At 43.9% G+C, this 72,089-nt stretch overlaps 1 protein-coding gene and 1 pseudogene across 4 annotated transcripts; both read right to left on the reverse strand.

Moving 5' to 3' along the window:
• Positions 1-9,034: 9,034 nt before the first annotated feature.
• LOC141509965 (platelet glycoprotein VI-like) lies at positions 9,035-17,990 on the reverse strand. Of its 4 annotated transcripts, none has more exons than XM_074219876.1 (13): positions 17,295-17,990; positions 16,989-17,110; positions 15,508-15,703; positions 15,198-15,233; positions 14,767-15,042; positions 13,353-13,646; positions 12,936-13,010; positions 12,114-12,152; positions 11,622-11,735; positions 11,496-11,535; positions 11,356-11,393; positions 11,215-11,270; positions 9,035-11,049 (listed from the first exon to the last, which is right to left on the reverse strand). In XM_074219876.1, the coding sequence occupies exons 3-13, from the start codon at positions 15,557-15,559 to the stop codon at positions 10,921-10,923; spliced, it is 1,149 nt and encodes a 382-aa protein (XP_074075977.1). In that variant the 5' UTR covers positions 15,560-15,703; positions 16,989-17,110; positions 17,295-17,990; the 3' UTR covers positions 9,035-10,920. The 4 variants fall into 4 exon arrangements, with proteins under 4 accessions (XP_074075977.1, XP_074075978.1, XP_074075979.1 ...); XM_074219877.1 differs by lacking the exon at positions 17,295-17,990 and adding an exon at positions 17,215-17,244; XM_074219878.1 differs by lacking the exon at positions 15,198-15,233.
• Positions 17,991-33,073: 15,083 nt separating this feature from the next.
• Positions 33,074-37,105, reverse strand: LOC141509979 (M-phase phosphoprotein 6 pseudogene; annotated as a pseudogene).
• Between the last annotated feature and the right edge of the window lie 34,984 nt (positions 37,106-72,089).

Here is a 72,089-nt window from a genome sequence, read left to right on the forward strand (position 1 = left end):
TACCCAGGCTCATATAGCTGCTATGTGTCTAAAGCTAGGTTTGATTTTAGGAAGATAAATCTTTGTGACTCCAGATTCAGGCATTGTACCACTTAGCTTCCTTTTGTGTCTTATATGTAACTACAAAATCTTTAGAGAGGGAAAAGAAATAGCTTTCAGCTTTCAGGCAATAAAACTTTTCAGATTTCATTTTTAGCATATTTAGTATTATTTTTAATAGATATATTACATTTTAATTTTTGATAATTTTTTCATTTGAAAAACAATTTATAATTTTAATGGGGTTTTTTAGTTTTGAATTTCAAGTTCTTTCTCTTTCTCCTTTCTTTTCTTCTTCCCTCATTTTCTAAGCTTTCAGCTTTGAAACCAGAGCCTATTAACAGAACAAATTTAGGTCAGATTTATGAAGACTTCCTTAAAAAATATGAAACCTCAAGAAATAGATGATTCTTGACTGTTATGATGAAAGAGGAAGCAGATAATATCTAGTAAACATGTGGTGAATCTGTCAGGGTAGAACAAGATGAGGTTAATAGCCAGGGGATGATTTTTAAAAAGGGGAATCAGGCTTATACAGTTAAAGCAATGGGAGCAAAAGGCAGAAGAATAACAGACATTATTTTACAGTGGATTTTTTAGGCTTGGAGGAAATGATAACTGTCCACAATCCATGCTGCCCCCCCCCATAAAAAGCTATTTTTGAAATACAGTTGCTATTAAAAAATGGTCCTGGGAGGATGAATATATTTGAATTTGATTAAAGAAATTGAAAGACCAGGACTAATAGACTATATTGTGCAAATGAAGATGATATCAATTAAGGAAGATCAAAACAGTAATAAAACTATGCCCATCTCCCTTTTAAGAGGAATAGAGACTACAGAACATGTCATAAGATCTAAAATACCAAACGAGAACAATAGATTAGAAGCAAAATATCACTCTCTTTGGACAAAAGAGGACTTAAGTAAACTAATGTCAGGGGGCAAGACAGGAATAAATAATTAATAAATTCAGGGAATGAGAAACTGCGATCAAAAGCAAAATGGGCCCCCAAGTGAAAAGGGCACTGTAAGAAGGGAAAGAGAAGTTAAACAAAGACAGAGGAGAATACTAATTGCAAGGATAGAAGGAGCATCATCTTTAGGCTGAGAAGTAAGGGAATTTACAGCTTCCTTCAGTGCAAGTACAAGTCATTTAGACTAAAGTTGATCATGGATCAGGTCTTCATTTTACTACAGGGATGTGACTCTTTTTTAAAATTTCTGACAGGGAAACAATCACTTCTACTAGTAATTTGGCAAAGTCATGACCAAGATGACCATATGTTGATTCTGTTAGATTCACAGGTAACCATATACAGCAGGAACCAGACACAATAGGAGGAAATGAGATACTATATGATAACTAGATACAGTAAGAGAAAAAAATGAAAAACCAAAAAATCAAAACAACTTAAAACAAAATCTGAATATATAATTTCAAGGACCCAAGCTGGGCATTGTAAAGAAAACTGATAATTACAACTTGGTCAGAAGAATCCTGTAGAATAGCACCCATGATTGGATTGAATCCACTGAGTTTCCATTGGCAAACTGGCCTCTTCTACTTTCCAATTTTCTCATGTTCTCCTCTCTTCTTTGTACTCATTGACCCCAACTCACCACCAAGCATTTTCTCTGCTCCTCCTCCATATCTGGAATGCTCTTTTACTTCACCTCTGCCTCTTAGCTTCCTTCAAGTCCCATCTTCTCTAGGAAGCATTTTCCCAATCCCTCTTAATTCTAGCTCTTTCCTCTGTTGATTATTTCTAATTTATCTTTCAGGATGTCTTATCTGCACACATATGTTAGCTCCTGAGGGAAGGGAATACTTTCATTTTTCTTCATATCCTCACTTAGGGTGTTTAGTACAATTTTGTTGTTAAGTCATTTTTAGTTATGTCTGATTCTCCATGACCTCATTTGAGGTTTTCTTGGTTTGTCATTTCCTTCTCATTTAACAGAGGAGGAATCTTAGACAAACAAGGCCACACAAGCAATAAATGTCTGACGCTGTATTTGAATCTAAGAAGAAGAGTTTTTGTGATTCCAGAACCAGCACTCTGTGCATTGTGACACCACCCAGTAGTCCAGCCTGGCACATGACAGATGCCAACCCTAGATGATTATTGATTGACTAGGAGATCACCTTCCGCATTCACTGTATCTATCTTCCATGGGCAGCTTCTTGTGTGGTCTTCCTCAATAGAATATAAGCTCTCTGAGGGCAGGGACTTTTTTCATCATTTTGTTTATGACATCTAGGTGATGCATAGTATACAGAGTGATAGGCCTGGAATCAGGAAGAGTCATCTTCCTAAGTTCAAATCTGGCCTCAGACACAAGTTGTGTGTCCCTGGGCAAGTCACCTCATCTTGTCAGCTTCAGTTTCCTCATCTGCAAAATTAGCTGGAGAAGGAAATGTCAAATCACTCCAGTTTTTCTGCCAAGAAAACCCCTTTTGGGGGCTATGGAGAATCACACAGTTAATGACATTTACTGTGTTGATTTGTCAATTATTGCTGACCAGCAAAAGTCACAGGACTAGAGATCAGTATGAAGGTTGAGCTGGGGTAGAAGAGCTGGAAGCAGCCTTTTCCTGCAGGGTACTCCTGGGCTGGTGATGATGCCAGAGCAGTGCCAAAGTACTACCATTCTGTGATTCTGGGCAGGTGGATCATGCCAGGACACTATTATACTGAGGTTCTGGGCTGGCAAATATGCATAGCAATACCAAACCAAGGTTCTAGATTGGTAACAATGCCAGGGAACTATAATGTTGAGGTTCTGGATTGGTGACAATGCCAAGGAATTATAATGCTGGGATTCTGAATAGGTGATGATGCTTGAGTAATACCGTGCTGAGGTTCTGGGCTAGTGATGATGCCAGGGTACTACCATACTGAAGTGAAGGATGAATACAGGGAAGATCCAGTAACAAGGCAGCAGTCCTGAGGTTCTGCCTCCTTGGCAATCTCTACCTACTATATTCCTGCTTGAAGAAACCCTGTTTCAGGGTCTGAGGAAATTAAGAGGAAGATTTCCCCCTTAGTAGTCCCCTTATTACACTTGTCTTCCCCCTGCCCAGGACTCAGCCAACTTGGTATGGCTTCTCATCACTCTCTCAGGACAATCCCAGGAGTAACCAGCTAGCTAAATGTGAGTAGAATCTCCAGTCCCTCTCTTCCCAGCAAGGAGAGAATTGAGTTTTTCTCCTTGCTTATTAAAGAGCATGATGTCACCCTGGACAAGAGGAAGGAGGGAGATTTGATTGGATGTGACTGAGCCCTCAGTTCATAAAAGTAAAGAGCTCTGAGTGAATGAGAAGATGGTGACAAGTAAGAAGAAGTTGTGACTGGGACAGGCTTTCAGGAAAAGATGATAAATGACTTACTTTTCAGCCACTTTCCTTGTTTTTAACAGAATAAAGACAAATCATTTCTTGGAAGAGGAGAAACCATCAGCCCTGGCACACTTCTAGGCTGCTGGGGGTAAGATGTGAGTGATGTTTACTCAAGGCTTAGTACAATGACAGGTACATAGGGGATGCTTAATAAAAGGGTTTTGGTTGGCCTATTGATCCCAGAGCTGGAATGTTCTGAGGTATTATTGTAGAGTCTTCACGTCAGGGCTGAGGCTACTGCAGAGTTCAAATTCCTGGGTATCTGATGTTCAATGCCAATGAAGTTTTGAAGTCTGTACTCTGTTGAGGTTATGACCTACCCAGGGAGAGCAGGCAGAACTGGGGGGAGATGGGTCAAGTACATCCTGGGCCCCACTAGGTACTTACTGGATGCCCAATAGGGTACAGAGGATGGAATCTCCTGGCTGAATGGTGGAAGGTGTTCAAAGTGTGAATCAGGTAAGCAGAATCTCTTCCTGAGGGAGAGAAGAAAAAGGAGATGAGCCCCTTAAGTAAGTATAGTCATAAAGAGAGGACATATGTCTTCTACATTTTGACTTCTTTTTCCTGAAACTGTCATCTTTTCCCAGACCTCAGCCCTGAATTATTGACACCATCATTCCTCACTCCATTTGACTTATGTGCTTCTGAACTCAGAAGGAGGGAGTTGAGAGTTATGTAGAGTGGTAAATCATAAGTTCATGGTATCCAACTCAACTGTGTTGTTGCTGTAGTAAGGAAATTTTCCCTTTGCTGCCCCCCAACTGATTCCCCCATTCCATGTCTCTACAGTTCTCCCCTCTTGGTCTCCTACACCAACTCCCTACCACACCCTCTGCTGTGGATCTCACTTTCTACTTTATGATGTGAGCTTCTTTTTCTGTTTTTCTTTACCTTGAAATCCCTGGACCTCATCCCCGGTCTCTCCTCCTTTCTCCAATCATTGACAAAGCCATGGACTTTCTGCTTCAAGTACCAACTCTTCCACAGGTGCCCTTGACCCCATCGCTTCCCATTTAATCCAGCAGATTGCATCCTTGAGTATCAATGAATCACTAGTACTAAACATTTCCTCTGATCCTCTTGACCCCTCAGACTTCTCCAAATAGGAGTTATGTCCCAAAGAGAAAGCAATTTCTGTTGCCTCCATGAGCTAGGATATCAAGAACACAATCAACATAGAAACCATGATCTAACCAGGGAGAAGATAAGAAATCTCTAACATAAGTCTATTCAGCTCTCCCACCCCACCATGCAGCAGTCCTGTAACTTGCAATAGCATTCAATTCTATATTCGGACTCCCCTTCCTATGTTCCCAGATTCATGAACATCAATATGGCAGACATGTACTTTCCCTGTGGCAGGCTTCAGAGAACAGAGAACTCAGGAGCAGAGGGTATAGGGTAGAACATGTGGAGGAGAGAGACAAGGTGGCACTCCACTAAGCTTGAAGAGAATAGTCCATTATCCATCTGTGACCCATTCTGTCCCTCCTAGAAGTCACTTGGTGTCAGGACCTAGACTGATCAACCCTGAATTTCTAATGTGGGAGGAGGCTGAGATGCTTTGAGATCAGGCCCTCAGGGAAACTGATCAAAGTAGAAGGAGTCAAAGCAATAGATGAAAATAAGGAGAATAAGTTTGCCCTCCCAGGCACTTTCTTAGGGAGTCATTTCCTCTGTTTGCATGTAGACACAGAGCCCTATAAGCTACAACTAGTCACTGCTTTGACTTTGGCGGTTATGACCTACTTCCTCTGCTTTGACACTGGCTTTGCCTTTGACCAGTAGGTTTCTGCTAAATTTTTGTTGTGTTTCTGTGGCAGAAGAAGCCTCTCACTGGAGCTTCTCCATGGACTTCTCAATCACTATTTAATCTGGTGTGAGCTTTAGGGGTGTTGTTTTTTTAATGGGAGAAATATTTCTTTTCTGAGTTCACATAGCAGGTAACTATTGTCAAAATGTATTTCCCACCATTCAGAAAAGATAGATGTGAAACAAATGTTCTATTATTGTGCTGCTCAAGCATAGGTTCAGGTCTCAGAATAAACCAAAACAACCATTAGGATTCTTTTTCTTTAATTTAATGTTTATTTATTCTCATTTTGTACAAATAATGTTTTTTATACACTAATAAAATATCCTTGTTTAAGAGTAAACAAAATACCCCCTCCCCCCAAAAAATATAGACTCGCTTGAGTGATAAAGTAAAGGGGAGAGAAAAAAAATAATATTAAAAAATAGTAATAATTGTAGGTATGGCCAGGTGGTGCAATGGACAGAGCACCAGCCCTGGAACCAGGAGCACCCAAGCCCATATCCAGCCCTGTACACCAAATAATCACTCAGCTGTGTGACATACAAGCCACCCCAACCCCACTGCCCTGCAAAAACCAAAAAAAAACACCCAAAATAAAGTAAAATAGTAATAATAATAGGGGTGGTTAGGTGCCAGACAGAGCATTGGCCCTTGATCCTGGATCACCCGAGTCCCAATGTGGCCTCATGCACCCAATGATCACCCTGCTATGCGGCCCCAGGCAGGCCACCCAGCCCCATTTGCCCTGCACCCTCCCAAATAATAATAATAAAAAATGTGCTTCAGTCTTTGTTCCAACACCAACAACTCTGTTGTGGGTGGATCATATTCTTTATGATAAGTCCATCACAAAAGTTACTTCCATATTTTCCACCATTGCCATTGCTGATCGCAACTCCCTCCTTTCATATTTCTCCACTACCATGTACTATATTTTCTCTTTCCTTTCACTCTAACTCTACTGTAGGGTAGCTGAGTGGCGCAGCAGACAGATTCCTGGCCCTGGGGCCAAGAAGCCCCAAATGCCCTTACCATCCCTTAGGCCCAGCATCTACCTGGCCCTATGGTGCTGGACAGGTCATCCAATCCCAGCCCCTTGCATGAAATAAAAAAGAAAATGTGTTATATCTGACCCCTGTCCCCCCATGGTCCATCCTCTCCTCCATCAGTCACATCCCCCTTTCCCCTGTTCCCCACCCTTCTTACTCCAGATGCCTATACCCCACTGAGTATATATGCTGTTTCCTCTCCTAGCCACCTCTAATGAGAGCAAAGATTCCCTCATTCCCCCTTGCCTTCCCCCTTCCATAACATTGCAATAGTTCATTGTGATAAATAAAAATCTTATTATATGAAATATCTTGGCCTATTCCCCCTCTCCTTTTTCTTTCTCCCATTACATTTCCCTTTTTTTCTATTGACTCCATTTTTACACCATATTTCATCTTCAAATTCAGCTTTCTCCTGTGCTTCAACTATAAAAACTCCTTCTACCTGCTCTATTAACTGAGAAGGTTCATATGAGTATTATCAGTGTCATTTTTCTATGCAGGAATATATGCAGTTCATCATCATTAAGTCCCTCATATTTCCCCCTTGTCCTTCAATCTCTATGCTTCACCTAAGTCCTGTATTTGAAGATCAAATCTTCTGTTCAGCTCTGGCCATTCCAACAGGAACATTTGAAATTCCCCTGGTTCATTGAAAGTCCATCTTTTTCCCTGGAAGAGGACATTCAGCCTTGCTGGGTAGTTGATTCTTGGTTGCATTCCAAGCTCTTTTGCCTTCTGGTATATTATATTCCAAGCCCTACGAGCTTTTAATGTAGTTGCTGCTAAGTCCTGTGTGATCCTGACTTGCAGAATTGTGTCCTTCTGGCTGTTTGTAATATTTTCTCTTTGACTTGGGAGTTCTGGAATTTGGCTATAATATTCCTAGGGGTTGGTTTTTTGGGATCTCTTTCTTGGGGGAATCAGTGGATTCTCTCTATTTTGCCCTCTGCTTCTAGGATATCAGGGCAATTTTCCTGCAGTAATTCTTTGAAAATGATGTCAAGGCTCTTTTCCTGATCATGACTTTCAGGTATTCCAATAATTTTTAAATTATCTTTCCTAAATATGTTTTCTATATCAGTTGTTTTTTCAATGAGATGTTTCACATTTTCTTCTAATTTTTCATTTTTTTTGGTTTTGAAATATTGAGTCCCGATTTCTTGTTAATTTGTCAATCTCCCTGAGTTCTATTCTTTGTCTGAGGGATTTGTTTTCCTCAGAGTGCTTTCTTATCTCTTTTTCCATCTGTCCAATTTTACTTTTTAAAGCATTCTTCTCCTCAATAACTTTTTTGAACTGTTTTATCCATTTGACCTAAGCTGGTTTTTAGCATGCTATTTTCTTCAGTGTGTTTTTGGATTTCCTTGACTAGGCTGCTGACTTAATTTTCATGTTTTTCCTACATCTCTCTCATTTCTTTTCCCAGTTTTTCCTTCTAACTCTCTAATTTGATTTTCAAAATCTTTTATTGACCTTTGTGATAGCCTGAGCCCAATTTCTGTTTTTCTTGGAGTCTTTAGATGCAGGAGCTTATATTTCCTCATCTTCAGACTGAGTGTTTTGATTCTTCTTGGGCTCATATACAAAATATTTCTCAATGGTGTTCCTCTTGTTTCTGTGCTTGCTCATTTGCCCAGCCTGAGCCTGGTTTTGGGGTGATTCCTGAGCTTTTGGGACACTCCCACAAGGGTCTCAGTGTGTGAGGCTCTGTCCTCCCTCCTGGTCTATGAATGACCATATATGCCCCCCTCTGCCACAGAGCTGAGGTGGGGGGGGCCCTGCTGTTCTAAGGGGGTTTCTTAGACTGTGATCAGGATCTGAATGTGGTCAGAGCCCCAGATTCCTGTTGCAGGGATAGAGCTCTGCAGTCTCTTCACTAGGCTCCCTAGGTTCAATGGGCTCATGCCCTGGGGGCTCCTGCTTACTGGCTCTGCCTACTTCTGTTCCTGAATCTGGGCTGGGTGGCCACACTGCTTGCTGTGTGCCCTGAAGGCTGGGCTTCACATGCTCACTCTGGCAGAGGTCCCCGCTGTTCCCCCAATTTGTGCCCTGTGCTCCCTGCGGTGTAGCTCAGGAGACTCCCCCACTGCTGGGAGCCCCAGTGCCCTGGGGCTGCCTCCAGGACGCTGAAGTTCTTTCACTCTGGTGGGCCACCCCTCTGGCAGGTGTCCCTCCAACCCCGGGGAGCAGAGCCTTTCTGCTCTTTTCCAGGTTACCTTGAGTAGGAGAACTGCCTCCCTGGGACCCTCTGTGGGTTCTGTCTCTCGAAAATTTAGTTAAATTCCTTAGTTTTGAAGTTTTATGAGAGAGCGCCTAAGAGACTTTCCTCTCTTGTTGCCATCTTGGCTCTGCCCCCAACCATTAGGATTCTAACAAACTTTCTCAGGGGCAAAATGATATCAGAGCAACAGAAAAAGAGTTCTTTTACATTTTACCATCCTCTACATCCTCTTAGACCATAGGAATTGAAGAAAAGCATCTGTCCTTCAATATTATAAAAGTTGAACAAACCTCCTTAGAGTGATCATCCCATACATAACTTAGTGAAACTTCAGCATACAAATTCTACAGGTAATCTATATCTGATTACAGACCAACTACATGTAAAGGTTTCAAGAGTAGCCTAATTGAAAAACTAATTGACATATCTCCATAGAGAGACCATTGAGATTCTTCATTTGGTTTCTTATCTCAGGAATATTTAAGTAAATTTCCACATGTCATGACTCAGGTTCTAGTCAGTGGGGGATAATATTAACTGTAATAGAATTTTAGCTAGCTAAAATATACAGGAGGAATGGCCCTGTGTGCCAACAATAAAAGGAAACAAGAATTAAAAAAATTTTCCAATATCTTTTGCCATTTTATCTGGGATTCTCTTATGGAAAACAAATCCAAGCCAGAAACTCCCTTTTTATTTCAGATGTGATAGGAAAAGAATGAGGAGAGGAGATAGTGAAGAGCATATCCTAGGAGGACCATGGGTCTGGGTTAGGTGAGAGTTGTTCTGCATGAAATCCTGCACTTCTGGAAGAAGAGCCTCCTAGCTGTGGTCTTCTCTGACCTCTTGTCCCCCAAGGGTGCTGTCTATAGTTCTGTGACCCAGGGAGGAACATCACAGGAGCAGAGCTATTGGAAGTTGGACTAACAGGATTCTTTTATAGAGAAAGGGAAGCCATGGAAGGCAAGGGCTTTGGGCAAGACCAAACAGCCAGGGAAACAGCAGAACCAGATCAAATCCTGTCCTTGGTCCACCCTTCCAGGTCTCTTTAGGTGAACTACAGGGCTTTGAGAACACCATAGGTGAAGGAAGATGGAGGAGAGAGCTCTCTGATGCACTTGCGAAGTGTTCCTCTCTTCCCTCCAGTTTTGGAACAATGAAGCCCTTGGTTACTATCACAGACCTCTGCCATGCAGATTCTCTGGTTCCAGTCTGTCCTCCCAAACCCAATCAATAATTCAGTAAGAAGTAAGGGCTTCTGAAGCAGATCTTCATAAGAATTTGAATGGTCATTTCTGAGGGTCCCAAGCCCCATGACATCTCATGAGAGAGAGGCAATTAGATGAGGAAGCCTTGTCAGAGAGAGGTCAAAGTTCTCCCTGCTGCTCCTCTGGGATATTCCTGGGCATCTCCACCTCAATGCTGACCCCCAGGAACTGCTGAAGAGGAGGGCAAGGGGTGGCATAAGTGGGTGGGACCCTGGTGGAAAGAGTTGAAGTAGGTATGGTGGAGAAGAATTCTTCCATTTGTCTCAGAGCCTTGCCTGGCTAAAGGATCACTTCTGTCTCAAAGGGGGAGGCCTGGGAGGCAACCTGACCACTGCAAGGAAAGGTTCCCTGTGATGTCAGCCAGGACCTGGGCACTAGAATGACTGACCCATGGTTGCCTCGTTAGGGAGCAGGCTGGGGCCAACTGTAGTTTGTGGTCCTGTCTTGTTCATTCCAATGTTTTGGAGTAAAGGTATTCAGTACAAGGGTGGTGGTGGTGGTGGGGCTAGTTTCATTTTGGGAAGAGGTGGGTGTGGCAGAATGAGCCAGGTGTTAGAAAGATATGTCGAATCCTTCATTTGGATGCCCACCCCCAGCTTGTAATGAAGAGAACATGGCCAATACTTTAGGATTTAAGGACCTTGCTGACCAGTCTGAGTCTCTAGAGTCAGTAAGTTTTGTGACCTTCCTCCAGTCTAGGGGACTTTGGGGGCAGTGACCCAGGCAAACTCTCTTTTCACCCGAGGCCAAGCTTCACCATCTCCTCCTCTGGAGGTAGATAGGCTCTCTGGGCTCTACTGTACAACCCCCAGCCCCTACAGCAGACTGACAGATCCTTCATGGGGAGCACAGAGATGATTCCTAATTAGTGGTCAGTGACTGGTCTGCCCCCATGCTGGTGGTCTGGCATTGCAAAGGGCACATTCTTCATGCCAGAGGTAAGGAGGGAGGATCCTTATTCTCAACAATTTTCAGTCCTTTTTTCCCCCTCTCCTTGGAGTGGGGGCGTCGGTCTGAAATAGTGGTTGATGAGGTAACACAGGGTCTGATCTCAGAAACAGAGTTTGAATGGGAAGGGGCCTCTTCCTCCTGGAGTTCTCTAACCTCTGGGGAAGATCACCTCAGAGTAGCATAGACACTGGGGTCCTCTGATCCAGAAGTGGGAAGGTCCTTAACCCCAACCTTGGGACTATTGAGGTTCAGCTGGGCGTAGGTCACGTCCTGAGGGTCTTCCCCTGGGGGAGCCTGGTAGGAAGAGATCAAGGGATGGAGGGGGACAAAGGGCAGGTTGACTGAGGGGGGCAAAGGACCTTGACCCCTCCCCCAGCTGTGTGACATTGGGGGAGCTTCCCCTCTCTGTTCCCTCTAGGTGAGAGCTAGGGAAGGGAGGAGGGGTCTGGGGAGACTCACAACCAGGTCCTCTGCTCTGGCCTCCTCTATGTGTCTGTCCTCACCCACATCTTCATCTGGAGGCAAGAGGAGAAGGTATGAGGGACCAGGACCCTGGCCCTGCCCAGCCCAGGTCCCTCTGCCCCTGCCCTTCACACTCACACATGGTTTCCTCTAGAGGGGTCCCATCTGGGTCAGATCTGCGGAGCAAGAAGACACAGAATGTTAAGGGGGAGGTCTGGGAAGGTGGGCCGATGTGCTGGAGGAGGGGTTGGGAGGAATCAGGCTGTCTGGGGCCCTACCTCCTGGTGGCCTTGGCCTCTGCCTCTTGGCCCCCATTCCCTGTAAAGCAGAGTCAGCCTTTAGTGGGGTTCAGCTCCTCCCCATCAGACCCTCAGCCCAGGTGACCCCCAGCCCCAAGAACTCACTGAGTTTGGTCTTATGTTGCCGGTGCCGATGCCAGAGAAAGAGGAGGAAGAGCATGAGCAAGATGAAGAAGACTGGAATGCCAATCAAGATGCCTGCTTGGGGGAAGGAAAGACCTGGGGAAGACAAGAATGATGACCAGAGTAGGTAAAGAATGGACAGGAAACTGGACTTTGGGGACCCCTCAGTACAAGGGGTCACCTATGAGGAGGGGTCAATAAGAACTGAGGTGGGGGCAAGAAAGGTTTCTTTAGGGAGAGGCACCTAAGTTCAACCTTGGGGGGATGTTTGCATTGTAAGAAGAGGAGGAGGGAGAGCATGCTTGTCTGGGGGCACAACCTGGGCAAAGGCCCAGAGGGGAGAAAAGGAGAATAACAAGGGGCTGTAGGAGGAGTGGTGGGCAGTGAGGGGACCCTGGGTGGGATGGGCAGACCCTCATTGGACATCCTGTCCCTCCCCTGTCTCTCTCTGGTGGCTTTTCTCAAGTTACTCACCAAGCAGGGTGTGTCCAGATTTAGAAGTTGGAGAGATCTCTGAGGTGGAGGAAGGGACAGGGTGAGGGGCTGGGCTGGGGAGTCCAGAGAGACTGGAGGAGGGTCTACAGGAACCCCTTGCTGGTGGGGGATGCTAGGCAAGTCCCCCCTTCCCTTGACCTCATTTATCCATCTCAGCTGACCTGTCCACTTGGGAGACCTAATGTGTCCATATTTCCTATGACCCCACTCATGCCTCCTTCATGAGCTACTGGGGCAATGGATGGACCCCAGGAAAAGAAGAGAGGAGCTGGGGTGTGAGGAAGAGACTCTGTATCTTCAGGGCCCTTGTCCTGACTGTCCAGGGCTCTAAGGTTCTACACATCAGGGGAAATCAGTATTGGGCAGAGGAGGGAGGATGGGGGAGGGCATCACTGTGGTACTTCCAGCTTAGAGGAATTGGGGTGAGGGAACCAGAGAGGCCCCTCCTTCATTCCTGGGGAAGCCAGGGATGGGAAAAGTAGAGCCCCCCTCCCCTCATAGTGCCAGCTATGGCTGTATGGGTGAGGGATGGGAGACCATGGGGGCTTCTGGGGAAGGGGAGAGAAAGGACAGGGAAGGGTCTGCCCTGTTTATCTCTTCTCTCCCCACCTAAGTCTTCCTGAACAATCTTGTTTCTCCTTCCCCAACCCGGAAGGTCCCTTGCCCCTGGCCTTGCCATCCTGATGACTTGGTTTGTTTTGAGAAATGGGAGACTCAGCCCAAGGCAAGACAGGAGGTGGAGAGAAATAGGGGAGAGAGAGATCCCCCCACATCCTGTGCTGAGGGTCACTGATTACTCACTGGGTGAGGAGGATGTCATATTCTGGGGTTTTTCAGGGCTTTGAGTGAGGTGAGGCTCCTTTGTGGTGCCTGGAACTGGGAGAGAAGGGGGATGGTCTGGGTGGGTCCTCCCCCGGCTGAACCTCTGCTCTGCTCCTCTGGGCTCCCCCTCCAACCTCCTCAAGTTCCTTTCCTGGGACCTGGCAGATACATGGTCTGTCTGTGGGACCAACATCACCAGACAGGGGGTAGATGGTGTTTAGAGAGACCTCACTGTCTGAGGATGACCCACTTCCCAGACTCCCCACCCCTCCCTCTGAGCCTCAAACTCCCCCTGGGGTCTCCTTGGGGAGAGCCCTGAGCAGGAATTGTTGGATCCCGGGACCAGTGAGGAGCTTAGGCAGGTAGAAGGACTGGGGAGGACTGGGGCTCTCTCACCTGTGACTCTGAGTACCAGGGGGTCACTGGGAGCTGACCACATGAAAGGATTGTCACTGTGATAACTGTAGCATTGATAAGTCTCTCCGTGGGCAGGGCTCACAGCCCAAACAGAGAAGTTGGTCTGAGCCCCCCTCTCATGGGGCTGGGCCCTTTGCCTCTCAATCTCTTTTCCATCCTTGTACAGAGTAAACATGCCATACCACTGCTCTGAGTGACACTGGAGGGTCACCTGCTGTCCGAAGGTCACCTGGGAGCTGGGCAAGGCGGAGAGGGTGGGGGGGTCATGCAGTCCTGGGGGAGGAGGAGAGCCTGAAGTTAGAGCTATTAGCCCCCCACTCCTCTTTCAGGGAATGGGGCAGATCTGGCTGGGGAAGGCCTGGCCCAGGCCTAGACCCCTGCTTGGGGTGGGGTTGAGATGGGGTGGAGGAGAAAATGGAAATGTAACAACTTTTTTGGGAGAGGGTTAGAGAGGATCTTGGTGGCTTTGGGGAAAAAAGGGAAGTGGGGAAGGGAGAAGGGAGAGAGAAAAAAAAGAAGGAAGGAAGGAAGGAAGAAAAGAGTGAAGGAGAGAGGCAAATGGAGGCCAGGGCAGGGAGAGAGGTTCCTCTCAGGTTGGGGGCTGGGATCCCCAACCTGTATCAGAGAATCTCTCTCCATAAGCTTTGGGGTGGGGCCCCTTCAGAATCCATCTGTACAACTTTGCCAAGTTATGTGCTCCCCAAAGAGAACCTGCTCTCCTTCTGGACCTTGGGTGAAGGTCTCTGGCACAGGGTGGGAAGGGGAATAGCAGCCTTGGGTGGGATTCCTGGTTCACTCTCATCCTCACCTCCTAATCTTGCACAGATACTCTGGGGATACACAGAGGAGACAACCTCTCCCCTCCCTGTGCTGAGGTCTGAACTGGGGGAGGGGGGACAGAGAAGCAGCAAATCCACCCTCCCCTCCCTGTTTTGGCTTTGGGATAGTCAAGGTTGGGAGGGGAGGATGACCCCCACCCTCCTTGTGCCCCTTCCCCAGGAACCCCCAGCTCTGTCTGATCTCTCTGGCTCCAAGGTGGTTCTGACTGAGGCAGCTGGTGGGGCAGAGGCCAGAGTCCTGGGCCTGGAGTAAGGAAGAGCTGAGTTCAAATCCAGCCTCAGACTCTTCTCAGCTCTGTGATCCTGGGCAAGTTACTTTCTCTCTGTTTGCCTCAGTTTCCTCAACTCTAGTAAAATTGGGATCACAGTAGAACCCACCGGGCAGATTTGTTGTGCAGATCAAATGGGATAATAATGGAAAGTGCTTGGTACACAGAAGGCGATACATAAACTCTGATTTCCCCTCCCAGAGGCAGAACCAGAGCGGGGCCGGGACAGGTTGGGACACTGAGCCAGCCCTGTTTGGGGGGCCTGGGGCTGGGGGGAGCCCTCACCTGTCACCACCAGCTCCAGGGGGTTACTGCACTCTGATAAGACAGATGAATGTCTAGAACAACAGTAATATTTCCCAGCACGCTTTGCTTTCACCGATGGGATGAGAAACTCGACCTCTCCTCTGGCTGGTTTCTCCTTTATGATCTTTATTGTTCCAGACTCTTGCTCTTTCTCCAGCAGGTAGCTTTTAGCCCACTGTGATCCCCCACACCTGAGGGTCACACTACTCCCTAGGGGCACCAAAGGACCCTTGCTTGCACTGAGGTAGGGTCTGCCTGGAGGGAAATGAAAGCTGTCAGTTCCAGGGGATCCCTCTTCTCTGTGCCCCCCCCCATCCTGGGGCCCCTCACTTTAAAGTCCAGAACTTTCCCTCCTCCCTGGGGGTCGCTCTCTGATGTGGGCAGGGGGATTAAAGGGGGTGAGGACTCACCTGCTTGGGTCCTCATCCTCTGGCCCAGACACAGCCCTGTCAGAGAGGACCCTGATTACTCCCAGCCCCCCCATGTCCTCCCCACCTAACCCCTAGAGGAAAGAGACAGAGGCACCAGAGTCTGGGCTTGGGGGGGGGGGTGAATGAAAGGGATTGGAAATCAGAAGACCTGGCCTGCTTCTCCCCCCTCCCTCCCTACCTTGCTGGGTGACCCCAGAATTGTGTCTCCCCTTCTCTACAGGAAAGCTTCTTCCTCAACACAATGGAGGTGAGGGTGTTGGACTTGTATAAAGGGCTTCTTAGTACTCACCGAGACATAGCAGGACAGAGAGGGTGGCGGTCATGGTGAACACAGAGGTCATGGGAGAGGACTAAGGCTGGCCAGGGCAGTCCGAGGCACTGGAGGTGACCAGGGCCAGCTCTGCCCTGAGTCTGTAGTCTCTGAGAAGGATCACTTCTCCTTCCTCTCTGGGGTTGTTTCTTCATAGATGTCTTCATCAGTGTGTCTGTGTGTGGGGGCAGGGAGAAGGTTGGAGAGTCTTCTCATGGACAAACCATGAAACAGTTCTTCCTGTATGGTTATAATTAAGATCCCACAGACCGGGAATGTTCACTAGAGAAGCCTCACAGCCCGCCCCCCCCCAACCACCCTCACTTTGGAGGTGTTGGTTTCACTGGGAGTTCATCAATCTGACCTCAGATCCTGCCCCTTGCCGCCCCCCAAGAATGCCTCTTTAAACTTCTCAATCCCTAACCTATCAGACAGGGATTCTTGTTAAGAGGTTAAATTCAGACCCCAGAACAAGGAGCTGCTGGGTGGGCTGCATTGGGAGCTGATGCCTTAGGGTTCGGGGGGGGGTCTCTTCTGATGATTTCTAAGTGACCTTGCCAGCTTCTTCCTGGGCTCAGGTCTGCCTAGGTCTCTGCTTTCTGTAGACTGAAAGACTCAGTCTCCCAGCTAGTATGCAGGCTGCCAGGTCAGATTCCCCAGGAGGGGGTCCCTAGCTCTCTTATTCCATTGCTTAGGAACTCCCACCCAGGATATTCCTATAAGTCACTGAGCCAGTTCCTGTCTCTTTGATATCAATTAATACAGTAACATCAGTTAGCATTCCATAAGCATTTGTTTAGGATTTTCAAAAGTATAGTTACTGAGAAGGAATAAAAAAATAAAACAAACAAAAACATTCCAGCCTCTGCCCCGACTGGCAGGTCTGCTCCCCCTTTTGCAACCCGTCTTGGTCCTTAGAGACAGGACTCAAACATAATGTGGTTCCTGGAAAAATGGTGAACCCTCTTTATTAGGGTGTGTCCTGGGTCCTCGCTGGACTGATTCTCACCCTCCATGGTCCTGAATCTTCCTGGGTCCTCTGTCCATCAATGCTGGTATGAAATCCCCAGGTCTAGGCCACTCCTTTAGCTGGGGGAGACCCTACTCCAGTCACAGACTTGGGGAGGTAGAGGGAAGGAGTGTGTGTGTGTGTGTGTGTGTGTGTGTGTGTGTGTGTGTGTACACATATGTTTATCTATTGTGTGACTGTGTGATCATGTCTGTGTCTGTGAATGTGTTTCTGTGAGAGTGTGTGGGAGCACATGTGTAGGAGTATGTGATATGTGAATGTATGAGGGTGTGCATGTGTGTGAGTGTGTGTCTGTATGTGGAAGTGTGTGTATATATACATATGTGTGTGTGTCTGTACCTACGCACTCAAACACAAGGAAAAGGATTTTAGAACTTTTCTAGGAAGGACACTTCCTAACTCATTGGGGGTTACAGCATCTGTCCCTTACCTTGTGGCATATTAATTCCTTGCCATTCAAGATCATGCCTCAAGGAGCAATGCCCTCCGCTGCATCAGAACTGGGCCATTCCCCCAGTCTCTTCCTGGGAATCCTCAGGAACTGAATACCACCTGAAAAGGAGTCAGTAATGACCTGCCTGAATAGACACCCCCTAAACCAACCAATGAGGAATGGCTTTTCTATGTCTATCCACAAGTGACCAGACCTGCTATACCTTGCCTGGGAGAAGGCTGGACAAGACGGGAGTCTCCTCTGGTCAAACCCCAGAATCTGAGGGGATGAGGTTGAACATACCTTAAAGTTACCAAATTAGCAAATGTTTGGCTTCTGGTCCTGAGTCTTTATGGCCACCATTGGGGTGTCTTATCATCTATGACCCTCTTACCATTATTATTCTGATAATCCACACACCTACTGAACAGGACAAAAGGACAAAGTGGTTTTGGGTGGGCACCAAGAAAATATCAGTCTGAGCACTTTGTGGTTGGTAGAGTTGATTCCTTCACCCCCTCAGATGTGTGGTGAAACTCATACCAGGAAGTCTATATCTCAGCAATGAGAATTTGGAGGGTAGGTATACTCATTTCTAACTTCTATTTCTTCATCCCATGACCCACAGTTTTTTTTTTCCCCATCAGTACTTCCAGAAGGGCTAGGACCCTCAGGACTACCTTGTCACAGCACTAATCTTTTCCTCTTTCTGCCTATCCACAGGTGCAATTTTCAGACATACCTTACAACAGAGCCAGGAGGGTCTTTGGACACCGAGTTCCACTCCTCCATTTCTAGATGAAGAACCAGGGGCCCAGAGACAGGTGTGAGCTTACTTGAGTCCCAGAGCAAGTGTTGAGCAGAACCAGGAACCAAGACAGCTCCTGAGTCTCCTCTCAGGAGCTTCCCCTCCCCCTGCATGGACATTTCATCTGGACTCGTTTCTCACTCTCAGGCCCCAGTTTTTCTTTGATCCTTTTCCGCCTTCACACATTAGCCCACTTCTTCCTCTTCTGCTGAGTAATACTGTGCTAGTTTATAGAAATCATCACTGTCTTAAGAGGCTGGTGTGGTCTGAGTGAAGTCCCTCCATGTTCAAAATCTGAATTGGGAGTGAATAAATTATGTTGGAGACAAGGACCAGTTTGGATGACCTTGCTTAGGCTTTGGGGCTGAGGGTCACATCAGGAAGGAGGGGGATATGTGTGGGCCTCTGTAGTTGAGATAGTTGGGGCTGTTCCCATTATCTACAAGTATTTATGAAGTGCCTCCTATGTGAGAAACTCTAAACTAAGTTAGGATGATATCAGAAAGGGAAAAATGGTCCCTGACCTCAAGGTGTTCAGGGTCTAAAGGGGTAGACACCAGGTAAACAGTTATGGACAAACAATTTATAGACAGGAGAAATTGGAGATGATCTCAGAGAGGATGACACCAGCATTAAGAGGACTGGGAAAGACTTCCTGCAGAAGCTGGGAATTCAGCTGGGACTTTAAGGATCTCAAGGAACAAGGGATCAAGGACATTGAGGTACAGATCCTCTCCTGGCACTGCTTGACCATGCCTTGCCCCTGCTCTGGTCTGGGTCAGCCATGGTCAAGTTAGGTCAGAACCTTGTCACTGATCAGTAAAACCATACTTTTCCTGAGTTCTAGTTTGTACCTGAGCCTGTACCAGGAGAGGATTTCTCCTTCAAGGCTTCTGTGTCTACTATGATCATCAGTCCTAAGGAAGGATGAGCTAAAAGTCTTGTGGGAAAGAACACCAACATTGTGTAGTGTTAGCCTTCAGGAGTTTGACTTTAATGAAACCACCATATGTTAGCCTCCAGTTTGTCCTTATAAAGAACAAATAGAATTAGACATTAATGCCTTACCTTCTAGAGTTTGGTCTTAGGAAAGAACAAATAGAATTAGGTTAACATGCATGTTTATTAGGTTAACTAGGTTTGTGATCAGTCATATGTGTAGGATCAGTTTAGGAATCAGATCCAAAGTGGGATTTGGAGATTCATATGTGTGTGTGTGTGTGTGTGTGTGTGTGTGTGTGTGTGTGTGTAATTCCATAATCAGAAGTGGGATCTTTTAAAACTGCTCTTGTCCATTAAGGGAGCAGTCCTCAACTCAAGGCGAGCTTCTTGTTAATATTTGTTAGGGACTAAGAGTTTTTTAGCAGTAGAAGGGCACTATAAGTAATTCCATTAGTCAGGAGCAATACCCCTTCCCCACTCAACCTTTGTGGCTTATCACTGAGGTTAAAAGACTCCCCACAAAGCATGAGAATTCTCCAGGATGTTGGCACTAACCAGTTGATACAATGGGGAGATTCATATTTGTTGCAAGGAACCAAAATTTTTATGTTTTTAGATGACATGGGGAATAACCCACACTGACCCTATAAGTGTCATTGACCCTAGAATTCCTGGGTTTAAATCTGTCCTCTCTCTGGGACACAATCCCCTTCACACATTCTCTGATCCTGCTGATGTGCTCTTGGCTGACCTTTATCTGCTCATCTCTTTGCTTTTCCCAAAAGGTCCCCCTCCCAGAATGTCCTTCCTCACCTTTTCCCTTAGAATTCCTAACATTTCCCCAAGTTCTGGCTATTTTCTCCTTTCTACACTCAGTTTTGTATAAGTGTCTATTATGTACAAGGCACCTTCCTTTCAACTTTATAATTATAGATCGGGAAAAATGCCCCCCCCCCCAAGGAAATCATCAGACTTAAGCACTACCATTACCTGATGGCAACTAGGTGGTGCAGTGGATAGAGTACCAGGCCTGGAGTTAGGAAAACCTGAGTTCATATCTGAACTCAGTCATTTCTCACTATGTGACTTTGGGCAAGTCACTTAACATTGATTGTCTCCTATCCAAGACTATCTCTAGTCACTTTGATCTACAGCTGGTCAGTGGACCAAAGATGGTTCTGGGGGAGAAATGGTGACTTATCACAGTGCCTCATTCAAATTCAATTCATGTGCTTGTCATGACATCACATGGCATCACCTTCCTGATATCATGATCTTCAAGAACAAAGGACAGAGGCCCAAAATTGTGAGACAATGTCTGCCCAGTCCACAAATCCTGTCAGATCTGGATCCTGTCATCAAGAGTATTAGTCAAGGGCATTGTCCCATCCTAAAATGGATAAACATATCTGTATGTAAGACCTTTAAGCAAACTGAAAGCAATATGGAAGTGAACCTTCATTTAACTTTTTGTGTTTTCCTTTCCAGTATATGGACTTGCCTTTTAATGCCTCCTGGGGAATAGATTATCCTAATACTGACTGAATTGGTTGGTTCCCAGAATTGTGGGATGACAGTTTTTGGAAAGTTCTAACCATTTTTATCTGGCTCAGAATAAACAAGGGACAAATGCTCATACTTTTTAAATTCTTCATTGGCTGCATTTCTGACTCACCTGCACATTCTTTACAAGTTCCCATATACCTTCGCTTCCTAGAGGTTCACTCCAGCCACCTTTGGGACTAAGCAGCTGTAGTTTCTGCAGTGGCCACACCCTATAATCTCTTCTGGTAGATTAAATTGGTAGATTAAATTAGTATTATAGTATTATATAGCATTATAGTATTATTAGGATTATATAATATTCAGACTTCATTATAGTATTCAAATAGCTTATAGGTTCATAGAAGATAACCACATAATTATAAGTCTACCAAAGTATATCATATAACTGATAAAAAAATCTTAGCATTTCACCCATCAACAAGTTAATTTACAAGGGGCTACATAATACTAGATTGCCCAAATTTAATTTTCAGAGACCCTGACTGGTAGTTATCTCTTCCTTTGACTCTTGAAGCATCTTGAGGGCAGGATGAGTCTTCCTGTCTATTGTCTTTCTGAGTTGTGATATACAAAGGGGAAGATAGAACAAGATAAATTAACACTTATTTCTAGGACTTGAAATTACAGTCACAAATTAAAACAATAAATCACCCAATCCAGTTAACAAAAGATACAAATAGCTACATTTTTTCCCTATATAAGCCTAAGAGGATACTTAAAATCTCCATTACACTAGGCTGAATACAGTTGTCAATCATATTTGGATAACAAAAAAACTTAGGTCACAGGTGAGAATATTTCACAAAGGTATTCATCACAAATCTTCTAAATTATACACACTTTCAAATGTAAACCATAAACAGAACTCAATTTTTTTCCAAGCCCACGAAGGCCAGGAACAGCTCATCTACAGATTGTGCTGAGTATATTTATTTTCTAGTTTAAACCTGATTTAAGGAAAAACAAAGTCTTTGCAATTTTTTTGCAAGGCAAATGGGGTTAAGTGACTCGCCCAAGGTCACACAGCCAGGTAATTAGTAAGTGTCTGAGGTCATATTTGAACTCAGGTACTCCTGACTCCAGGGCTGGTGCTCTATCCACTGTACCACCTAGCCACCCCTGCAATTTCTAACTGAGGTCAAATGCTTTCAAAATTCCATAATAAGGAGACAGACTCAAATTCTAACTCAGTTATTGATTACTTAATTTTAAGTTAGTTTTTTTACAAAAACAATTAAATTCAAAACTCCAAATAAAAGGAATAAACTCAGTGTTAAGAATCAGGAAGCATTTCAGATTTGAATTGCATACGTACAGGAGTTTAGACACATAGACAGACACAGGCACAACTTTTTGAAGAAAAGATTACACTTTGATCTAATTATGTCATGAGACTTTAAAGAACTCTAGCCAGTTCACTTAAATCTCAAATCTAGAAACCTCTAGGATCTCTAGGCCAGTGAAGTGATGTGAAAAGACTTGCTGAATAACTACACAGAGATCTTTGATTGAAAAAGTACTTTTTAAATATACACACACATACATGCATATATTCATATGATTAATTCTGAATCATACCAATTACGACCACTCAAAAAAGTAATTTTAGAATCAATTTGACTTTCCTATGTATATTAAGATTCAAAGTAACCAATCAGTTGTTAAAATTCCTTAATAAAATCAAATGCACATTTTAGACAGAACAAATCCAGTTACTCAACTGCAGAGATCTTAGTTTATTAGCACAGGGCTTAATTAAAATGGAATCTGAATTTCTCAGTCCCAGTAGCTTTTATATAATATTCAGACTTCATTATAGTATTCAAATAGCTTATAGCTTATTCTTCACTTTCTATTTTCTTCTTTTTGAGGAGTATGGGGGTGTCTGTGTTCCACAAGAATGTGAAGGAAGATTGTTTACATTACAAAGACTGAGGTCTGCCTGTATTGCTTCCTATGAACAGGTATGTGAGTTAAGACAAAAGACTAAGTCTCACCTGATCAAAAAACTGAGTTTAGGTAAGGTCTACCCCTCCCATCCCTAGTTCTGAGTTAATCTAAGGTCTGCATCCTTCTTCTTTGTTCATGCTCAAGGAGGTAACTGTTCTTGCTCATTAGTGTAATGAGCATGGAGGCAAAAATTAGATTTGGGACCCCAAACAATGATTGTCCTGAAGGGGCAGGAACAAAGTCTTTTAAACTCCATATAAAACCTAACAATTCTGGGATTTCTCCATCCTCCCCACCTTGAAATAGGTGTGGCACTTAGTAAGGTGTCTTAATTAAAAAAAAACTTAATCTGGACTGTTTATGAGCCATTTATAGTAATTTGGGAACTTTCCTACGATACGATGTAAATCTTTTTGGATATTTTCTTGGAAGAACTCAAAAAAATAATGTACACAAAAGACTTGATTTCAAGGTGATTTCTTGGTGTACTCTGTGAGGGAAATATCTCAGACATTCCAGTAAGAGTGGCATGAGTTTGGGGGGTGGAGCCAAGATGGCGACATGAAGGGATCCAGTCTTAGGAGCTCTCTGATAAAACTCATAAGCTAAGGACTCTAACTAAACTTTCGAGAGACAGAACCCACAAAGGGACCCAGTGAGGCAGTTCTCTTACTCAAGGTAACCTGGAAAAGAGCAGAAAGGCTCTGCTCCCCGGGGTCGGAGGGGCGGCTGGCCAGAGGGGTGGCCCAACAGAGCAAAAGAACATCAGCCTCCCGGAGGCAGCCCCAGGGCGCTGGGAGCCACCGCTCACAGCAGCGGGGGAGTCTCTTGAGCTGCACCCCGGGGAGCACTAGGCACAAAGTGGGGGAACAGAGGGAGACCTCTGCCAGAGCGAGCATGTGGAGCCCAGCCCTCAGGGCACACAGGGTGCAGCTTGGTCTTTCGGCAGCCCAGACCCGGAAACAGAAGCAGGCAGAGCCGGTAAGCAAGAGCCCCCATGGCATGAGCCCACTGAGCTGGGGGGGAGGGAGTGAAGAGAGAGAGAGAGACTGCCTAGCTCTGCCCTCTGTCTTTGGAACAGGACTCTGGGGCTCTGACCACATTCAGATCCTGATCACAGTCCAGGCCCCCCCATAGAACACCAGGGCCCCCCCACCTTGGTCCCATGGCAGAGGGGGTGGAGCTTGTGGTCATTCACAGACCAGGAGGGAGGACAGAGCCTCACACACTGAGACCCTTGTGGGAGTATCCCAAAAGTTCAGGAAGCACCCCAAAGCCAGGCTCAGGCTGGGAAAATGAGCACGCAACGAAACAAGAGGAAGACCATTGAGAAGTATTTTGCAAATGAGCCCAAGAAGGATCAAAATACTCAGTCTGAAGATGAGGAAGCACAAGCTCCTGCATCTAAAGACTCCAAGAAAAACAGAAATTGGGCTCAGGCTATGATAGAGGTCAAAAAAGACTTTGAAAATCAAATGAGGGAGTTGGAAGAAAAACTGGGAAAAGAAAGGAGAGAGATGTAGGAAAAACATGAAAATTAAGTCAGCAGCTTAGTCAAGGAAATCCAAAAAAATGCTGAAGAAAATAGCATGCTAAAAACCAGCTTAGGTCAAATGGATAAAACAGTTCAAAAAGTTATTGAGGAGAAGAATGCTTTAAAAAACAAAATTGGCCAGATGACAAAAAAGATAAGAAAACTCTCTGAGGAGAACAAATCCTTCAGACAAAGAATAGAATTCAGGGAAATTGATGAATTTACCAGAAATCAGGAATCAATACTTCAAAACCAAAAAAATGAAAAATTAGAAGAAAATGTGAAAATATCTCATTGAAAAAACAACTGATATGGAAAACAGACTTAGGAAAGATAATTTAAAAATTATTGGAATACCTGAAAGTCATGATCAGGAAAAGAGCCTTGACATCATTTTCAAAGAATTATTACAGGAAAATTGCCCTGATATTCTAGAAGCAGAGGGCAAAATAGAAATGGAGAGAATCCACCGATCCCCCCGAGAAAGAGATCCCAAAAAAACCAACCCCTAGGAATATTATAGCCAAGTTCCAGAACTCCCAAGTCAAAGAGAAAATATTACAAGCAACCAGAAGGACACAGTTCAAATATCATGGAGCTGCAGTCAGGATCACACAGGACTTAGCAGCAACTACATTGGAAGCTCATAGAGCTTGGAATACAATATACCGAAAGGAAAAAGAGCTTAGAAAGCAGCCAAGAATGAACTACCCAGCAAGGCTGAATGTCCTCTTCCAGGGAAAAAGATGGACTTTCAATGAACCAGGGGAATTTCAAATGTTCCTTTTGGAATGGCCAGAGCTGAACAGAAGGTTTGATCTTCAGATACAGGACTCAGGTGAAGCATAGAGATTGGAGGAGAAGGGGAAAATATGAGGGACTTAATGAGGATGAACTGCATGTATAGAAAAATGATACTGATAATATTCATATGAACCTTCTTAGTTAATAGAGCAGGTAGAGGGAACTTTTATAGTTGAAGCACAGGAGAGAGCTGAATTCGAAGATAAAATATGGTGTAAAAATGGAGTCAATAGGAAAAAGGAGAGGGGGAATAGTCCTAGATATTTCACATAATAAGATTTTTTTATTACAACGAGCTATTGCAATGATATGGAAGGGGGCAGGCAAGGGGAATGAGGGAAACTTTGCTCTCCTCAGAGATGGCTAGGAGAGGAAACAGCAAATATACTCAATGGGGTATAGACATCTGGAGTAAGAAGGAGGGGGGATCAGGGGGAAGGGGTGGGGATGTGAATAAAGGAGGAGAGGATGGACCATGGGGGGAGAGTGGTCAGATATAACACATTTTCTTTTTTACTTCTTGCAAGGGACTGGGATTGGAAGGCCTGTCCAGGACCATGGGGCCACGTGGATTCTGGGCCTAAGGGGAGGTTTGGGGGCTCAGGGCTTCTTGGCCCCAGGACCAGGGATCTGTCTACTGCGCCACTCAGCGACCCTACAGCAGAGTCAGAGTGAAAGGAGAGAGAAAATAGAGTACATGGTAGTGGAGAAATAAGAAAGGAGGGAGTTGCGATCAGCAATGGCAGCGTTGGAAAAATATGGAAGTACCTTTTGTGATGGACTTAACATAAAGAATGTGATCCACCCATGACAGAGTTGTTGGTGTTGGAACAAAGACTGAAGCACATTTTTTGTTATTATTATTTGGGGGAGTGTGCAGGGCAAGTGGGGCTGGGTGGCCTGGCTGGGGCCACATAGCAGGGTGATCTTTGGGTGTCTGGGGCCGGATTTGGACCCAGGTGCTCCTGGCTCAAGGGCCAATGCTCTGTCTGCTACCCAACCACCCCTACTATTATTACTATTTTATTTTATTTTGGGTCTTTTTTTTTCTTCCTTTTGGTTTTTGCAGGGCAGTGGGGATCAGGTGGCTTGCATGTCACATGGCTGGGTGATTGTTGGGTTTACGAGGCTGGATATGGGCTTGGGTGCTTGTGGCTCCAGGGCTGGTGCTTCGTCCATTTCGCCATCTGGCCATACCTACAATTATTATTATTATTTTTTTAAATTTTAATTGTTTTTCTCTCCCCTTTACTTTTTTCGCCCAAACAAGTTTATCTATATTCATGGGGGGAGGGGTATTTTGTTTACTTGTAAACAAGAATATTTTATTAATGTAAAAAAACATTTGTACAAAATGAGAATAAAAAATAAATTAAACAAAAAGGAGTGGCATGAGTTTGAAGCCAAGAATGACTAAAAGGTCTCAGGGTAAGAAAGGCAGATCTAGCCCAAAGGAGAGACTAGAGGATAATTGAGTGCCAAGAAGGGAAGGATAGGGATTTGGGGTTCCCTCTCCAGGAATTTCCCTAAAATATTTAAAGGCCACCATGGGAAAGATTGCTGGCAGACTTGGGGAGCTGAGGAGGCTTGAGATTTGGTTGCTGGAGGACAGAACCCAGAAGCTGGAAGGAAGCTGATTAAATCCAGTTTGGTATATGAATTACTTTTAATGCTCGTGTGTGTGTGTGTGTGTGTGTGTGTGTGTGTGTGTGTGTTCATATGTTATCTATGCTGTCTTGGGTAAGTGGTCTGGGTTAAATATTTCTGGGTCTGGGGACTCAGTCTAAGTTTTAGACTGGGGGCTCTGGGAGTTGGGCTGAGGAGTTTTGGAAGGTGGGGGAAGAGAAAGTATGTCTGCAGCATTCCCCTTATGGAGATCAGCCCCTCTCTTGCTCAGCTGGAAGTAGCTGTGATGGTATGTGGAGTTAAAGAAAGGAAGAAGGAACACTTAAAGGGAAAAAGTTGTGATTAGCAAAGAGTTTAGGAAAAGAGAGAATTTTAAGGGAGATGATTAAGATTGAGAAGTCAGAGGAGGGGAAATTTCCTTATTCCTATGCCTGACTAGGAAAGATTCCATGCTTTCTCCCTCAGTTGGAGGAAGGCCGTGGGGAGTTAGACAACTGATCCCATCCACCATCTTAGTAAGATTTGAACTCTAAACTGAGTTCAGCTGAGGAGTGCCCTGCCAGTGGAAGGGGTTGGGGTGGGTGAGACTTCAAGTGCTTAAGCCTTAGAGGGAAAGACATCCTATCACAGGTGTGGTATATGATTGGGAAAGGAAGAAAATATAAAAAATAGAAATCAGGGATGGGGAGACAAGTTTATTGGAAGTAAATCATGTCTGATGAATGCCTCTGCTCTTGTCATGTGGCTTAAGGTACTGATTCCGACTCCATTTTTAAGGTTGACCCCCTTCAGAACTAGTTTTGAGAATCAGTCTGAGGGTTTAAAAAGAGGGGTATTAGTGTTGTTACATTCTAACAAAATCTGTACAGAATGAAAGAAATTAAATAATCTAGATTGTTAATATTTTTTAAGGACCTTGAACTCTATTGAACTCTATTGGTATTGTGTTACTAAGAAGAAAAATATATAATTATGTTTTCAGGGATATTTACTCATTTCTTTTGGGAAAAATCTATAATTCATTTTAATGTTAATCCTAATGATAACAATTATATTTTTATATTGGATGGAGTTTTGGGAAGTTGAGTGCTGGATTCTCTGTATAACATTCATTAAAGTTTTTATCAAATTAAACTGTAAGTTTAATTGGATAGTTGACAGCAAACTAAATGAACTAAAGTGTCATCTAATGATTTAGTCCTTGGCTATCATATTAATTATGGCATAAATAAGAATTGCAATGGGGTTTTAAATGTCATATATATATGTATATATACATATGTATATATATATATATATACATATGTATATATATATGTAATTGGATACTTGGGAGATCTGGGTATAACTGATATGGGGGTCCCTGATGGATGACTGAATAAATAGCAGTTGTGTGGTCCCACTATAAGGTAACTTAGTGATGAGTAAGTTGTTTTTATCAAATAAGTGATACTGTTTGGTAACTGCAGAGAGATATCTCTTGTGAACCTATAAGCTATTTGAATACTGAAATGTTAAAGCCTGGAATTAACATGCTATTACTATGAAGGTGTAATAAGGGAAAGATAAAAATTTATGACTTCTTCTGGGATACATTTATCAGTTCATGTACAATGGAATAATGGAAGATAATTTTCTAACACAAATTGTAAACTTAATGTCACCTGAAGTTCCAATGAAGCATGGCTAGTAGTTAAGCAAGTTTATGTATAGAAATTTTTCAGTTATATATGTATACTGGGACTATTTTGGATATAACATTTTCATATATATATATTCCAAAACTGTGGTTCCTTGCTTAGAAGTAAAGGCATATATATGTAAAATGAGAAAGATAAACATGAAAGATAATTTGAGATTTTTCTGTGGCAATACTTAGCTTAATTGTTATGTGAGAATTTAGAAGATGATAAACAATCTCCTAGCCAAAGGAGGTATTTATTTGGTGTAAAGTACAAGAGGCTAGAAGTAATGTTCCCTAGCCAGAGGGAACCTGATATACCATCTTTATATAGAGATAGAATAGACATGATTTCAGACAAAGGGATGAGGATCTGGAGATCAGAGGCCTTAAGCAAAAGGTAGGAGATGAGGCATGTAGGGCCAGCCATAGTTAAAGAATTTCTGGTTTAGCAAGGACCTAGGAATGACACTCAGAACTTTTAAGTAGGGGATTCATTAATTGGGACCCCATTAAGACTATATTTAGGGGGTGGCTAGGTGGCTCAGTGCATAGAGCACCGGCCCTGGAGTCAGGAGTCCCTGAGTTCAAATCCGGCCTCAGACACTTAATAATTACCTAGATGTATGGCCTTGGGCAAGCTACTTAACCCCCTTTGCCTTGCAAAAACCTAAAAAAATAAAATAAAAAAAGACTATATTTGGAATTTAGTGAATTGGACTCACTTGAAGTTGTAATTAGGTAAAACAACTATTTAGATAATGGAACTAAACATTTTTCTCTTTTTATGTCTGATAACTGGATGGTTAGCAAAAAGAAGAGTTTCTGGGTCAGTATTTTTGGAGCCAAGCAAGCCAATGTACTGAAGATTTCAGGTGAAAGGGATACAAAGATGAAGAGGCAGCTTTTTAGTGTGACCTGAGGTAGGACCTTTTTGACTTGATTCCTCCAGAATTGATATTTGAATAATGTCTCAGCTGGTAGAATAAATCTGGCTTAAGATGTTTGACTGCCCACGTGACCTCTGCCTGGACACTGACATTAAAAATCATATCTATAATGGAATTTTTCTTTGATGTCCTGGATCTTTATAGAAAGATGTTTTATTTCGATTTAAAAGCCAGACAGATTAGGTGTGTGAATCTGACACCTGCCTTCAGCTACATGTTTAGATAGGAATTGATTCTTTAATTTTTTTCTTAGAGGGAATTTTTAAGTAAAAAGAAGAATGGGAAATTTTTAGGATAATTATAGTTTCAAAGTCTAATTTAAGGACAGGAATGTGAGTCAATAAGTATAACAGAATAAGGAAAATCAAAGGTATATTTGGGAATATTTTGGGGAAAATACATTTTGATTAAGTATGTTTGAGTCATTCTTTTAATGAGAGCAAAAGTTTAAGATATGCATGTGCTATAAGCTTAAGTTAATGTGGAACCCAGATTTGAAATAAAATACTGTTTGCAAGTAAATGGGCTTAAATGACTTGCCTAATGCCCCACAGCTAGGTAAGTATTAAATGTCTTAGGACTGATTTGAACTCAGGTCCTCCTAACTCTAGGATCAGTGCTCAATCCATTGAGCCAACTAGCTACTCCTTATTTAAAATAATTTAAGATGTGTTCATATTTGGAGTAGATTTAAAATATTACATAAAAGTCCTAATAGCATAGTAATAATTTGGGAATTCTCAGGGAGAAGTCAAGCTCTTTGTTTCAGAATAAAAGATGGAAACAGTAAGTCCTTTTCTGAACTTAACTGTTTTTTAAAAAAATATTACTCAGAATATTAAATTAGTAATCTAAGTCTCTATTTGATAACATTTGAAAAAATAAGACTCATGGACAACTGAGTTCATTTCTAACACCAGTCTAAATGAAATGAAAATTCTAAAATGTGAATTATTTCTTTTATTACTTTAGGTTTTATATCTAATTGTTTAAAAGAACAATTTAAAATTAATAAGCAATAGCAGATTATCATGTAATTTAGGATGCATCATTTTTTTTTAATTTCAGGGTTTAGCTCCATGCTAGAGAATGTTAATAGTAGAGTGGCTTGGTTTCAGCCAGAAACTTGAAAAGATGTGCTTTCCCTTTATAAATTTAGCAAATTAGGTTTAAACTAGGAGAAAGGATTTGAAATAGAAATGTGTAAGACTCCTTTTGAAGGTGATCACACCTTGCTAGCAGCAAGATAATTTCCTAGTTCACCATGTGCTATCAGACCAGAGTTGTTTTGATTTAAGCCAAAATATAGTCCTAAGGGAAAAAAAGAACAGGGCTTCTTGCTATTTAGTAATTGAATTTAAGAAATTTATTCATCTATATGTTGCCTTTTAATTAGATAATTGATATACATACACAGACATACACACACACATATAGGCTGATCTGTGCAAGATATTTTGTAAAAAATGTATTAAATTAAATTAAGAAGTTTTCAAGTTTTTAGATTGAATAATTGTGATCATTGTATTTTGATGTTCCTTTAGTGTTTTAATATTAAGAAATATTGGTTCATAATTGTAAGAGTTAGGATTATTACTAAGGACAGAGTCCTTTAAATCAAACATTGGGAGATTAAAATTGACAACAAACAGAATGAATAAATTAAGAAAATGTAAGTGAAATAAATCTCATGTATTTTTCTTTATTGCTTTGGTTAGCAAGATAGTAGAGAAAACAATTACCTTTGTATAATGAGTTTGTTTGTCCTTCCCATAAACAAACCAATTCATTACCTGTAAAAGCTATGCAATATAAATCTTCACAGAATCATGAGGTAATTTTTTTTATCTAGGCAAAGGGCTTATTCAGATGGAACAATATGTGTTTCAGAATCCATTAGTGATCAACAAAATTGGTGTCTTCCAAGATATGACTTCCAAGCTCTAAGTGTTTCAGATTATCCCCCAAAGGAATTGAGTCTCAAAATTCTTTTATCCACTGTCAACACACAATCCTAATTATGCCAGCCCCCCCACCACAATTTGTAAGCTTATCATGCAAGTGGCTTGTCTGAAGAACTTGGAATTAAGGTGAAAGTAAGCCCAGGTCTTAACTAATAAGAGCCAAATACTAAATCAAAGTGGTAAACAAAAATTTCCTAACAGATGAGTATAATTATGATTGAATTGTGATTATCCCCAATATACCCTGTGAGACTCACAAGGTCAAAAAGGTGATGTTTGTGGTGACTATCATTAATACCATGCCTTATAAAACAAATTCCCCCAAAACACCAAAAGATCTCCAGGAAATGTTGTAAACTTCTGAGCAAAGATTTCTCAATTTTCCCAACTTCTTGAAGAGCATCCTGAAACTTATCTTCATTGGCAATGGAAAAACTAGTTAGGATGTGAGGAAACCCCTTAGGATGCTTTGATTTCTGTTTGAATGCATAATGTTTTGGTTGTACTAATTCACTTCAGTTCATAGAAAAAGAAATTGAGGCCCATAGATATTAAATATCTTGTCCAAGGTCATTTGATCTCATATTCACAAAAAATTCAGTTACATACAGAAATTATCATTATTTTTGTTATTCCCCCATTTGGAGAATACCTTTCCACTTAACAAATAGACTGTCATAATTGTTATGCCAAACTACATATTAATCAAGCTATTTCAAATTTAGATAAATGCAAGTCAAAATATTTGGTTTAAATATTGATTGATTACAAGATTATAATAAATAACAATTTACCAGAAAAATCAGAGACATAAAGAAAGGACAATGGTCACTTATTTGTTTTAGATGTCTGCTCCAGGTGGAGTTGTATAGGTAGCCAGATGCCTCAAGCCAAAATTCTCATTCTGCCAGGTGAGGGACATTTTTTTCTGAAATGTCACATTCATGTAAAGCTGAGTAAGGAAGAAGTCCAGTCTCAGATCAGACTAAAAAAACACTTCTTCAACTCTCTTACACCCAACAAACCTTTTTTTCACCTGTAAATTTCAACAAAACACCTCTTGGGTTTCTCTTCTTCTGGCTTCTATGGGTTATAGCCCACCAGTCTTTTCCTTTGATACCTGGGTTTCAGACTTAATAAAGGAAGCCAATTTCAGTTCCATGACATTTTTAATATCAATTTTCTATAATAAGACAGCAATTCACCTTTAAACTTCATAAAGTAAAGGATCAGAAATAATGTCATATTTTGATTATGATTATATATTTGTTTATGGTGTACCACAAAATTGTACTCATGTTTCACAGGTGATTTTACAACAACAGGTCTGAAACATATGACACATAGAAATAAAAAAATGTTCCATTAATATGCTTCAAAACATGTATATATAAAAGTACACAGATGTCTTGAATTAACAATGTAACAAATAATGTATTGCAGGAAAATCAGAGAAAGAATATTAAAAGAAAGAATAAATTTTTTAAAAGTATAACAACCCCAACTGATAGGTGTATATATAGTTGATAACATTATTCATAATATGTTTGATTATTACAGATTATCTACTACCATATTTTAAATGTAAAACTACTTTCACAAAATTATACTATAATCATACTAGAATCTTATATCACTACCGCTTTGTCACTCCCTCCTTTTAGTCAAAGGCGCCTAATGCCTCCTGCACACCAAAAGAGAGCAAAAGGAAATTTTCACCTTTACATTTCTTCAGAGGATATGAGAGAAAGTTCTTTTAACCATTCCTCATGTGACCATGGGGTATCTATCCCTTCCACTTCTTGTGATAACTACAGATGTCATAATCTTATTTGCCAAAGTAGTGTCAGGGACTTAATCTCAAACATGCTAATTCTAAAACATAGCAAGAACTCAATTTACAAACTTTAAATACTCTTAACAGTAACTCAACAGCTAATTATTTCATGAATAGTAACCCTAAAAAATAGAAAATATAGAAACATTTCTATTACAGCTATAAACAAATATCACATTAGTAGTAAATTAATTTACGGATTTGAAAATTCAGTAGGTCTTATACAAATTACATAAAAACTTTTTGCAAAAGTCTTTTTTCTGAGTCTTTTTTAAAACAGCAATAAACTTTTCTCATATTAATTATGAACTTGTAATGTGATGGACATCTCTCTCATTCAATCTTAAAACAACAGAAAAAATTTGAAATTGGAATTTATCAAACCTAAATTAGTATAAAAAATTTATTTTTAGGTAGGTAGCCTATTTAGGTAGGTAGGTATTATAAATTAATCCCACAAATTCTTCACAGGCAATAAATACCAATTATCACAGAACTTCTAAGTTCTACCTCCCTTAAACTCAATGATGTGTACAAAAAATGAAGGGTCTGTTGATTTAAGGCATGGAGAAATATACCTAATTAAATCATGCTTACAAACAACCTTAAATCAAATTCCTTTCGAACATTGGCTTTAAAAGGTGGTATTGCATAATTAATCCATTCACTGGCAAATAGATTAATTGAAATTACTAAAATCAGGTGACTAAAATTGTTAAATGCTCATCAGACTTCCTTATGGAAAAATTCTTTTTTTTTTTGAAATTAAACAAATTTATTTCAGGTCATATCTTTCTTTCTTGAGGAGCTGCAAACATTCATCAAGACAAATATATAGAATGCCAGAAGCAGTAATCTCACATTACAGCAAGTAAATGTTTTGCAGAATGGAAGTTATTACAATTCATGTTAACATTTCCATCCTGTTCATATGTACACATAAATGAATACCCTATAAAAGACCTGTGTTATAAAATGTTCTTATTCCCAAATGGATTTATTGGCTTGTCTTAATTAATATTTTAAAATAAAATGTAAACATACCAAGGGTAATTTTAAGAGTATTGTAATTTTATATCTGAGATTTTGAAATAAAAGATCAGGCAGAGGAAACAACTATTCTCTCAACTCAAATGCTTTAGGGAGCAATTGTTTATCTTTGCTGTTTAGCAGCTCAAGGCTAAAGACCCCATGGTCAATAACAACCCCCTCAGCCAAGGATGTATAGCATCCATCACACATCTGTTTCTGCAACAGTATATGTTTTTAAAAGTTACAAATTTCTTTACAAATAAGTATAATAACATTACTAATTACACAACCAACTCTAATTAGAAATAATCTCAAAATATACCAGAGAAACTCCTTCATATTTTACTTAGTCTAGTCCTGAGGCTTTAAAAATGTCTTCTTAGCTTTAACTGGTTTTATGTTACCATTTTCATCTTCATGATACTGTGCTCGATCACTCTTTTTAGCAAACTTCTTTCCAATTGTGCCCACCCAACTTTCATACCTTCTGGCTATTTCCTCATCAGACACATCAGCCTCCATTCCTACATCTTCATCTTCTTCCTCTTTATGTTTGGCATTCATTTGGACCATTAATTTCTCAGTTTCTGGATTAAACCCTCTGAATGACATTCTTCCATACAAAAGATCTTCACAAAGCATAAAGCTTTGCTCCTCTATTATGAAACTCTTTTGCCTTAAGTTCAGGTAAATCCAGGTACCAGTGTTCTTCACTGATAATTTTCTTTTCTTCCTCTTCTAGTTGTCTTTTAGTTTCTGTATCCAACCCCCTCTGCATGAACTTCATCCGCATCAGGTTCTTTGACAGCTTGGGTTTAGACGTGGCTGCCATGGTGCCTCCACTTGCAACACACCGGAGTCCTCCCAGAAAAATTCTTGATAAAGATTTATGACTTGAAGATCCTAAACATCCTTTTTTCTTTATGATTACAAGATTTTCTTTGTACTCAACAATCTTATGAAATTCATGAGCCAAGTGTAAAAAACTATGGTTGCAATCAACTCCTTCATTCATTTTGTTTGTTAATAACACAATTCTAAACTCCCAATTATTGAGTAATATTTCTTAATGTTAGAATATTTACAAAGATCATAACATCATGATTCAAATTATGTATCTTCCAACTAAAAAAAAACCAAACCCTTCTAGTTAAACAATATATAAACAGAAAAATCAATCTAATAATTATCATCTCATTAAAAAGGTGATCATAATAGCTTTAATACATTTCTTAGTTTATATAGTCCTTTTACCTTTTCCTTCAGAATCAAATTTTGGATTTCTAGATTCTGGATTTCTAGGTTCTTACCATATACATATAAATTATAGATATTCTTCTTTCTATTATCAATTTTTTAAACAAAATAAAAACTTTTTTCTGCAGTTTATAACTGGGAAACAGTATTAGAATAAAAATTTCAGCTTCCATTCTTCATTCTAAAATCAACACTCAATTATTTTGTGAGAACTTACCAAATTAGCACTATTTAGAGATCAAAAGTTGAACACTGCAACCTGTGTTGTGAGATTTTATGGGCTCTGACCTAGCCCTCCCAAATCCCCAAAAAAGGTCCACTGACTTCTTCTTGGATTTCTGGGCCAGAAGAGATAAAAGAAGAGCTGCTGGGGGAGCAACACAGAGAGACAGTTAATTTGAATTATTATTATTATTTTTAATATGTTAATTAAGACCAGTCAGTGTAATTTTCCAGATTAGTAAATGAAATCCTGTTAGTCAATCAGACCAGAAAAGAAACAATAGAAAAATAGGAAATAATAGAAAATAATAGAATCCTCTTCTTCCCCCAAAACAACACATTTTTCAGAAAAATCTGTCCTATAGAGCCAAATCATGAGTTTTTGCAAAAAGAAAAAGATCTGCTTTTGAAAAGGAAGAATGGAGTGGTGTGTTGGCCAATCTGAACACAGAGACACACCAGCATACCTGATCATGCAGAGAGATAGCTGAGAGCTTCCGTCTGCCTGTAATTTAACACAAACACACATAAAACATATAAAGACCACTTTGAACCAGAGAATCTGCCTCCCAAACTCCAGGGAAAACCCCACCTTGCTGTCATGCTACAGGGTCCCCTAAACATTACACAGACAAACACAAGGGGATGCCAGGCAACTCCTTTATTGCTTATCTAAGGATAAGTCTCCAGCACTCTCCCCACCAAACAAAAACCAAAACCACCCAAGGTGACAAATCTTCAACAAAACAGAGGAAAAATCCAGAGAACATTCCCTTTCCAAACAATGGAGTTGAGCCTTATAACATTCCAAAGCATTTAAAAAAAGTCTGTCCATGCAGATTACTGACCCTCCTATTTGAAAGCAAAAAAAAAAAATGTATTTACTGCTGGAAGAAATAGATATTGCATTTGTCAGCCACAGTGAAGGCTGCAGCAGAGGGAAGGCTGGATACCACAGGAGAGGGGAGCAGGACAGTAGCTAAAACTGGTTCTGTGCAAGAGGAGCAGAAAGATGGGTTTTAAAAACTTGGAAAGACTATAGGGAAGGACTTCTTAATTTCTGATTTTTTTTTACTGTTTTCTAGAAGGGACCTACACTGTTTTTTTTTTTCTGATGTCCAGGCTTTTTGCAATTATGACAACCCCTGGCTACCTGATCCTCAGGCTGCCTCCTAGATACAGGAGGGTCTCATATAGGGGCTATCAATTGCTTGAACCACAGAATCAGAATCTTATCTTGCTTTGTGCTTAATTTTTTTTTTTCTTGGAGATATTTTCTTTTTGCTCTATCAAATTCTGCCTCAATTTCTGAGCCAACTCTACCACGTAATGAGGATGTTTATCTTGCCAGCTCAATTCACTTATCTTAGTATTTTTTTGGACAGTATAGACTGTAGATTGTTTTTTTGTTTGTTTTTTTAGTTTTTGTAAGCCAAATGGGGTTAAGTGGCTTGCCCAAGGCCACACAGCTTGGTAATTATGAAGTGTCTGAGGCCAAATTTGAACTCAGGTACTCCTGATTCCAGGGCTGATGCTCTATTCATTGCATCACCTAGCTGCCCCTAGACTGTAGATTGTTAACAAAATAAGAGAGAAACTGAGTCTATCCTCCTCTTTCCTCATCCTGCTTCAATCCTGAGGTTCCCTCGAAGGCTTCTGTTAATCTATTAAAATGTTTAAACACTGCTTCATCCTACTTCTGAAGAATAGTTTTAATTTTTGAAACTTTGACATCAGCTCCAGCCTATGCTCCCTCCACAGGTTGAAGAGCCCGGGGATATGGTGACATTACCTTAGAAGATGGGTGCCCATTACTTCAGGTTTCAGACTCTTAACTGGAGCTGGAAAACAGGTAAATGAGATAGGAGGATAAGGAGAGTGAACAGGCAAGGAAGTGGGAGAGAAATGAGAGGAAATAGGAGCCAAAACAGCACAGGGCTGAGAGAATGGAATGGGAGCAAAGCTCACTGCTGGCTCTCGTAGCTCAGGAAGGGGAGGGGTGATGAGCCCGACAGGATGAAAGTCAGCTTAAGAGGCTTTGTGCCTCTTCTGTCTGATCAGGGGAGAAACATTTTGAAAAAAAATCATTTTCCCTTTAGCTCAGAATGAAACCTTCTCAGATTTTCTTTCTCTTTCTAGCATTTCTCCATATCAAGTGTAGAAGCAACACACTTCTGTTTTAGAAGTTTTACTAGTTTTTAAGCTCAATTTTGTGGTAGGATAATTAACCCACCTAGATCAGCTCAGCTGAGGATTGTCACTAATTAATTTTTGCCACTTTTGGCAAAATATGTGATCACTGGAATTGTAATTTTTGGTCATATAAAAAGCAAGAGTTCTCTCTACTGGATCTCTGATCTTAGATTGAATTTGTCCTATATTTTCAACAGTCAGTTAGCAATAGTTATACACAAAAACTACACAGCAAAAGTAGACACTAAACAAATAACATAAAACATCCACTAGGCACAAGATGCCCAACAAATATTCCTTTACATTTTTATTGAACCAAAACCGCCAGAAATCTAACCACTGAGATATCTTATCAACCAAGATACCTCCCTTGGATTCTAGGAATAAATCCCTGACACCCCCTTTGGCCAGGCACTAAAACCAGTCAAAAATTTTCCCACAAAACCCTCAGTAACAATCCCAGGGAACTTGACTTCATAAAACAGTACAATTCGCATCTAGAGCAATTGGAGTTTGAAAAACAACAGTCTCACTTTTAGACAAGTCACTCATTCCAGGCTTAAAACATGTCCTGATTTTTTCCTTAGGGATTCCTTTGATGAGTCGCCCAGTGGAAAAGATGAATCTTTTTCAAATTCTAGCCGAGATCCGAGGTCACATACACTATTTACTTTTAACCATAATTTCCCTTTGGCTAAAAACAAAACAACAAATTTAGTTTATAAATGAATTTTAATTCTCTGGGATCTCACCAAAACCCATGGGTGGATGGCATCCTTACAAATGCCAACAATAACCCAACATTTTTGGGAGATTTTTATTCAATTCAGACAAAGAGCAGTAAACTTTAGGTGGTCAGTCAATGAAATTTCATATAGATGACATGGTTTTACAAATACAATTCTCTCAAATTTTATAATATTTACTGAAAATTCCTATTGACAAGAATTCCACTTATGCTGAAGGATAAATGTTTACAAACAACAATAGGTTTTCCTCTCGGCCCATCCAGGATGTCTCTTATCTTGAAGTTTGTTGATCAGGTAAGGCTAATAATGAGAGGACCAGATAGTACTGACACAGGTGTGGTCAGCATTGAGGACACAGGCTTTACATAGCTGACTGCATTTTATTACCCTTAGTTAAAAGTTAAAAAGACAAACTTCTGATCAGAAACATTTAGATCAAGAAATATTAATTACATCTTAAAGATTTCAGATTATATACCCTGGGCCTGGGATCCTCAACCTTTGTCAGAGAATCTCTCTCCATGGGGCTGGGGACCCATTTTAGTCCCTTCCAGTTATCAACCGCCAAAGCAGAGTCTGTTCTCTTCCTGGGCCCTGGATGGGGGTGGGGAGTCCCTGACACAGGTGAGGTAGGGGAATAAGAACCCTGCTTGGGATTCCTGCTTTACTCCCATCCTCACCTTCTAATCTTGCTATACAGAGGAGACACTCCCTCCCCTCCCTTTTCTGGCTCTGGGAGAGTCAGGACTGGGGGGGGGGGCAGATGGCCACCCTCCCTTGATCCCCTCCCCAGGGAGCCAACAGCTTTATTTGGTGTTCCTCTCTATTTGTCTCAATTCCCTTAACTGTAAAATGGTAATCATCATATATTCTACCTGCCAGATTTGTTGTGAGGATCAGATGAGAGAAAACTGTTGAGTTTGTACACAGTAGGAGCTTCCCCTCCCCCATCTCCAATTCCAGAGGGAGAGTAGAGAGACAGAGGCAGCACAAGGCTGGGGAGAGGTTTAGAGGTGCTGAGACCCCGAGCCAGCCCTACCTGGGGCCTGGGGGTGGGAGGGGTCCTCATCTGGTTCCACCAGGTCCAGGATGGAACTGCACTCTGACCAGTCAGATGAGCATCTTATAATGACAATAATATTTCCCTGCATCTTTTTGTTGGGATGCAAAACTCCACCTCTCCTCCAGATGGTTTCACATCCATGATCTTTATCCCTCTAGACTCTTGTTCTTTCTCCAAAAGATACTTTTCAGCCCTACCGTGATCCCTGGCACCTGAGGGTCACACTTCTCCCTAGAGGCACCCAAGGGTCTTGTCTGTCCTGAGGGAGGGTCGGTGGGGGGGCCTGTCTGGAAGGGAATGAGAGCTGTCAGTTCCAGGGTACCCCTTATCTCTGTGTCTCCCATCCTGGGTCCCCTCATTTTAATCCATGCTACTCGAACCCAGACTTTCCCCTCCCTCTAGGGGGGCCCTCTCTGCTCAAGACAGCGGAAGTGTGTGTGTGGGGAGGACTCAGCTGCCTGGGTCATCATCGTTTGGCCAAGACACAGCTCTGCCTGGGAGGACCCTGATTACCCCTAGGCCTCCACCATCCTCCCCACACAACACCCCTAGAAGGAGAGGGGGGCAAGTATCTGGGCTTGGGGGGCTATAAATGAAAGTGACTGGACCTGTAGGAGACTTCTAGCTTTTCCCCCCTCCCCTCTTCTCTCCACCTTGCTCAGATTGTCTTTCCCCTTCTCTTCAGGAGAGCTTCTTCCTCAACACAATGGAGGTGGAGGAAGGGTTGGACTTAGTCTTGTATGTGGAGTTTCTTAAGACTCACCAAGACAGAGCAGGACAGAGAAGGTGGGGTCATGATGGTCTCAACGGTCAGTATGTGCTTCTGTGTATGCATTTGTGATAGTGAACCTTGACACCATCTTTTCCAGTCTCATGATTTTGCTCAAACCATCCCTGTAAAATGCTCTTGTGTTAGTCAAACACTGAGACTTAGGGACACTTCTTTGAATTAGAAAGAAAGCTACTAACAGCTTTCCCCCTCTTATCAGTTTCTAAATTTGGAGATTTTAACTTCCTCTTCTGGAAGAAGGAAGCCTTTTATTTGAATATTTTCTTTCATTTTTCTCTTCACAGGAAATAGATAATATTTGGAGTCACAGATAATTTGTTTTCTTGGTTGTATTCCTGGAATATTTTTTAATGTCATTTAAAAAAAATTTTCTTTACTGGTTTGTTAGAGTTATAATGAGTTTATGCAAACATACTTGGCTTTTTCCTATTTTTATACAATTGCTATCTGACAACCACCATGAGTTTGGCCTTAAAAAAATTAAAATATATGTGCTAAATTAAAAATACATATTTCTCCAATAAGAAACAAATGGAATCAGAGAAAATTTGTATTAGCCTCCAGAGCTTTTTTAAAGAAAGAACAAATGGAATTAGGTTAACATACGTATTTATTGTTCTCTAAGTTTGCAATTAGTAAATGAATGAGGATCTGGCTAGACACCTGGCCCCAGTGTGAGATTTGGGGGTACATATTTATAAGGATTAGACAAAGGACCATAAAATTATTGGTGGGAGTCAATGAAATTCCATATTTTGTCACAAAATGTCAAAGACTACATTATAGTTCCCTTCTTTTGTGAAGGATGTCTGCTTAATGTCACTGTTAGGGATCCCATTAGGGGGAATAAAGTGCTTCCTCTTGGTTAATTATGCCTTATCAGCTTTGTTATGGACTTCACTAAGACAAGGGAATCTTCCCCTTCCGAATATCAGTGCCATCTTGTGGCTGCTGATGCAATAGGATGACTTACAGCTGTTATTAGGGGGAGAGAAGCAGACAAAATTTTATATTTCATCATTCTCTCCTCTTGTTCAAAGTGGCACCAGGGTACCATCTGCTGATCGAGGATGACAGCTTGAAAGAAAAAAACAAAGGGGTAATCCCCTTTGATAAAGACCAGACAGAAAAAAAGGAGCAAAAGAATAAGAAAAATTGCAAAATGAAATTCAGGCCCATTCTTCTGGAAACATCTGATGTGGTCCTGTGGTTTTCACATGGCTTCATAGTAGGTCTTCAGCTCAGGTCATTTGTAGAGATTTTCTTCAATGTTAAAAAATCCTGCAAAAATTGGTCTTAACACAAATTTTAAATTTACTTTGCAATTACAATGTCAGATAATGAAGTTAGTTCAAACTTTATATCTCTGTTACTAACCGAGACACTTTTGATATTAACTAAATAAGAGAATCATATCTTGGTTTCACAAAATTTTTTATTACTCACCTAATTATTCCTGTAGGATAGTGAGAAATTAAAGGATCTTAACATATATTAATATATGACTTGTAACAGATGTCAGAGCTAAACATTTAATTAAATAGCTATTTAAAAATATAGGCAATTCTAGGCCAAATGACTCAAATCTTAATCCTGCAACTACAACTATCACAATCCTGTAATAGTTCAAATGTACTTTAATATTTGCTGATAAAAATAAGGATTTGATATTTTTAGTAAGACTGACATGATTATAGAAAATTTTCAGAAAAGAATAGGGATATAATGAAAAGTATTCACTTATTTTGATGTCAGAATAGATGGCTAATTAATTGCATTAGTCAGGCTTAAAGTCATCCAGGTAGGATACTTGAAATTGAGTCAGGAGCGCCCAATCTCAATTCATTCTGAAGTCATTCTTCCAATCTTTCCTAAGTGAATACCCCCTGCAGTGTATGGATATAAAACCTGATAGGGTTGCTGGCATCGTGGATCCTTGACTCAATAGCATTTTTGATGATCATACCTGGAGTCAAACTCAGAATAATATCAATTAATAGTTCTGTAAGGTTTTTTTTTTTAGGTTTTTGCAAGGCAAATGGGGTTAAGTAGCTTGCACAAGACCACACAGCTAGGTCTTTATTAAGTTTCTGAGGCCAGATTTGAACTCAGGTACTCCTGACATCTTTAGGTAACTCTTAATCATTTTTCATATATTCCTAAACATGTTCTAATTTCAGATTCAATAACAAAAATAATAAAAATCAGATTTTCAATTAGAGTGACCCAAGATAGCTTGCAAATTATTACTAATTGATAACATAATATTTCTGTACTCTATTCATTAGGACAAAAATTTTAATGTCATAACTTAATAGATGTATCCCTTTGTTTGACTAGCTAGTTTATTTCATTTTAATTTTGCACATACAATTCTGAAAAATAAGATTCTTCATCATTGAAACCTATATAGGTGACAAATTCAAGCACTAATTTGTCTCTTGTTTAGGTCCTGAGATGATAACAAATTCAAATCAAACTTGATCTTCTGTTGACCTGCTTGACTGTAGATTCTATTTCTCTAACAGCACTCATTGAAGAGTAGTGAAAGAGTCCTCTACCAATCCCTTTACATTCACAACAATCTTAGGAAGATGAATCCCTTTCTGAAGAATAAACTAAAGTACATAAAACTTGGTGTAGTAAAATTAATAATTTTCTTAATACCAAATAGCAAAATATCATATAGCCCTGTTCTTATTCCTCAATTTGACTTAAACCAAATTCAGTTTTATAACATTTCAATTTATAATATAGTCTCCTCTCTCTCTTTTTCAAAGATGTAATGAAATACATATAAAGTTTTACAAAGAGTTTGAAATCACTTTTGTATCATAATGCTAATTTAATGATTTGAAATGAAATTGCTGTTTCTCGTCCAAGCAAAGACACAGAGGGAATTTGAATTAATGCTGGCAGGGCTTGACCAGTTTCCCAAGGCACAAAACTCCAAGAGTTTTCACAGGGCATGCTATTAAAGTTAAATTTCAATAATAATTGAAGAGTACAAGTAATAATTTATGATTTTACATGATAATGGAATGGTTTACTACAGATTAACCTGTAATTTCAAAGAACATGAGTAACTGTATCATCTAACTTTATTTCCAAGTATAAGTTGATTGAAAACTGATTCTAAAAAGAAACTGATTTTCTTTTGCATTTTCTGAATTTTAACTGTACTTTAAACCATCTTACCATTTTAAATTTTAAAATTTTAAAATTTTAAAATAATTGACACCCTAACTCAGATTATAAACTGCTTCTGATTAGTGCTTATACACCAGTCTTTTACCAATTAAAGCCCAAACCCAAAAGAATAAAAGAATTTGCAATTTAAAATATTTATTTCACTTAGAATGAGACCAGGTTAAACTCAATTATACCTGAATTTACTCAAATGTTATCATAAAAACCCTTTAATTTATGATTTCAGTTATTTAACATTATGTGTTTCCCTTATTCTAAACATTTAATATTATACGAGAATTCATTGTTTCTGTCATCTACTCTCAAATATTAGTAATTACAAAGACTTGACTTTCCCTTAATACAGTTTCCCAAATTAAGAATTATAATTACTTTCCTTTTTTTCCATGATGGAATGGGCAGGGCCCCTCTTGGGAGAAAAGAATCACTTTAGGGAAAAGGGGGAGGGAGAGAAGTAGTAAATGTGAATTGAAGATAAAATCCACCAGTTTATTCAAACTGAAACTTAATTTCTCATCAGGACCCTGGATAATATAGGAAAATCCTTGCAGTCCTCCACATTCCCAAGAGTGAATGCTGAACTGTCTTGTGGAAACAATTGGCCTCTGGGGAAAACAGAGAGAGGGGAAGAAGGGTAAATAAGCCAAAGGGAGATTAAGAAGTTTGGGTCTGTGTATAGGTTGAAATCCCCTATCATCATCAGGAGGAGAAAGGTAGCTGGGAAAAACAGCCCTGGCAGCCATGGGAGTGGGAAGGGGCACATGAGAAAAAGTTAAGGAAGAAAGGTATAAACTTTGTCATCTTTAATTTAGATTAGCTTTTAGGCTTATTTTTCATTTTGAGATCAATCAATTTAGATCAGTCAAGAGAGTCCTAGCAGGACCAACATAATTTAGTGCCTTTTTTAAAAAGACATCATCACTTGTAATTTAACTGATCACATTTCCATTAATTACAGTTACCTCCAGAGAAGATATTGTCCAGAGCAGGATTGCACAATTTTTGCCCCCAAAGAAGTCCTGGCTATTAGACCTGGTCCAAGTTAGAGCAAGTTATTGGAAAATAGACTCTCCCCTTTCAAGGTATCATCTCCAGGTGAATAAATAACATGTGGTACCTTGTCACATACTGTCAAAGTGAGTCTGGCTCTCTGACTCTCTAAATATACCTAAGTCACATCACAATATTGACAACCTTCATGAGTTTGGGCCCTTATAAAGAACTAAGCTACCTGTGTTAGCCTCTAGAGTTTGTCATAATAAAAAACTAATGGATTAGACCAATTACTTTATCCTCAGAGTTGGGTTTTAAGAAAGAATGGAATTAGGTTAACAAACATGTTCATTGTTCTCCAAAGTTTCAATTAGTGAATACATCAATGGGGGTCTGGCTAGACATCGGACCTCAAGGAGAGATATAGGGATACATATTTATAGGAATTAGACAAAGGATCATCACATTATTGATGAGAATCAATGGAATTCCCTATTGTGTCATAAAAATGTCATAGCATATATTATAGTTTCCTTCCCTGATTCAGGATGTCTGATTCATCTTACAAATATCAGGGGTCCCACTGGGGAAAAGGAGTCCCTCCTCTTGATTCTGTATCATTAAATCTTATTAACTACATTACAGGTTTCTATCTTATTCAGCATTTTGGCACTATCCTGTGATTGTTGTTACAATAGGGAGGTTTATAGTTGTAATTAGAGAAAGAGCAGTTAACATGGCTACCTGATTTTTCATTGCTGAAGTATCTATTTGTAAGTTTTCTTCTATCTTCTTTTTGGGGATCATTAGCTGGGTGTTTGCAGCTTCCCCCGGTATAAGGAACTACTCCCAAGGTGCAGACTGCAAGCAGCAGAGATGAAGATGATGTCATGGAAGGTAGAGGAGAGATGTAGGATCAGTTATCATGCTGCACTTTGATCATACTTGGGAGCTAGGAATAGGGATCCCCCCAGGATTTATTCCAGGAATGCAGGGTTGATTCAATATTAGTAAAATTGTTATTATAAATTACTATATGAACAACAAACCTAACAGTAATCAAATGATTATCTCAATTGATGCTGGAAAATCCTTTGTCAAAAACATAATATCCATTTCTACTAAAAACACTAGAGTTTAGGAATAAATGGATTATTCCTTTGAATGATAATCTATCTGAAACTATTACAAGGATGATATACAATGGAAATAAGCTTGAGGCATTTCCAATAAGATCAGGGATGAAACAAGGATGCCATTATCACCACTACTAATCAATATTGTATTAGAAATGTTAGCTTCAGGACTAAAAGAAAAAGAAATGGAAGGAATTAGAATTAGGAAGGAAGAAAAAACTCTCACTCTCTGCAAATGACATAATGGAATACCTAGAGAATCCTAAAAAAATCATCTCAAAAACTATTGGAGGGCTAGCGGAGGGTGGAGCCAAGATGGTGACAAGAATGGGTCCTGTCTTAGGCACTCTCTCATAAAACTTATAAGCTAAGGATTCTCACTAAATTTTCAAGAGACAGAACCCACCAGTGGGACCCAATGAGGCAGTTGTCCTACTCAAGGTAACCTGGAAAAGAGCAGAAAGGCTCTGCTCCCCTGGGTTGGAGGGGCGGCCTGCCAGAGGGGTGGCCTGCCAGAGTGAAAGAACTTCAGCCTCCCGGAGGCAGCCCCAGGGTGCTGGGAGCCACAGCTCACAGCAGTGGGAGAGTTTCTTGAGCTACGCCCGGGGAGCACTGGGCACAAATTGGAGAAACAGGGGTGGGACCTCTGCCAGAGCAAGCATGTGAAGCCCAGCCCTCAGGGCACACAGGAAGCAGTGTGGCCATCCAGCCCAGATCCAGGAACAGAAGCAGGTAGAGCTGGTAAGCAGGAGCACCCAGGGCATGAGCCCATTGAACCTAGGGAGGGGAGTGAAGAGAGAGACTGCAGAACTCTGTCCCTGGAACAGGACTCTGGGGTTCTGACCACATTCAGATCCTGATCACAGTCTAGGCCCCCCTACCCTGTAGAACAGCAGGGCCCCCCCACCTCAGCCCCTGGCAGAGGGGGGCGCATATGGTCATTCATAGACCAGGAGGGAGGACAGAGCCTCACACACTGAGACCCTTGTGGGAGTGTCCCAAAAGCTCAAGAAGCACCCCAAAACCAGGCTCAGGCTGGGAAAATGAGCAAGCAGAGAAACAAGAGGAACACCATTGATAAATATTTTGCATATGAGCCCAAAAAGGATCAAAGCACTCAGTCTGAAGATGAGGAAATACAAGCTCCTGCATCTAAAGACTCCAAGAAAAAACAGAAATTGAGCTCAGGCTATGACAGAGGTCAAAAAAGACTTTGAAAATCAAATGAGGTAGTTAGAAGAAAAACTGGGAAAAGAAATGAGAGAGATGTAGGAAAAACATGAAAATTAAGTCAGCAGCCTAGTCAAGGAAATACAAAAAAAAATGCTGAAGAAAATAGCATGCTAAAAACCAGCTTAGGTCAAATGGATAAAACAGTTCAAAAAGTTATTGAGGAGAAGAATGCTTTAAAAAGTAAAATTGGCCAGATGGAAAAAGAGATAAGAAAACTCTCTGAGGAAAACAAATCCCTCAGACAAAGAATAGAACTCAGGGAGATTGATGAATTTATGAGAAATCAGGAAAAATTAGAAGAAAATGTGAAACATCTCATTGAAAAAACAACTGATATGGAAAACAGACTTAGGAAAGATAATTTAAAAATTATTGGAATACCTGAAAGTCATGATCAGGAAAAGAGCCTTGACATCATTTTCAAAGAATTACTATAGTAAAACTGCCCTGATATCCTAGAAGCAGAGGGCAAAATAGAAATGGAAAGAATCCACCGATCCCCCGAGAAAGAAATCCCCAAAAAACCAACCCCTAGGAATATTATAGCCAAATTCCAGAACTCCCAAGTCAAAGAGAAAATATTACAAGCATCCAGAAGGACACAGTTCAAATATCGTGGAGCTGCAGTCAGGATCACACAGGACTTAGCAGCAACTACATTAGAAGCTCGTAGGGCTTGGAATACAATATACCGGAAGGAAAAAGAGCTTAGAATGCAGCCAAGAATGAACTACCCAGCAAGGCTGAATGTCCTCTTCCAGGGAAAAAGATGGACTTTCAATGAACCAGGGGAATTTCAAATGTTCTTGTTGGAATGGCCAGAGCTGAACAGAAGGTTTGATCTTCAGATACAGGACTCAGGTGAAACAGAGAGTGGAGGAGAAGGGGAAAATATGAGGCACTTAATGATGATAAACTGCATGTATTCCTGCGTAGAAAAGTGACACTGATAATACTCATATGAACCTTCTCAGTTAATAGAGCAGGTAGAAGGAGTTTTTATAAATGAAGCATAGGAGAAAGCTGAATTTGAAGATATATTGTGGTGTAAAAATGGAGTCAATAGATAAAAGGGAAATGTAATGGGAGAAAGAAAAAGGAGAGGAGGAATAGGCTAAGATATTTCATATAATAAGATTTTTCTTTATTACAATGAGCTATTGCAATGATATGGAAGGGGGGAGGCAAGGGGGAATGAGGGAATCTTCGCTCTCATTAGAGATGGCTAGGAGAGGAAACAGCATATATACTCAATGGGGTACAGACATGTGGAGTAAGAAGGAGAGAGGGGGGACAAGGGGAAGGTGTGGGGATGTGAATGATGGAAGAGAGGATGGACCATGGGGGGAGAGTGGTCAGATATAACACATTTTATTTTTTGCTTCTTGCAAGGGACTGGGATTGGATGGCCTGTCCGGGACCATAGGGCCAGGTAGATGCTGGGCCTAAGGGGTGGTATGGGGGCTCGGGGCCTCTTGGCCCCAGGGCCAGGGATATGTCTGCTGTGCCACTCAGCTACCCTACAGTGGAGTCAGAGTGAAAGGAGAGAGAAAATATAGTACATGGTAGTGGAGAAATACCAAAGGAGGGAGTTGCAATCAGCAATGGCAATGGTGGAAAAATATGGAAGTAACTTTTGTGATGGACTTATCATAAAGAACGTGATACATTCACGACAGGGTTGGTGGTGTTGGAACATAGACTGAAGCACATTTATTATTATTATTATTTGGGGAGGGTGCAGGGCAAATGGGTCTGGGTGGCCTGCCTGGGGCCGCATAGCAGGGTGACCATTGGGTGTCTGAGGCGGGATTTGGACCTGGGTGCTCCAGGTTCAAGGGCCAGTGCTTTGTCCACCACCCAACTGCCCCTACTGTTATTATTATTATTATTATTTTATTTTATTTTGGGTCTTTTTTGGTTTTTGCAGGGCAGTGGGGTTGGGGTGGCTAGCATGTCACACAGCTGGGTGATTGTTGGGTGTATGGGGCCGGACATGGGCTTGGGTGCTCCTGGCTCCAGGGCCAGTGCTCCATCCACTGTGCCACCTAGCCATACCTACAATTATTACCATTATTTTTTAATTTTAATTTTTTTCTCTCCCCTTTACTTTATCGCTCAAGCAAGTCTATATTTTTTGTGGGGGGTATTTTGTTTACTCTTAAACAAGAATATATTATTGATTATAAAAAACATTATTTGTACAAAATGAGAATAAATAAATATTAAATTAAAAAAATAAAAAAATAAAAAAATAAATTGCTCAGAGTGATTCCCAAAATTCTTGTACAGAAATCGGTTAATTTTTAAAATACAGTGAAGTGCAGGAGTACAGAAATTTTCCACCAAGTAGCTAGAGCAGAGGCATTCATTAAACATGATTTCCTTCCAATAAATGTGTCTTTAAACCCTGTTTTTATATTTTCTTTGTTTCCTGAACACATGTCACAACTGTGACTGGTTCTACTTTCCTTGAAGGCTAGAGCATTTGAAGTCTCCTGTCCCTGCCTCCCCACCTCCCACTGGCAGGTATCTCAGATGAATTCAGTTTGGAATTCAAGTCTTAACAAAATGGCAGATTGGGTCCAGTCTACCAAGTGTCCACACCCCAACTCTTATCCCCCAACTCAGGGAGAAAGCATGGGGTCTTTCCCAGAAAAAAGAATATGAATTCCCCCCCCCCCCCAATAACTTCTCATTCTTAATCATCTCCCTTAAAAGTTGTTTCTTTTCCCTGCACTGCAACCTTTTCTGTTTAAGGGTCTCCCCACCCTTTCTAATTCAAGAAGCCCTCATATTGGGCTTCAACTTTTGGAGAAATTCCTGGAGTGGGAAGCCCAAATTCCCCCTCCCCATTTCTCCTCCCATCCCCTGGCCTGTCATCTGATTCCCAGTCCAGTAAGAGGACTTCTCAGCCAAGTCTAAGTAGTTCTCATCACCCCCTTACCACATGAATTATTGCCTCTTACCATGGTTTTACCCCTCCCCCCAGTCATTTTAATCACTTGGCTCCAAACCCAAGGCCATTCTTTCCAGGAATCTCTGACATATTTCCCCTGCAGAAAACACCCATTAGGTTCCCAAGAGGTCAAGAGTGACCTAGAGATCCTGACCTAATGCTACGAGTTTGCACAATTAGGTAACTGAATATTAACCCACACACCCCCTGTGAGGATTGGGGTTCTTTAGCATATCATGCATCCTATGATGTGGGGGGAATCATATTAGGGACATGCCATGGGATGGGTGGACTTCTTAGATTGTAACTCAAACTCCCAGAGCCTATGAACCAAGAGGGAGGGGAAAGAGTTTCTGGAGACCAAAAATTACCTGACTTTGAATATTAATTTGTGCCTCATGCCTAGGAGTGAGGTAGCCGTATCTTGTAAGGTGTATCTTGCAAGGTTTGTGAATAAAATGTACAATTTTCTCTCTAGCGAGTTTTTCTTTTCATTCATTTATAACACCCATAACCTGAGATCAGCACCACAAGGGGGAAGTCCTTAAATGCTTGGGCAGGCACTTCTCTATCTCTCCACTATGTCTGCTATTCCTTTGTTATCCTCAGTCTGGTTTGATCCACCTGAAGCAACTGTTTCATCAGGGTGTGGTCCCCGCACAAGCTACAGCTGTTTAGCCCCCCAGGAGATTGGAGTGAACCTCCAAGGATGAAAAGGTATATGGGACCTGGTAGGGAATGTTCAGGCAAACTAGAAGTGCAGACAAGAGAAGGATAAAGAAAGTATGAGCATTTTTCCCTTGCTTATTCTGAGTCAGATAAAAATGGGTAGCTCTTTCCAGAAGGTTCCATCCCACAATCCTGGGAGCCAACCAATTCAACCAATACCAGGAAAATCCATTCTTCAGGAACCATTAAGAGGTAAATCCACATCCTGGACAGTAAAACACAAAAGGTCAAACGAAGGTTCATTTCCATATTGTTTTCTACTTGCTCAAAGGTTTTTCATACAGATGTGCTTACCAATTTTACAATGGGGCAATGCTACTAGGTTTAACTAATAGCCTTGATGGCAGAATCCAGATCTGAAAGGGTTTGTTTATTGGGAAGATAGTCTCACATGCTTGGGCCACTGTCTTCTGCTCCTGAAGAAGGTCATGATATCAGGGAGGTGCCACGCCAAACACATGAATTGAATTTGAGTTGAGGGAGGGGGAAACTATGCTAAGTCTCCAGCCTCATTCTCTTCCCCAGAGTTATCTTTGGTCCAGTGACAACATGTAGCTCAAGGTGAGTGGAAATGGTTTTGGGTAGGAGAAAATCAAGGTTAAGTGACTCACCCCAAATCACATAGTAAGTATGAAATGTCTGAGTTTGGAGTTTAACTCAGGTCCTCCTGATAGAGCTGGTTGTTCTGTCCACTGCATCATCTAATTGTCCTTGGGTAATGGGAGCACTTAAGTCTGAGGATTTCCTTGGGCTCTGGGCGGGGCGAGGTGGAATTTTTCTGAATCTAACTAAATTGGTTTACTATTATTTTGAAGTTAGAGGGTAGGTGCCCGGCACCAAATTGATATTTACTCACAGTTTAATCTCAGAAGGAGAAAATAGCTAGACTCGGGGAAAATAGCCAGAAATATAGGTGGAAATGAAAGAGGACATTCCTGGAGAGGGGAATTTTTTAGAAAAGCAAAGAGATGGATAGGTAGAGTTCAGTCAAGGCTCATCAGTGGGTTTCCCATGATCAGAGTGTGTGTGAAGGGGATTGTGGCCCAGAAAGAGGATAGATTTGAAGCCAGGAATACTAGGGTCAATGATAATAGTTTGGCCAGTTTGGATCATTCCTCATGGTTGTTGACAATGTTATCTAAAAACATAGAAATTTTGTTTCCTTGTAACAAAATCACCCCATTGTATCAACAGTCACTGGTTGGTGCCAACATCCTGGAGGGGGAAGATTCTCATGCTTTGTGGAGGTCTTTAATCTAAGGGATAAGGCACAAAGGTCCTGAGTTGGTAGGAGGCATAGCTCCTGACTAATGGAATTCGTGATAGTACCATTCTACTACTAACAACCTCTGCCCCTAACAAATATAACATGAAGCCTACCCTGGGTAGAGGGCTGCACCCTTGATTGAGAGACATAGGAGCAGATTTCAAAGATGCTATTCCTGATTGTGCAGTTGTAAGAATATGCGCCTGCATATCCTACTTTGGGTCTGGTTCCTAAACTGTCCCCAGATATGACTGACCCCAGCCTAGAGAACCTCATAAACATGTATGTTACCTGAATTCTGTTCTTTCTCAAGATCCACCTCTTGGGGTTAACACACATTAGTCTAATTTTTTTTTTTTTGTTCCTTATAAGGGCAAGCTGTGGAGGTGAACACTACACAATGCTGGTGTTCGTTCCCACCAGACTTTTAGCTCTTAGGACTGATCATCATGGCAGACACAGAAGCCTTGAAGGAGTGATCCTCTCCTGATACAGGCTCAGGAACAAACTGGAACTCAGGAAAGGGGTGGTTTTCCTGACCAATGACCAGACTCAGACTGCCCTTGACCAAGACTGACGCAGACCAGAACGGGGGCATGGTGTGGCCAAGCAGTATCAGGGGAGGAGTAGCGCCTCAGTGGTCCTTGATCCCTTGTTCATTGAGATCCTTCAAGTCCCAGCAGAATTCCCACCTTCTACAGGAGGTCTTCCCCAGTCCTCTTAATGTTGGTGCTATCCCCTCTGAGATCATCTCCAATGTCACCTTCTAGAAATTGTTTGTACATAGCTATTTGCCTATGTACACTGCTCTCTCCCATGAGACCCTGAGCACCTTAAGGTCAGAGATCATTTTACTTTCTCAGATATCATCCTAATGTAGTTTGGAGCTTCACACAAAGGAGGCACTTCATAAATGCTTGTAGATCATGGGAGCAGCCCCAACTATCTTAACTACAGAGGTCCCCATATCTCCCTCCACCCCCCCCCACCACTTACTGATGTGACTCTCAGCCCCAAAGCCCAAGACTACAGGAATGGTTGAGTTACAATGAGGGAATGGGGGAGGGAGAGAAGAGGATCCTGTCTTAGGACACTTTAATCTTGGTCTTTGCTAAACCAACCTAGGTTCTCGTCCTTGACCAGGAGCAGCAGGCACTGTGTTGGATTGTGCCCCTGTGGATTCTTGAGCATGGACCGAGAACAAGGATCATGTTGGAACTGGATGCTGAGTATGAGAACAGTATGAAAGGAGACCAGAGCCCTGTCCCAGTCACTGGGGGTCAAGGTAGCCCAAACTGGTCCTTGTCTCCAATATAATTTTTTCACTCCCAGTTGAGATTTTGAACATGGAGGGGTTTCATTCACACCCCACCTGCCTCCTAAGACAGTAAGATTCTGTTTACTAGGATAATATTACTCAGCGGAAGAGGAAGAAGTGGGCTAATGTGTGAAGGCAGAATGGGATCTAAGAAAACTGGGGCCTGAGAGTGAGAAAAGAGCCCAGATGCAAAGTCCACACAGGGGGAGGGGAAAGCTCTTGAGAGGAGACTCCGGGTCTATCTTGGTTCCTGGTTTTGCCCAAACTTGCTCTGGGACTCCTGGCAGCTCACACCTGTCTTTGGGCCTCTGCTTCTTCGTCTATAAATGGAGGAGTGAGTCTCATTGTCCAAAGACCCTCCTGGCTCTGTTGTACTCTAGGTCTGAAATCCTCACCTGTGCCTAGGCAGAATGAGGAAAGGAAAGATTAGTGCTGTGACAGGATGGTCCTGAGGGTCCTAGACCTTCTGGAAGTACTGAAGGGGAAAGAAACCTGTGGGTCATGGAGTGAAGAAAGTTAGAGATGGGTATACCTGCCCCCTCCAAATTCTCATTGCCCAGATAAAGCCTTCCTGGAATGAACTTCATCACACATCTGAGAAGATAAAGAAACCAGCTCTGCCAACCACGGAGTAACCCTCCAGAGTGGAAATCAGACTGATATTTTCTTGGTGCCCACCCAGAATCTTTACAATCTCTTTGTATTCTTGTACTGTTCAGCTTCTATGTGGATTATCTGAGTAATGATATTGGGTAAGAGGGTCATTGATGAAAAGATACCACAATGGTGGCCATGGAGACTCAGGACCAGAAACCAAACTTTTGCTAATTTGGACATTTTAGGTCATGTTCAACCTCAGATTCTTGGGATGGAGCAGAGGAGACCCCCTCCATGCCCAGCCCTCTCCCAGGCCAGGTATGGCAGGTCTGGTCACTTGTGGATGACATAGAACAGACATTCCTCACTGGTTTGTTTACAGGGAGTTTATTCAGTTATGTCCTTCCTGGCTCCTTTCAGGTGATATTAAGTCCCTGAAGGATTCCCAGGAAGAGACTGGGAGATGTCCCAGTTCTGAGGCAGTGGAGGGCATTGCTCCTTGGGGCATGTCTCTGAGTGGGGCGGAAGCAAGGTGTCCCACGGATAAGGGGCTGATGCTGTCAAGAAGTGTCCTTCCTAGAGTAGTTCTTGAACTCTTTCCCACATGTTTGAGTGTGTCTGCACATACATGCTCACATATATAAACACTTCTACATACAAAGACAGTCACACACTCATACATACATATATGATAAACACATATGTACTATCACACACACATACAGAAAAGTCACATACACACTCATTCCTTCCCTCTATCTCCCCAAGTCTGTGACTGGAGCAGGGTCTCCCCCAGCTAAGGGAGCAGCCAAGACCAGGGGGCTTTCATACCAGCCATGATGGACACAAGACTCAGGAAGATGAAGGACCAAGATGTGCGAGGATCAGTCCAAGGGAGATCCAGAACCCTGGGGTGCACACCCTAATAAAGAAGGTTCTCCATTTTTCCAGTAAGCATGTTGCATTTGAGGCCAGTCTCTAGAGACCAGGGGGAGGGTGTACAGAAGGGGGAGCAGGGGTGCCAGTGGGGGCAGAGGCTGGGACCTTTGTGTTTGTTCTTCCTTTTCAGTAAATATCCTTTTGTAAATCCTAAACAAATGCTTGTGGAATTAGTGCATGCTAACTGAGGTTGCCGGGTTAATTGATATTAAAGAGGTAGGAACTAGCTCAGGGACTTATAGGGACTCACTGGATGGGGATTCCTAAGCAATGGGATTAGAGAACTAGGGACCCCCCTCCTGGGGACCTGGCCTGCTGGTCTGAGGACTAGCCAGGAGACTGAGTCCTTCAGTCTACAGAGGACAGAGGTCTAGGCAGTGCTGAGCCCAGACTGAAGCTGGCAAGGTCACTTGTAAATCATCAGAACAGACCCCCAAACTGAACCCTAAGGTATCAGCTCCCAATGCATCCCCCCCAGTCACCCCTTGTTCTGGGATCTGATTTTAAAGTCATGTCTTCACAGGAAATTCAGTATGATGGGTTAGGGATTGAGCCCTGTTTAAAAAAAGCAGTCCTGGGGGACTAGGGGCAGGCTGGGGGCAGGATCTGTGTTGGAGACTAGGATCAGATTCATCGACCCCAGTGAAACCAGCACATCCAACATGGAGGTTGTTGGGCAACCATGAGGCTGACCCAAAAGGCTATTCTCTGGGGACCATTCCCAGTATATGAAATCTGAATTATCATCAAAAAAGAACCATTTCATCACTGGGCCAAGAGAGGACTCCTCAACCACTCCCCCCCCCCCCCCACACACACACACACAAACGGATGAAGACATCTATGCAGAAACAACCTCAGAGAGGAAGGACAATTGAACTTTCTCAGAGTTTGGCAGACTCAGAGCAGAGCCGAACCTGGTCATCTCCGGTGCCTCCAACTTTTCTGGTTAGCCTTCGGTCCCTCTCCCACAAACCTCTGGGACCACCAGGACCCCCACCCTCTGTGTCCTGCTGTGTCTCCCTAAGTCCTAACAAGCCCCTTATACAAGTCCATCCCCCCACCTCCATGGTAATGAGGAAGAAGTTCTCCTCCAGAGAAGGGTATGACCAGTCTGGGGTCACCCAGCGAAGTGGAGAGGGAGGGGTGAGAACGTGGACCTGTTAGAGGGGTCCTCTTGTATCCAACCCTTTCCTTAACATTGTCCTAAGTCCTGACTCTGGTCCCCTCAACTCCTTTTGGGGGGATTGGATGGGGCAGTTTGGGGTGCTGGGAGTAATCAGAGTCCTCTCTGACAGGTTTGTGTCTGGGCCAGAGGATGAGAACCCAGGAAAGTGAGTCTAGCACCCATCATCCCCCTGGCCACAGCAGAGAGCAGCCCCTGGGGGCAGGTTTGTGCTGAAATGACAGATTTAAAATGAGGGAACTCAGAATGGGAAACACAGAGAAGAGGGATCCCCTGGAAGTGACAGCTCTCATTCCTTTCCAGACAGACCCTCCCTCAGGGTAGCCAAGGGCCGGGTGGTACCACTAGGAAAAAATGTGACCCTCATATGTCCGGGGTCATGGGGGCCTGCAAAATATATGTTGGAGAAAGATCAAGAGGCTGGAGTGAGGAAGACCCTGGATGGGAAACCCTGGGGAGGAGAGGGCAAGTTTCTCATCCCAACAGTGACAGCGAAGGATCCAGGGAAATATTACTGTGATTCTAATGGCTCATCTGTCTTGTCAGAGCACAGTAACACCCTGGAGCTGGTGGGGACTGGTGAGGACCCCTCCCCCCAGATCTCCCCACAAGGCAGGACTGCTTCAGGGTCCCAGTGGCTCTAAGCTCCTCCCCAGCCCAGCCTGGCCCCAGCCCCCCTCTGGCTCTGCCTCTGGGAGGGGAATCAGCATTTATGCATCACCTGCTGTGTACCAAGCACTATATATTTTTGTCTCATTGGATCCTCACTACAAATCTGCCAGGTTGTTTCTACTGTGATCTCCATTCTGTAGATGAGGAAAGTGAGACAACCAGAGAGGGAGTGACCTGCCCAGGATCACCGAGATGAGTTGTCTGAAGCAAGATTTGAACTCAGATCTTCCTGACTCCAGGTCCAGGGCTCAGGCCTCTGCCACCAACTGCCTCAGTCACATCTGTCTTGGGACCAGAGAGGGGGTTCTTATGGCTCTGAGGAGACCAGACAGAGCTGGGGGCTCCTAAGGGGCCCAGGGATGGTGGGGCATTTCCCCTTCCCAGTCCTGTCCTTCCCACAGCCAGGAGAGGAAAGGGAGGGTGGACCTGCTGCTCCTCTGTCCCCTCCCCAGCTCAGGCCTAGGCACAGGGAGGGGAGGGGGTGTCTGCTCTGTCTGTCCTCAGGGTCTCTGTATCTCTAGGAAGTGAAGATGGGAGAGAACCAGGAATCCCACCCAAGGCTGGAGCCCATAACTAGACACAGCTGCAGAGATGGGTCCTAAAGGGGCCCCTCCCCCAAAGCTTATGGAGAGAGATTCTGTGATACAGGTTGGGGGTCCCAGCCCCCAACCTGAGAGGAGCCTCCCTCCCTGCCCGGGCCTCCATTTGTTTCTCCTTCACTTTTTTCTTCCTTTATCCTTCTTCTCTCTCTCTCCATCTCTTTTTTATTCTCTCTCCCCTCTCACTCCCCCACTTCCCATTTTCCCCAGAGCTACCCAAGATCTTCCCCCCATTAAAAAAACCATGATATCTCCATTTTCTCATAGAGATTGTTACCCGCCCCCCCCCATCCCCTGCAGGGTCTCGGCCTGGGCCAGCTCCTGTTCACTGAAACTGGGGAGGAGGGGCCGACAGCCCATATGCCAGGCTCTCCTCCTCCCCAGGTCTCTATGACCCCCCCTCCCTCTCAGCCTTGCCCAGCTCCCAGGTGGCCTCAGGACAGCAGGTGACCCTCCGCTGTCAGTCAGAGGGAGGGTTTGCCAGGTTTGCTCTGTACAAGAATGGAGAAAAGATCGAGGAGCATCAGGTCCAAACTCCTAGCCGGGGGGCTCAGGCCAGCTTCCCCATCCCGGCTGTGACCCCTGCCCACGGAGGGCCTTATCGATGTTACACCTTCCACAGTGACAAGCCTTATGTGTGGTCAGCCCCCAGCGACGCCCTGGTGCTCAGGGTCACAGGTGAGAGAGCCCCGGCCCTCCACACCCTTCCCACCCCCCAAGCTTCCTCTGTGATCCTGGGACCCCACACTGCCTGCTCAGATCCCTGCCCCAGGGGACCCCAGGGAAAGAGGAGGTTCAGAGGGAGAGTCTGGGCAGTGGGGCATCCTTGGACAGTGAGACTCCTCCTCCCTGGTCCTTCTAGACGCCCTCACCCTCTGCCCCTGGTCAGTGATGTCGGTCCCACAGACGATATGTCTCCCAGGTCCCAGGAAAGGGGATTGTGGTGGGGGAGCCCAGAGGAGCAGAGCAGGGTTGAGGTGCAGCTCCAGGGAGGGGGAGGGGGAAATCCCACCCAGCCCCTCTCCCTTCTCCTCTCCCAGGTCCAGGCACCACAAAGGACCCTCACCTCATTCAAAGCCCTGGGGATCCCCCAAATATGACATCCTCCCCACCCAGTGAGTAACCCGGACCCTAAGCACAGGCTTGTGGGGGGGGGGGTTCTCTCTCTCCTGTTTCTCTCCACCCCTGTCAGGGTGAGGACTGAGTCTCCCATTTCTCAGAACAAACAAAATCATCAGGAGGATCAGGGCCAGGGGCAGGGGAAGTTCCAGCCTGGGGAAGAAGGAGGAACAAGGTTATTGAGGTTGGGTGGGGGATAAGAGATGAGCAGGGCAGCCCCTTCCCTCTCCCTTCTCGCCCCTTTCCCAGCAGCCCCCAAGGTCTCACACTCTTCACCCATACAGCCTTAGCTGGGACTATGATGGGAGGGGGCTCTACTTCTCCCATCACTGGCTTCCCTAGGGAGGAGGAAGGACCCTCACAGGCGCCCCCCACCAATTCCTCTAAGCTGGAAGCACCACAGTGACCCCCTCCCCATCCTTTCTCCTCTGCCCCCCCACTGGCTTTCCCTAATACAGAAGAAGCTCAGTCCTGGGACAGCCAGGACAAGGGGCCTGAGGATGCAGAGGGTCCCTCCCAGCTCCTCTCTTCTCCCAGGATCCCTAGCCTGCCCCAGAAGCTCAGGCAGCAGACATGAGAGGGGTCACAGGGAATATGAATGCATTAGGTCTCCCAAGTGGACAGGTCAGCATAGGTCACTGAGCAAACCCACCCATTGAACAGATGGAAAAATGAGACCCGGAGAAAGGGGGTACTTGCCCAGCATCCTCCACCAGCTAGTGTGGGCATTGCTGGGCACACATCCGGGGTTCCTGCAGACCCTCCAGCCAATGGAATACCCTGCCCAGCCCCTCACCCTGCCCCTTCCTCCTCCTCAGACATCTCTCCAGTTTCTAAACCTGGAGACTCCCTGTTTGGTGAGTAACTTGAGGAAAGCCATGAGTGAGAGGCAGGGGAGGGGCTGGGTGTCCCTCAGGGTCTGCCTGCCCAATCCAGGGTCCCCTCATTGCTCACCACTGCTCTTGCAGCTCCTTATTATTCTTTTCCCACCTCTGGGCCTCTGCCCAGGCGGTGCCCCCTGCCTGGCATGCTCTACCCTCTCACCGCCTTCTCTTACAATACAAACTTCCTCCCCAGATTGAATTTCATAGCCTTCCCCCTAAAGAAGCCTTTCCTGTCCCCCTCAGTTCTAATTGACCCCCTCCTCAGAGGAGGCCTTTAGACTGGGGGGGGGTCCCCATAGACAAGTTTCCTGCCCACTCTTTCCCTACCCTGGTCATCATTCTCATCTTCCCCAGGTATTTCTTTCCTTCAAAGAGGCACCTTGATTGGCATCTCAACCTTCATCCTGCTTATCCTCTTCCTCCTCCTTCTCTGGCATCCTTGTCCCACAATGCAGAGACCCCTCCCAGGCTGAGCTTAGGAGCCTCCCCTTAGAGAATCCCTTCCTGCATCCACCGGAGTTGTTAGTGATCCCCCTCCCCCAAAGGGGACCCTAGAGATTGATTTGTGTCCTTGAGGACAGAGCATTCCAGAAGAATGTAAGTGCCCGCAGGGCAGGAGTTGCTCTGGTTTGTCATACATATCCCCAGGATATGACCCAGCCCAGCACCTGGGTCAGGGGCCATAATAAAGGTCTATGGACCCGAATTACTGCATGACCCTGGGGACTCCTTCGGACAGGCTGTGTCTCTGCCCCTCACACAGGGGACTCCCCAATCCTAGGTCCTCACACACTCCCTCCATCTCCCACCTCCAGACCTATGTCCCAGCTGTGTGCCCAGGCTGCTCCCCTTAGTTTCTTGTTCCCTTCAAGCTCTGTTCCCTTCTGGGAGGAGATTGTCCTCTCCCTTCTCTCCCCTCCCCTCCCCCTAAGACTTCCCCGCAGAGACCCCCTGCCATCTTCTCTGGGGTCCTTTGTCCACTCCTGATCATTCCCAGGTAGTCTCCAATGAGAATGTGAGCTCCCTGAGGGCAGGGGCCCCTCTTCAGTGGGACCAATCAATGCTTCTGGATGCCAGTGTTAACAGGAACCAGCAGATGTAACGTCCTTGATTGATAATCTCACGGGTTCCTCACAGTAGCCCTGGGAGGCTGTTGATGTTATTAATCCCATTTACCAGATGAGGAAAGTGAGCCAGAGAGAGTGGAGGGGATGTGCCCAGGGTCCCACAGAGATTTAATGTCTGAGGTGGGACCTGAACTCAGCTCTTACTCACCACAAGTTCCATAGTTTCTCCTCTCCACCAAGCTGCTGCCAGAATGTCAGGAGATGAAGAGTGAGGAGGAGGAGGAGGAGAGGAATTGAGGGCAAAGTGAAGGTTCCAGAAGGGGATCCGGGCTGACTCTGAGTGTCAGAAGAAGCACTGAGGGGGAGGATGGGGCTGTCCCAATGTCCCCCACATTCTGGTTCCCATGCAAGGAATGACAAGAACCTCATAGCCCAGGTCCAGGAGGAGGGCTGAGGCTGAGGAGTCTATGAGGGGCAAAAGAGGGATCTGGTCCTCCACTGATGGGGGGTCTGAGTTCACAGAGGTCTTGTCCCCCTCCCAGTTACAGTCTTGCCCCCTCCCAAGCCCTGCTCCCCAGGATTACACAGTTTGCAACCTCATCCGACTCAGCCTGGCCGGGCTGGTTCTCATCATCCTGGGGGCCCTGCTGGCTGAAGCCTGGTAGAGTCAAAGAAGGCCCAGAGGAGGAACTGCAGCATCCCCTGACAGATGGGAATACACAGCTGGGAAGCACTGAATGTGTGCACCCCAGAGACTCAGGGAAGCCTTATGTTCTACCCACGTAGAGACAGAGGGAAAGTCCTGTCTTCCCTACAACCTTGTTCCAAGCTACTGATGTCCGGACTTTCCCCCAGACCTTCTCTTCCTCCCTCCCCCAGACCCCCTCCCCACACCCCTTCCTCACACACATGCACACACACTCAACATCTCCATTCCACTTAGACCCTTCCCACCCTCCAACAGGGATGATCATTGACAACATTTCTCAATAATTAAAGAAGAATATTCCCCAGAATACTAAAGTACCCCAGGACTCATGCAGCTTGATGATTTCCTTCATCACAGTTCACTCATGTGTGTGTTTGTCCACACGTGTTTTCAGGTGTCTGTATCTATGTTTGTGAACATGTATGTGAATGGTTATGTCTATATCCCTTGTTTCTACGTGTGTCTGTGTGTGAGTGTCTAAGCAGAAAAGATGGTGGCAATGCCCTGGGCCTCCCTCTACCTGTCTTTGTCCATCATTGCTCTGGAGGTCCTGAAGCAATTCTAACTCTAGTCATCTGGGAGGACATTTGTGGCTGAAGGCTTGTTTACCAACTCTGGCTCAGGATTTGGGTTTTATCCCTTAACACCTGGACTTACTTTCCCTTCATGCCAAGAACTTCATTCATTAACTTGTTTCATGAGCCTACAAGGTGGTGTGGGGGGGGGATGCTAGAGTTAGACTGTGTGTTGACACTGGATGAAAGGACCCTGAGACCCCACTCCTTTGGGGGATAATCTGAAACATTTGGGATTGGAGGTCACATCTGGGAAGAGCCAGTCCTGCAGACCCCTTATGTTATGTGAAACATACCTTCCCATTCCACTAAGTCCTTTGCCTAGATAAGAATAGAACCTCACAGCTGTGTGAAGATCCATACCACGGTATGTGTAGTTTTAGCAGGAAATGAATGAGTTTGTTGACAGGTGAGGATTAAACTCATTTTACAAGAGAAATGGTTTTAACTTTTGTTTGTTTATCTAAGTAATAAAGAAAAATACATAAGCAATTTAGTTCACTTAAATTTCTTAAATTGTTCATTTTGATTGTTGTCCACATTTCTAATCTCCCAATGGTTAATTGTTGAGAAATTCTGTCGTTGTGAGTATCCTACCTGTTACAACTTTTTTTAACAGTATTTCTTAAAATTAAACTTAGGAGCATCAGAATGCCATGATCATAATTAAACATTCTTAAAACTTGAGAACTTCTTCATTTAATTAATACATTTCAGAATACCTTGTACAGGAGACCATCCCATATACATACATACACACACACACACACACACACACACACACACACACACACACATATATCTATAGAGAGAGAGAGGCGCAAGGGGGGATTTTGTTGACCCCTGACAAGTACTGACCTCACCTGACTATGACTGACCCAGTCCAGAGCAGGGGCAGGGGATGCCCAAGCAGTGCCAGGGGAGGGGCCGGGCCCCAATGTCCTTCATCCCTTGTTTTTTGAGCTCCTTCAAGTTCCAGCTAAATTCCCACCTTCTGCAGGAAGTCTTCCCCAGTCCTCTTTGTTTGTTTGTTTCTTAGGTTTTTCACAAGGCAAATGGAGTTAAGTGACTTGCCCAAGGCCACACAGCTAGGTTATTATTAAGTGTCTGTGACCGGATTTGAACCCAGGTACTCCTGACTCCAGGGCTGGTGCTTTATCCACTGCTCCACCTAGCCGCCCCATTCCCCAGTCCTCTCAATGCTGGCATCATCCCCTCTGAGATCATCTCCAATGTCTCCGGTCTAATTTGTTTGTTCATAGCTGCTTGGCCTGGGGTCTCCCTCATTAGACCCTGAGCACCTTTAAGTCAGGGACCATTTGCCTTCTTGGAGATCATCCTTACTTAGCACAGAGCTTCACACATAGGAGACACTGCATAAACGCTTATAAATAATGGGAGCAGCCCCAAATATCCCGACTACAGAGGTCCACCCATCTCCCTCTCCTTCCTCACGTGACCCTCAGCTGCAAAGCCCAAGACCTCAGAAATGGTTGAGCTACAATGAAGGACTGGGGGAGGGAGAGAAGGGAATCCTGTCCTAAGGCTCTTTTACCTAGATTTTTGCTAAACCAACCAGGGGTCTCATCCTTGGCCAATAGCAGCCACTGTGTTGGAATCTGCTCCTGTGGATCCTTGAGCACAGACTGAAAACAAGACGCAGGACTCGGGTCAGGGCTGGAGCCTGCAAAGATCAGTATGAAAAGAGATGAAATCCCGGAGCCACTCCCTGGGAGAGACACAGTAAAAGCCCCTGTGGAGGATGATGAGAGAACAGGGACAAGAGGGCTCCGTGCCTTCTGCTGTATCTGAGCACAGAGACAAAGACACGTTATTTGCTTTTCATTGAAGGCATAGAGCAAATGAGGGAGGAGATTCCTGCAGAGGGGACCTTTTTGGAAAAGCAAAGAGATGGCTAGGTAGAGTCCAGCCAAGGCTCATCAGTGGGTTTCCCAGGATCAGAGTGTGTGAGAAGGGGATTGTGCCCCAGTCAGAGGACAGATTTGAACCCAGGAATCCTAGGGTCAATGATACTCATTGGTCAGTTTGGGTCATTTCCCATGTTGACAATGTTATCTAAAAACACAGAAATTTTGTTTCCTTGTAACAAACAGGAATCTCCCCACTGTATCACCCGTCACTGGGTGGTGCCAACATCCTGGAGCGGGGAGATTCTCATGATTTGTGGGAGTCTTTATCCTAAAGGATAAGGCACAGAGATTGGAGATGGGACAGGGCATAGCTCCTGACTAATGGATTTCCTGGTAGTGCCATTCTACTACTAACAACCTCTCTGTCCCTAACAAATATAACATGAAGCCCCCCCCGAGTAGGGGCTGCACCCTTAATGGACAAGGGCAGCATTGAAGGATCCCACTTCATACTGTGCAATTGTAAGAATATGCTTCTCCAAATTCCACTTAGGATCTGGTTCCTAAACTGTCCCCACATATGACTGACCACAAGGCTAGAGAACCCAATAAACATGTATGTTAACTGGATTCTGTTCTATCTTATGATCCAACTCTTGGGGTTAACACACATCAGTCTAATACTATTTGTTTATATGAGGACAGACTCTGGATGTTCACACATGGTAGCTTAATGCTGCTGTAAAGTCAAACTCCCAGGGTCAGTCATATTCGGGCTCCCAGCCAGGGAGAGACTAGAAGCTCAAAGTCTCTGCTGGGACAGAGGACCCTGGGAGGGGGAGCAGAGGAATATGGACATCCTTGATAGGGCCTGAGATCAGGGAGGTCTTGTCCCCCTCCCATTAACAGTCTCCCCCCTCCCCCAGGTGCCACTCCCCAGGATTACACTGTGGGCAACCTCATCCGCCTCTGCCTGACCTGGCTGGTTCTCATCATCCTGGGGGTCCTGCTGGCTGAAGCCTGGCAGAGCCCCAGGGGACCCTGAGGAGGGGCTGCAGCATCCCCTCGTAGTGAATGAGAATCGGGGTCCTCAAATAAAGATGGAAGATGAAGAGTTTCTTTTAAAGTGAATGAATTCCCATGTCCCCCCCCCCCACCACCCAGACTTTAAAACTGCTCCGGATTTATTACAGATTGCTGCAAAGGAGACTGATTCAAAACCTCTTTTCTCTTCCTGGGGAAGTGACAAGCTCTTAGAGGACAGAAGAGAGGAACAAGAGGGTCTGTGACATTGATTGGGATAGAGAGAGAGAGAGAGAGAAATCACAGGTCTAATGTAGCTACTGTGGTCTCTCCCACCCCCCACATTAAGCCATAATTGAGACTGGGGGGGGGGGAAACTCTGCTTCTCCCTTCCCAGACTTCCTAGGGGAGGAGGAAGGGGACTCAGGTGCCCCCACCCCAACTCCTCTCAGCTGGAAGCACCACAATGCTCCCTCCGCTCTCCTCCCTCCTCTGCCCCAACCTGGCTCCCACTGACACAGCAGTTCTCCAGGCAGAGGGGAACCCCAGGGTCCTGGGGACAGCCAGGAGAAGGGGCCTGGGAATCCAGGGACCCCTCTCTCCCACCCAGGCTCTTCCCTTCTTCTTGCTACGCCCCTCCCCTGGCCCAGTGGCTCAGACAAGAACTAGGAGAGGAGTCACAGGAATATGGGTGCATCAAATCCCACAACTAGATGGGTCAGGAGAGGTCACTGAGCAGATGCATCCCCTTAAAACACGGAATATTGAGGCCCAGAAAGAGGGGGACTTGCCCAGGATCCCCCACCCAGAAAGACTGGGCAGAGCTAGAGCTCATACCTGGCTCCCTCTGGACCCTCCAGAACCTCTCTGGGCTCCCCCTGCCCCCTCTGCATCTCCAGGGGTCTTCTTGCCAAGTCCTGAATCTAGGAACAGCCTGTTTTGTGTGTAACTGGAGGATTACCAACAGGGAGAGAGGCAGGGCCTGGGTGCCCAGTCAAAGTCTGGCTTCCCCTCCAGGACCCCCTCATGCCCACCACTCCTCCTTCAGCTCCTTGTTCTTCTCCTTTTTCCCACCTCTGGACATTTGCCCAGGCTGTGCCCCTTTCCTGGGATGCTCTCCCTCCTCATCCCCTTGTCTGATAATGCAGAGACCCCTCCCAGGCTGAATTTAGGAGCCTCCCCTTAGAGAATCCCTTCCTGCCCCAACCCCAGTTGTTAATGATCTCCTCCTCAGAAGGGGATCTTAGAGATTTATTTGTGTCCTTGACAATAGAGTATTCCAGAAGAATGTAAGCTCCTAGAGGGCAGGTACTACTCTGTCTTGTCATATATCCCCAGGATGTGACCCAGTCCAGGACCTGGGTCAGGGGCCTTAATAAAGGTCTGTAGATCTGAATTACTGCATAAGAATGGGGGGCTCCTTAGACCAGGCTGTGACTCCTCCCCTCAAACTGGGGGCTCCCTAGTAGTAGCTCCCCCCACAGTCCCTCCATCCCCCACCTCTAGACCTTGGTCCTAGCTGTGCTCCTTGACTGCTCCCCTTAGTTTCTTGGTCCCTTCAAAGCTCTGCTCAGTCTCCCTTTCTGGGAGGAGATTATCTGTTGGGAGCCAGGGTCTCTAAGCTGTTTGACACAGTCGTAGCAAGAAGACTCAAGGCAGTCACACTGCCTGGTGGAACAACATTTCCTTCTTCAATATATATAGGGATTTCATGCATACCAATATTTATAGGTTTATTATTGATGACAATATTTACTCACCCTAATACCGGAATGACTATAAAGGAAGGCTTTCAGAAAAATTCCTTGAATAAAACAGATTGTAAACTCTGTCCAAATTTAACAGGATTGCCTCTCCCTGAGGCATACAAAAGGCTTCAACATTATGAAATCTCTGGAAAACCCAGCACTGGGAATTCCAAGGAGATGCCAGAATATATACAGGGAAAACACATGCAAGATGGGTCAGATAGAATTACAGGGAAATTAATAATTTTGCCCCACTTACCATACACAGGAATATATGAAAAAGATGGTGAGAAAATAGTACAGGTGACCAATATGTGAACTCCAGCAGCCTTAGTTTCATGGGAAAGAATAAAAAAGCCATAGAAACTGTGGCTTCTACCAACTAGGCCAGAAAGAAAAATTGGTTATTGTAAGAGTTAGCGAAAAAAAAAAAAAAAAAAGAGTTATCGGATGGGTGGACAAGCATAAAGACCCTCACTACAGACTGTTAAGGAAGTGTATCGAAAAAAATTAGTTACACAAAAAAATATAAAAAACTTTCCATTAAAAGAATTGCTTAATTAATAACTTTAAATGAATCAACAATCATACAATATTGGAATAAAAAAGGTAACAGACAGGTTAAGGTCATCATGGTCTGGGTAGGGATAAGAAATCAATTAACTATATGATTATTACTTAAACTTTTAATCACATGATTAAAACTTGTAACCATATGAACTAAATGATTGATGATGAAAATTGTACACTTGTAACCAAGGAAATGATCTCAGCTCGCTTGATTGAAACATACATGATTCTGAGACTATAAAAATAAATCCAAGCAGCTGACAGTCAGTCAACCTGCTCCTGCCTATACACACTTGTTGACTCAACTCATTTCTCCGACTTTCTCCCTCCTGTCCGGTTCCAAGGACCCTACAGAGGCTGGACTCCTGCAGACTGGCCAAATTTCAAGATCTATAGACACACTTTCAGGAAACCAAGAACGGCAATTATGCATGAATGAGATGAATTGAGTTACTCGGACCTTGGAAACCTTGATTCCTCTTTTATGTAATAAATGAGTCAGAATTTCAATAAAAAGAACTCTCTGTCTAATTTTATTATTACCCATGATGTTCTTAAGATTACTGCCCTTTCTCGCCTGATATAACTCTCATCTGGGGGCCTGCAGATTCCCTGAGCAGAAACCTATCTATCCCACTAAGAAAACAAAAAAGGGGGGTATATTACTTGTCAAATCTCTGTTCGGGGCACCAGTCTGGGGGGTCCAGCCTCCGTGAGGTCCTTGGAAGCTGACAGGAGGGATAGAGTCGGCGAAATGAGTTGAGTCAACAAGTGTGTATAGGCAGGAGCAGGTTGACTGACTGTCAGCTGCTTGGATTTATTTTTATAGTCTCAGAATCATGTATGTTTCAAGCAAGCGAGCTGAGATCATTTCCTTGGTTACAAGAGTGTACAATTTTCATCATCAATCATATAGTTCATATGGTCACAAGTTTTAATCATGTGATTACAAGTTTAAGTAATAATCATATAGTTAATTGATTTCTTACCCTTACTCAGACCATGATGACCTTAACCTGTCTGTTACCATATTTATTACTACATTGTATAATTGTTAATTCATTTAAAGTTATTAATTAAGCAATTCTTTTAATGGAAAGTTTTTTATATTTTTTGTGTAGGTAATGTTTTTTAATACACTTCTTAACAGTTTGTAGTGAGGGTCTTTATGCTTGTCCACCCATCCATTAACTCTTACAATAACCAATTTTTCTTTCTGGCCTTGTTGGTAGAAGACACAGTTTCTATGACTTTTTTATTCTTTCCCATGAAACTAAGGCTGGTAGAGTTCACATATCAGTCACCTGTACTATTTTCTCACCATCTTTTTCATATATTCCTGTGTATGGTAAGCGGGGCAAAATTATTAATTTCCCTGTAATTCTATCTGACCCATCTTGTATCTGTTTTCCCTGTATATATTCTGGCATCTCCTTGGAATTCCCAGTGCTGGGTTTTCCAGAGATTTCATAATGTTGAAGCCTTTTGTATGCCTCAGGGAGAGGCAATCCTGTTAAATTTGGACAGAGTTTACAATCTGTTTTATTCAAGGAATTTTTCTGAAATCCTTCCTTTATAGTCATTCTGGTATTAGGGTGAGTAAATATTGTCATCAATAGTAAACCTATAAATATTGGTATGCATGAAATCCATAATATATATATATATATATATATATATATATATATATATATATATATATATATATTGAAGAAGCAAATGTTCCATCAGGCAGTGTGACTGCCTTGAGTCTTCTTGCTGCGACTGTCTCAAACAGCTTAGAGACCCTAGCTCCCAACAATTATCCTCTCCCTCCTCCCTTTCTCCCCTCCCCCAGGACCTGTTGTCTGCTCTGGGGGTCCCTTGTCCACTCCTGCTCATTCCCAGGTCTGCTCCAAGGAGAATGGGAGCTCCCTGAGGGCAGGGGCCCTTCTTCAGTGTGATCAGTCAATGCTGGTTGATGCCAATGTTAACAAGTAACATCCTTGAATAAAAACCTCTCTGGTTCCTCACAGTGGCCCTGGGAGTTCAGTGCTGTAATTAGCTTCATTTTTCAGATGGGGAAACTGAGGCAGGGTGAGTGGAGGGGGCATGCCAAGGGTCTCACTGAGAGCAAGTGTCTGAGGTAGACTTGAACTGGGCTCCTTCCTCACCACAAGCTCCATTCTCTCTCCACTCTACCAAGCTGCTGCCAGAATGTCAGAGATGAAGAGGGAGGAGGAGGAGAGGAAGTGAGGGCAAAGGGAAGGTTCTAGAAAAGGGATCTGGGCCTGACTCAGAGCCCTGCAGAGGAAGCACTGAGGGAGGAGGAGGATGGATGAGGACCAGGAGGGGGTGCAGAAGGGGAAGCAGACTTGAGGTTGCTGGCTTAATTGATCTTAAAGAGCCAGTAATTGGCGCATGGACTTATAGGAACACTGGGAGGGGGCTCCTAAGAAATAGAATTAGAGAACTAGGGACCCCCAGTGACTCCAGCACATCCAACATGGGGGTTATTGGGCATCCATGAGGCTGACCCACAAGGCTTCTCTGACAATTATTCCCAGTTTGTGGAGTCTGAATTATCACTAAAAAGGAAGAACCTTTTCATCATTGGGCCAGGAAAGGACGACCCAACGTCCCCCCATACACACACTCAGTGATGAAGATACCTATGCAGAAACAACCACAGAGGGGAAGGACAATTGAACCTTCTCAGAGCTTGGCAGACTCAGAGCAGAGCCCGGCCTGGTCACCTCTGGTGCCTCCAACTTTCCTGGTCAGCCTGAGTCCTCTCCCACCAGGCCCTGGGACCATCATGACCCCCAGCCTCTCTGTCCTGCTGTGTCTCAGTGAGACCTACGGAGCGCCACATACAAGTCCATCCCCCACCTCCATGGCAATGAGGAAGGAGCTCTCCTCCACACGAGGGCATGACAAGTCTGGGGTCATTGAGCAAAGTAAAGAGAGAGGGTGCAGAAGCTAGACTTCTTAGAGGGGGTCCCCTGGTGTCCAAGCCTTTCCTTAAGCTTGTCCGAAGCCCTGATTCTGGTCCCCTCTTCTCCTTCTTCTGGTGGAAGGTAGTTGGATGGGGGGGGGGGGCTGGGAGTAATCAGGGTCCTCTCTGACAGGGCTGAGTCTGGGCCAGAGGATGAGGACCCTGGCAGGTGAGTCTCATTCCCCATACTCCCCCCTGGCCACAGAAGAGAGCAGCCCCTGGGGGGAGGTCTGGGCTGGGGTGACAGGGTTAAAATGAGGGGACCCAAAATGGGGGACCCAGAGAAGGAGGATCCCCTGGAAGTGACAGTTCTCATTCTCTTCCAGACAGACCCTCCCTCAGGTCAGACAAGGGCCCTTTGGTGCCCCTAGGGGAAAATGTGACCCTCATATGTCGGGGGTCATGGGGGACAGAAAAGTATCTTTTGGAGAAAGATCAAGAGCCTGGAATGAGGAAGATCCTGGATGTGAGACCACCGGGGACCAGAGGGCAAGTTTCTCATCCCAACAGTGACAGCGAAGGATCCTGGGAAATATTACTCTTGTTCTTATCACTATCACTGGTCAGAACACAGTAACCCCCTGGAGCTGGTGGTGACAGGTGAGGACCCCTCCCCCCAGATCTCCCCGCAGAGCAAGACCAGCTCAGGGTCCCAGTGGCTCTAAGCTCCTCCCCAGCCCAGCCTGGCCCCAGCCTCCAGCTGAATCTGCCTCTGAAGCATTTATGCATCACCTGCTGTGTACCAAGTACTATATATTTTTGTCTCATTTGGATCTGCAGTACAAATCGGCCAGGTCAGTTCTACTGTGATCTTCATTCTGTAGTTGAGGAAAATGAGACAACCAGAGAGGGAGTGACCTGCCCAGGATCACAGAGCTGAGAGTTGTCTGAAGTGAGATTTGAACTCAGATCTTCCTGACTCCAGGTCCAGGGCTCAGGCCTCTGCCACCAACTGCCTCAGTCACATCTGTCTTGGGACCAGAGAGGGGGTTCTTATGGCTCTGAGGAGACCAGACAGAGCTGGGGGCTCCTAAGGGGCCCAGGGAGGATGGGGCATTTCCCCTTCCCAGTCCTGTCCTTCCCACAGCCAGGAGAGGAAAGGGAGGGTGGACCTGCTGGTCCTCTGTCCCCTCCCCAGCTCAGGCCTAGGCACAGGGAGGGGAGGGGGTGTCTGCTCTGTCTGTCCTCAGGGTCTCTGTATCTCTAGGAAGTGAAGATGGGAGAGAACCAGGAATCCCACCCAAGGCTGGAGCCCATAACTAGACACAGCTGCAGAGATGGGTCCTAAAGGGGCTCCTCCCCCAAAGCCTATGGAGAGAGATTCTGTGATACAGGTTGGGGGTCCCAGCCCCCAACCTGAGAGGAGCCTCCCTCCCTGCCCGGGCCTCCATTTGTTTCTCCTTCACTCTTTTCTTCCTTTGTCCTTCTCTCTGTCTCCCCCTTCATTCTCTCTCCCCTCCCACTCCCCCCATTTCCCATTTTCCCCAGAGTTACCCAAGATCCTCCCCCCATTAAAAAACTGTGATATTTCCATTTTCTCATAGAGATTAATTAAACTGCCCCCCCACCCCCTTTGCAGGGTCTAGGCCTGGGGCCAGCCCTGTTGACTGAATTTGGGGGGTAGGGAGGGGGCCAACAGCCCTAATGCCAGGCTCTCCTCCTCCCCAGGTTCCTATGGCCCGCCCTCCCTCTCAGCCTTGCCCAGCTCCCAGGTGGCCTCAGGACAGCAGGTGACCCTCCGCTGTCAGTCAGAGGGAGGGTTTGCCAGGTTTGCTCTGTACAAGAATGGAGAAAAGATCGAGGAGCATCAGGTCCAAACTCCTAGCCGGGGGGCTCAGGCCAGCTTCCCCATCCCGGCTGTGACCCCTGCCCACGGAGGGCCTTATCGATGTTACACCTTCCACAGTGACAAGCCTTATGTGTGGTCAGCCCCCAGCGACGCCCTGGTGCTCAGGGTCACAGGTGAGAGAGCCCCGGCCCTCCACACCCTTCCCACCCCCCAAGCTTCCTCTGCGATCCTGGGGCCCCACACTGCCTGCTCAGATCCACGCCCCAGGGGACCCCAGGGAAAGAGGAGGTTCAGAGGGAGAGTCTGGGCAGTGGGGCATCCTCAGACAGTGCGGCCCCTCCTCCCTGGTCCTTCTAGACGCCCTCACCCTCTGCCCCCGGTCAGTGATGTCGGTCCCAAAGACAGACAAAGGGGATTGAGGAGGTGGGAGGGGGAGGGGGAGCCCAGAGGAGCAGAGCAGAGTGGAGGTGAAGCCAGGGGGAGGGGGCAAATCCCACCCAGCCCCTCCCCCTTCTCCTCTCCCAGGTCCAGGCACCACAAAGGACCCTCACCTCACTCCAAGCCCTGGAAATACCCAGCTTGTGACATCATCCCCACCCAGTGAGTAACCCGGGACCCCTAAGGCCAGGATTTGGGGTTCTCTCTCTCCTGTTTCTCTCCACTTCCTGTCAGGGCAAGGCCTGAGTCTCCTCATTTTCAGAAGACACCAAATCATCAGGAGGGTCAGGGCCAGGGGCCGGGGAAGTTCCAGCCTGGGGAAGAAGGAGGAACAAGGTTGTTGAGGTTGGGTGGGGGATAAGAGATGAGCCGGGCAGCCCCTTCCCTCTCCCTTCTCGCCCCTTTCCCAGCAGCCCCGAAGGTCTCACACTCTTCACCCATACAGCCTTAGCTGGGACTATGATGGGAGGGGGCTCTACTTCTCCCATCACTGGCTTACCCAGGGAGAAGGATGGACCCTCA

The sequence above is a fragment of the Macrotis lagotis genome, chromosome 1, assembly GCF_037893015.1.
Source record: "Macrotis lagotis isolate mMagLag1 chromosome 1, bilby.v1.9.chrom.fasta, whole genome shotgun sequence".
NCBI classification, from domain to species: domain Eukaryota; kingdom Metazoa; phylum Chordata; class Mammalia; order Peramelemorphia; family Peramelidae; genus Macrotis; species Macrotis lagotis.

Coding starts and splice junctions, on each gene's coding strand:
- LOC141509965 (XM_074219876.1), bottom strand. CDS start 15,559: ATGACCTCTGTGTTCACCATGACCGCCACCCTCTCTGTCCTGCTATGT. Junction 13,011..13,352: donor CCTGGTACTCAGAGTCACAG/GTGAGAGAGCCC, acceptor CTTCTCTCCCAG/TTCCAGGCACCACAAAGGAG. Junction 11,394..11,495: donor GAGGCCAAGGCCACCAGGAG/GTAGGGCCCCAG, acceptor CTTGCTCCGCAG/ATCTGACCCAGATGGGACCC.